Below are 61733 nucleotides of genomic sequence, written 5' to 3'. Positions count from 1 at the left end.
ATGTGTACTTTATTCCTCATAATAGCATGTTGGTACAGCTGGCTTCTTACAGCTCTGTGCAAGATGGTAAATCCGGTCTGGAGACAGCAGAGATCAGTCTGTCAGCTGGGAGATTTACACTTTACATGCTCTTTAAGTCCTGGTCCGACACCGAGGGTGCCAGAAACCCCTGCCAGATTGCCAGACACCCGGCTAGCAAAGGGCCCACTTTGCTTTCTAGGCTTTATAGCCCATGCTGATGCACTGAGGACACAAGTAAAAGAGAACATTGATTGACCACTTGGACAAGGCCTAGATGCCATAACTTAAAACTGTGGCCTGATTGCTTTTTATCCAAGCTACATTACAGGCTTTTTGCTGCCTTAGGATCAGTTTTTAAAGGAAAAGCAGTGATGTTTGTTTGTGACGTAGAGGAATGATGCAGGAATGTCTGTAGCCATGATGTCCATTGACAAGATAAATAGTAGTCAATAGCCTTAATCAATTATAGTTTGCGGGAGTAAATAATAGCAGATTTGAATGACCAAAAAACAATAACTTTTTGCGCAACAACCACTTTTGCATTTCTGTTTAATGTGTAGGACACCTATAATTTAGTCTGACAGCAAATAAGTTGGACATTAGTATCAATACTTTTTGGAGATTACACACAGGTTCACCCAGTTCTGGGGAACTGAGCCCAAGAGTGTTTGTCATTTTTGATTCAGGAGGTGGTGCTGGTTTTGTTTTCCTTGGGTCTGTTCGGATAAGGTCTGACCGTGCTCGGGTCCACTTCAAAACAGGTCTCTGTTAATGTGAAAGCTCCAACATTTTGGGCCCATTCCGAAAACCTCCACTCTACTACACACTATCCAAATAATTGAAATTTCAGGAAGGCAACAACATTTGGGCAAAAAATTAAAATAAATTGTTTTTGACCCCCGTGTGCGTGTGGATTTAGACAGGCAAACACATTTTGCAAACATTCATCATGCTTTCTTTAGTTCACTTCTAGTTCTAGTATGCCAACATTTTTTTTTATCCCATTTTGTAAAGAACTTTGGGCTGCATCTGTCCATAAAGGTGCAATACAAACACCATCCTTTGTTCAATAAAAACAACAATGATTACATGATAAGTCAAAAGGAGCTGTTGTCAACTGTGACTGTAAAGTGTGACATATATGTGAACCAGACCAGATCTTTTATTTATTTTTTTGTCCTCTGTGCCTAATTAAAGACTAAAATTAAGGGAAAACACTAAAGTTTGAATGAATTTGTGTTTATTCCTCTTGTTTCTTTCAAGCACCTGACTTAATGAAATCCCACAGCTATTAATCTTTTGACATACCTCTGAGCTACTTTGTCACCGAGCTACCGTGAGAGCGCAAACCGAGCCTGACATTTGACTAATTGCAGTCATTTGAGAATGATCACTTCTATAATGTATTGGAAATGCACAGCAGCGTAACACAACATTCAGGCACCCCTCTCGGTCTGCTGACCCACTTTACAGTCAGAACAAGGAGGAAGCTGTTGAACCATAAAAAAAAACCTAATTGGAGAAAAATAAGTACAATAGTAATTGTTGCAATCAGAGCTGATCCAGATTCTTGCCGGGATCACCAAAGACAGGAACCAATCCACGGCACAATCAATCATCCAGGTTTGCAGCATAACCGAACTCCAGCTTATTCCCCTCCCCTCTGTTTCATAGAAAAATGACTCTTACCTGTCCTTGGCACCTTGCGAATTGCTGTGTGTTTGATGAAGACCTCAGTCACAGCCTCCTGGGCTGGAGTGGAGAGCTCATTACAGCCAGAGGAGACAAGTGCATAGGAAAGAGTGAATAGAGGAGAGTGTGTGCATGTGTATGTGTGAGAGAGGGGCATACAGAGGAAGAGAGAGAATAGGGTGTAAACTGTGGAGAAAGTAGTAAATATGAGCAATGGGGAAAGCCCCTTGTAAGGTGAAATAAGGGGCACTTGGGGACTTGCCTTGTACATTGCACCTGTCTTATCATCATTTAACTCTTATTTGTTGGTCTTACTAAACTGTCAGCAATTCCCTGCCTTCTTGGCCTTTACCTGTAAAATGCCATGGAAATGCTGACAGGCTGATAAACCGGAGCTGTCTGGAAAAGACTGCTGCTGGCTTTTCTTTGACTTCTACCATGTATTGTCAGAATTAGATGTACACGCACAGAGATGCACTTATAGCTGCATTTATATTCCACAGTCCACCTTTCAAATCCAAACTCATTTAACAGCCGCTTTCTCCAATTGATTCTTTGCTTTCACAACTAGTAACTTAGTAATACATATTTTCTGATCATGCTGAAACATGCTTCACCCATTCCTGCAGTCTGTGTCAGTGATGTTTCGTGTAATTGTGTATTTTTCTGGACCGATTCAATTGTCTCTTGATGTATTCCTCGCTCAGCTGAGCATGTCATTACACACATCATTTGTGTGCAATTTAATGTGGTATGCAACAAGGTTACATTTCTATGGTGGTTCAATTTGAAGACTCGTAGCATTTCAGCTGCAATCATTTCTTTCTCTGTCTCTCTTTTTCGCTCGCTCTCATAAATTGCTTTGGCGATGATTATGCACTCCTGTGCCTCGCTCGGTCATGCCACATTTTAAGTTCACATTGGGAGATATTCCAATTATCAGTCAGGTAATGTGTTGAAAATGGTAACTCTCTCTCTTTAGCCTGGGTGTGGTGATCATTTTTTTTCCTCTAGTGGACTGCATTGTAAAATGATATCTATCTATTGCTTTGTCATTTATACTGGATGTTGCAGTTGTAGGATTTATATGCTTCTCATTGACTCTTGAATTGTGATTGTATTGAAATGTGTTTTGTGTAAATGCTAGGGACTGCAGTTGCTTCTGGGTCAGTCAGTATTAGCGTCTTCATTTTTACAACTTTCACAGGTGGCAAAAGGACAGTTTGCCACAGTAAAGTCAGTGAAACAAAATTTGGACTGGCAGAGGAATGTTGTGAAATTTCAAGTTTGTGCACTTTTTTAATGTCTTTTATCTGAGCTGTACTAATACAAATTCCCCAAACCAAGGTCCAGTACAAACACTAAAAGTGATTTGGTAGTTTCATTTGATCAAAGCCGTATGGTTGCCTTCTCTTTGACCTATCATAGAATAATTATCGCCTCTTTGTTTTGCTTGACACACTGTTCAATCACAACGCCAGGGTGTATGTGAAAGTGACAGGGTTCTCATTAACTTTAATTACTGTGTGCCAAGTCATCTGAAGGCAAGTGTTTTGTCCCACTAACCGCCCAGCCCCCCACTCGCCGCCACAGGGCCCTGTCCTTCATCACCTGTGAAGGTCTAATCTTATCTGCGGCTGTTGCATGGTTCTTCATTAATCACTCCCCCGGCCCAATCAAATGGTGACTGATGGTTGACGTGGCCTTGTCCGGCCATCCCTCAGGTGCTGGGAGTCGGTCTCGGGTTGGCCGAGGCCACAGAGTGGTATGGATTCCGTGGCCGATTGCGACCGGTGTCTGTGTGTGCATAAACCCAGCACTGTCCTCTACATGGTGTACACGGTGTGCTATGTAACCTTGTGCCAACTGTTCAGTTCAGATGAAGTTCAACACATTGTTCCGCTACTGCTGACCTTCTCTCATCAGCCTGACTTTGATTTGGTAGGATTCAAGCCTTGATCTGGGTACCATTCACTTTTGCTCAATGACACAAAACTTTTTACTTGTTTGACCAAATCCGAGACACTGAATTATTGTCTCATCTCTTGATGAGCTTAGTAGATGCGCAGTGACTGACCAGCAATATCATGAATGGAAAGGGGTGTGTGGTGAGAGGAGGTTGCAAGTACTGTAGGACAAAGCGGAGGGAATAGAAATAGTTTGCTCTAGTAGCGGCAGGATATAAATGGCACAAAGATGAAACAAATCAACCTTAGGTAGCCCCGGCCGTTAGCTAATCCATAGTAATCAGTGAGGCTGCATTGAGCTCTCCGCTTCATGGACCCTTACCAATCAGCAGAGAAAACAGAGATCCGTCATCTGTTTTCCTCTGCTCACTGATGGGGGCAAGGGGCAGTGAGAGTGAAGTGTGGTAATTATATATGAAGGGTGGGTATGGAAGGGGTTGGGGGCGTATGTTTCTGTGTTTTAGTGCCATAATCACCTTTTTAAAGTGTTTTTTTTTCTCTACACAATTTGTCAGTCACTCAGCAGAGAGTGTCCCACACTGGCAGTGATTAGAGGATTGATCAGGGATGTGAACTAATACATGCCCACTGCTGATGTCAAAACACAGATGGCATGACTTACTTCGCCGCCTTCTCAAAGAGATTTTGTTTAATCTTGTCTTATGGACAAGTCTGGCCAAATTACTTCCAGGGGGATGTGCTGCGTCTATTTGTATTGATCTCCGTTAATTAATGTGACAGTGAAATATGAAATTAGACATGAGGCAATATATAATTCAGAAAATATCACTTATCTCCTGACACAGTGTGCAGGCACAAAGGCAGTGAACATACAGACAAGAGACACTCACATATGCACACGTACACAAACACACATCTGTTTTGTATTCAGTGGCATCACAAAATGATCTTCCTGGTAGGCAGATGATTTGGCATCGGTGTGCTCAGGTTTTCATAACCTTTGGATGCCTCCCATCCTTGTCCTACAGAGAACTGAGGACAAAGCTCTGCCCTATTAGAGATGAATAATGAGCCTGTTGGCAAAAGAGACGTTGCTAATGTTTTGTCCAAATATCTCAAATCTGTCCCCAATGATAATGTATTCTGCGCCAGTGCCAAACAGCTCTATATTTGAAGAGGTGATTTCATCGCAGATATGACTTATAAAATCTTTAGACTGGAAACGAGAGGGGGAAAAAAATCCCCCTCACATTATAATGTCTGGCGGGTGTATAGGCATCACAATAAGGGCTTAGTTTGTTTTCCTGTAATTGATGCTTTGCCTGTGTGGCGGCATAGCTTTGTTTGTTTATGCTAATGGCTGTGATGACCTGTTGGTCCCCAATCTAGCAGGGAAATGGCAGCCAGTGCTTTGGGGAGTGAGCCATTGATCTCTTTTCTGTGGCTCTTTCTTCACAGGTACTTGGGATTAACTGAGCCAGAGCAAGACGAAATGAAAACGTTATAAAACCGGAGGAAAAAAAATCACCAAATTACTTCTGGTATATGCATGTATAGCACATCAGCTTCCGGCTAATTGATGCTTGTGCGTCTTCCACCAAGCTGCCTGGTGTAAAAGTGCTCACTCTGCTTCCCTTATATTGGGCTCTTGAGGCTTGATGCTGCCTAAACAGCACAGCTGTAATTCCCTTAAGCAGCGGACTATGCAATAACTGTTATACTTGAACACACAAACAAAAACAAAAGAGGTGGGCTGTTATGGATGTGTTTCTCCAGAGCACCTAATGGTCCTCAGTGTTGCAGTGACCAGTTGTCGAAGACTATATGCATCCCAAGCCATCATCAAAGCAGAAAATCACTACCAGGCTCTGGAAAATGACTTAGGTAATTATCAACAGAATTAGTATGAAATTTGTTGAATAGGGTCCATGGTTATTTTGAGCCACATTTACAATTATTGCTTTTGAGAATTTGCCAAAATTGTAAAATCCTCACTACTATGTGCATCGCAAGGAGATTTATCTGGCTTACAGTAGAATGAGATTTTCATTTTGACTTTATTAGTCTAGTTTGTTTGTTGATTCCAATATATTGCTTTGACCAGTTGTAGATGGAGAACATTCCTGCAGACTAAAACTGTCTAATTTACATGAATTTAGTAAAATATGTTAATGATAAATTGACTTGTTGATTCCACTAAAAGGAAAAACAATCACATAAGAAGTAGTTTCAACAACAAAAAGCCTGTGATTTGGAGGTAAAGACAAGATAGCATGCTCGCATGTACTGTATATATATATATATATATATTTTACATGGAAGCATTGAATATATGAAGTAATGGAGTAAGTAAAGTTTCTTTCTACAGTATGTGAATAAATAAGATTCTATGACCATCTCTGCCTACTGTGGAAGGTAAAGTCCACATTAGGTGATCAGAGGCACAAAGGTTAGCTTCACAGGAGTCAGCAAGGATTTTCCTCTTTAAGACTATGACATTTTACTTTCTTTTTTTTCTCTTTTTTTTTTTTAAACTGGAAAACACAACATTAGGAAAGTACGGGTGAAGGGACCAGGGGAGCAGGCTCACAAAGCCGTTCCCCGGGGTAGATTATTGCTCTGTAAAAAAAAATCTTTGAACATGAACACTCTCTCTTTCCACCACCAGCTCTCACTCCTGGACGCACATCTTTTGAAATGTCAGTTCTTTAGGGCCACAGTTCTAATTTTTGTTCCACTCAGTGTAAGTAAATAGGTCTGACTGTGAGTTTTTGTTCACAGATCCCAGGAGAGTGGCATGCAGGCTCAGCAGAGAGACCTCTCGCTGCAACCTCCCTCTAACATATTGATCAGGAATGGCTATTGGCGTTAGTCCTGTGAATAAAATGCTGCTCTACCGAGTTCAATTCCCCACTGGGCGACTGAATGGAGAGACAAAACCTTTAGCACTTTTTTGTAGACTGCTTTTTAGCTGGGATCCTAGGTCTAATGACGTCACAGGCATGGACGAAGAGAAAAAAAAATTGGAAATGTCACTTTAGTGGACCGCACATTCTCAAATTATTTTATATATATATTTTTTCCCTGCCTGCCACTCTTTCAGCTTTTGCAGCAGACCAAGAAGGGATCACACTGACATGATTTAGAAAATCAAGGGCAGGTAAATAGTGTTGTTTTCTGGCTCCACGCTCAAAGTTGTTTGTTGACATCAAAGAGAGGAAGAGGCTTGACATGTGCATCTAGATACATTACCCTGCTGAAAGCAACAATCCCCTTGACATTTGAAATAACTGGAACATAAAAAAGACAATGTTTATACAGATTCAGAGTACAGAATGTGCAGCGTTTTGTATCCACATTATAGGAACAAGCATTTTCTTTTCTCTTTTTTTGTGACTATTGTATGACATGAGGGGAAAGGGCCTCTTCATACTTCCAATTTTGAACACTTCAAATGTTCGAGTAAAAATGATTGCTTTTATAATCTATGTCATTGTTTGAAATGACTACAAATACGGAATCCATTCAGTGTTTCTTTTAACAGTAGAACAGGCACTAACCTTTTGGTCCACCAGTATCTTTCATCTTAATGATCTGCTTTGCTTCATTTCATCTTGTTTTCCCTGAGCCTCAGAATAACTTTAGGTAGTCGAGTGATTTCCCATATATCATTTATTTATTTAGTAATTAATTTATTTGTGTATTAATCTATGAGCTATGTATTTAATATTAAATAATGCACAGTCCTCTTCATGAAATTTATGATAAACTTAGGGCTTTCTCAGTGGTCCTTTGTTTTCTGTTTGGTTGGAATATAGGGCAGTACAGTTTGGGTGCTCTTATCAGAGACAGTTTGTGTGCTGCTATTTCGTAACAGTTTTTTGCGGCAGCCAGGGTTTAAGAGACCTTTCCTGGGTAGTGTGTGAGCTCCCGTCGTCCCTTTCATTGGCGAGGAGACATACGAAGGGTCCAGACAGTTATGGAGGAGTGAGTGCTCAGAGGAAGAACGTTTGGGGGTGACTGAGCTTGTCAGGAGACTGGGTTCACTATCGCTATCCGGTGTAGCACAGCCACTCTTGTCCTCCTGTAATTCCTCTTGCTCCTCCTCCTCCTCGTCATCGTCACAGCATAACGCATGGTACAGAATTTTGTCACTGAAGCGGACTCTTTCTCTTGTGCCAGAGGTACGGGAAGTCTTGTGGCTGTGCGTGGAGCTGCTGGCCTCCTCGCTGGATGAATCTGGAGTAATAATGCGGGGCCCATTAGGGATGGGCAGCCCCCCGTTCATCTGGGAATAGACCGAGGCAGTGGTGGGGGGCGGGGTAGGGGTCTGTGTCTGGGTGGGGATGGTCCCGCGGCCCAGCTCCACTCGTGGATCTCCTGGTTGCTCACCAGGCCTGCGGGCGGCGGCAGCGCCAGCCGCCTCCAGATAGCTGCAGAACTCCCAGCTATCAGAAAGCACATCTGCATTGAGGAAGTCCAGCCTGAAGGCCTCTCCCAGACCCCGCTCACTGCTGGACGTGCTGCTGGCTGTGGCCACCGTCCAGTCATCTGGCTCCAGGTCAAAGTCAAAGTCGGATGTTAGTTTATCGATCTGACCCACCACCTGAAATAGAAAAGAGAGAGCACGAGACAAGGAACTGGTCAGATATTGTAGGGAAGGAAATCTGAGGCCTCAGCGCCATAGAAAAATATTTGATTTAGATCCAAATATTCTCATATGTATTCATTTTTAGCCACACGTGGCTGTATGGTTGGTCCACCTCTTTGGTCCAGACTGAACATCTCAAAAATCTGTGGATGGATTGCCATGTTGCCCAGAGGATAACTGACTTTGGTGATCCCTTGACTGTTTTTTTTACCCTCGTACTCATTTTGTGTTTAGTGCCAATTAGAAAATCCACTTAACTAGGATGGCGAACAGGGTAAACATTACACCTGTGAAACATCAGCATGTTGGCTTTGTCATTGTGAGCTCGTTAGCATGCTGATATTAGCAATTAGCTCAAAGCACAGCCACACAGAGCCGCGAGTGTGGCTGCAGACTTTTAGTCTCTCTTCTCAACACCACTGCATTGCTTAAGGATTCCCTGTGGAGTCTTAGACCTCTTGTAGTGCGATGGAGCTGTTCATCGATGAGTGGGTCCCTGTTTTGTTTATCTTATGAAGGGCTATACAGTCCTATGAATGGTAGCACACTAGTCCACTGATCAACAGGTGGCGGCAATATGCCAAAATATGCTGCAATGCACCAGCAAAGGCAGAGAATAAAAAGACTGCAAGCTGCTAAACATGGATGTAAACTCAACATGTTTGTTAGACCTCAAGGATGCACACAGTGTGTTTTGGTGAGTAACACTGAATGTAAACATAACTTTTGTTTGTTGATGAGACATCTCCACTAGGTCCCTTTCATGTACACAGGGGGTTGATTATAACTCATATTTTGGTACTGTTAGAAGCATTATAAGTGCAAAATGTTCATGATCTAACTTTTACACATACATAGACTTATATATAATATAAATAAAAATAAATGGACTCACTCTCATGACAAAAGTTCACAAAAGTGTGGAAGAAACTTAACCAAAAGTACAACATTTTAAACTCACATTACTATGAACTATGAAATTACCTGAAACTACATTGCATGAAATTTCCAGATGCTTCACATCCCACTGATTTACCCCCAACAGGCAGGTTTAACAAAAGCTAAGATTTATTCACAGCTGCTGATAGATCTGTGTTTGCCTTTACAGCTTGCCATTACACTACTTTCCATTCATAAATCCTTAATTGTTTGTTCGTGGTTTTTAAAATTGTTTTTATTTACGCCAAGGCCTCCTGTGGACAGGTGATGTAAATTAGCTTTATTCTACGTCAAGACAAAATTAAATATCAACTGGAATAAGTTTGTGGCATTAAAGAAAGCGAGAAGAACTGAAGAAGCCTCCTCTGGAGGAAGTGGTACATCCCAAGTCCTGTGGCTGATTCATTTGGCCTTGATGTTGTATTGTAGCTACCGGGAAGAACGAGATGAACCTACACAAACATACAGCTTTACAATACAAACACTTAACCCAGTGCTTTTAAAGTTTGTGCACTGATGTATTTTAATTTTCCAGTGCTTTTGTATTGTCCACGTCAAACAAAATAAACTCAAAATCTCACCTATACTGCATGGAAATGTATCACCTGAAAGCATTTAATTCATTATTACCTCAAAATTAATCTCCATGCTTCTGTCATCAACCGCCACAGCGTTAAGTGTTTGATGAATAGAAAGCACTTCAGCTGAAATCACACTGGTTTGCTGACAACACCTAAAATCCAGGCCCTCTATACTTGACATTTTAGCACCTTCAATCAGCATGTTCTGCTCTCAACAACAACCTATTGTAAAATGAAAACACTCAGCATTCACGCAGCATGTAAATGATACATTTCCCTGAACCATTCAGCAATTAAGCCTAGTGGTTTGAACTCCAAAAAGTTTTGCGCATGTGAGTTTGCAACATAATTGCAGCTGAATAGCAGAGAAAGTGTATTTTTACCCTGAGATTTGTGGAACATGATCCCTTTTTTCCTGCCTCTATAATTATTTTCAGTGTTTTTGCTTCTTTCTGGCTCATACGACTACAAATGAGTACGGTTGTATCAACAGCTCAAAATCTTACCTCTGCATGTAGAATTAAAATCCTTCTTCACTATCCAGCCAACTTTAAAAGAATAAATGATGAGTCGAAGGATGCAAATGCATAAAGGGACGAAATACTGACATTGTGCTGATGCTCACTGAAAGCTCAGGTGATCTCCACTGCAAACAGGGCAAGGGACATCCATGAGCTTGAGCATCTTGCGCAAATATCTCAATATGATGATTTGAATCTCACATAAATTTGCTTACCAAATCCTTGAATCAAAAATAAGAACACTGACTTACATTCAGCCACAAATTCAACAGAAGTAGAGTGTAATGGGTGATTAGATGCTGCCATTATCCTCACTGCTGCATTTTATATAACTGCTGAATCCTTTTTCTTAGAGGTATTTTATAGCTGTGAAGTCACACCGCCTGCATTTGAATCTGGCTGTACATGTCTGCATGCATGGCATTGGCTCGTCTGTCAATGAGCTTCACTGCAGATTTGCCAGTTGTGGCATCGTACACCTCATGAGTACCTGGACCGTGCTTCTCTCTTGGCAGACTGCCCGGAGGGAATTGGGCTGTATGAATCCTCTAATCCTTGAATTACTCAACGTGTTTGCTGTGTGATTTGCCGACTTTTTACTCATGGAGTTGTTAATGTACAACGTTTCTCAGACCCAGAGGAGGCTGAATAGCTTTGTTTACTTGGTTACACAACTTGAGCAAGGGACTTAATTTAATCACAGAGTTAAGAAATTATCTGTCAAATGTATTTCACAAGCTTGCAATGACACCAATACAGTTGTTGGTTAGAGGTTATTGCAATAAGCAGATAGTCATTTTAAATAAGTCTCATTTAGATTTGTATTTCAAACTGTTCAAACACAAACACTCTGCTGTGATATGTTAAAGGAAAGCTTAACGGTGCTGTAAAAATAAAGTTTCTGGTTCAAAATCACCTGAATGTTGCTGTTTCTCTGCAGTGGATCATGACCCTGCTTATTTTCCATTTTAAAATGCATTCCCAAGTGTTAACGGTAAGCTGTGCCAGCTTCCACCGCTAGTTAGCCTGACCCCTGCCTGCGGTATGTAGGCTAATTTAGCTTGATAAGTGTCTCAGCTCGAAGGGTTCTGCTGAATCTTTCTAGGTCACAATGCAGCACATGCTCTATGCAGCAACAATGAACACTAGTCCCTGCTTTTTCTTCCAGTCAGAGAATGTGTGATGAAGGAGCTATGGAGTGAATTGAAGGAGCAGATTGCTTTAGCACAAAGGATGAATGAACACATCAGGAACCAGTCATTAACAATGCGCACAATGTGTTTAAAATAGAAAATGAATTCTGAAAATCAAAGATAGAAGGCAAAAGTAATAATGTGACTTTACAATGAAAGTGGAACACAATCATATCTGTACATCGCTGAAGAAGATACCAAACTATGAAATAACAGGTCATTTTTAAAGTAGATAATGTACCAAACATTGTGTGAGTGAACAGAGTTCAATGCCAGTTTCCTATGCAATAACCAGCTCATGTTTACTGTACAAACACTTAATGGTCTTGTGCACATGAGTCAAATAATTCTGGCTGATTAGGTGGACAATACAGAGTTACATGATTAAACTGACTGATATCCTCCAAACAACTGTTAAGGTACCTTACAATGCCTGAAATGTAGGTCTGTTAATTAAATGCTAGTTAATAGTAAATATAGCTAAGTGCTTTTGACATCTTCTTTGTTTTGTTTTCTTATAAATCTGGATATGCAGCTTGATGCTGTGATAAACCTCTGGAGTTAGGATGTGTATCCCCCATGGACTTTATGACACTATCACTCTACAATTTTTATGATGCAGCGATGGCATATCCTTGTGACTGAAAAGACTCCATTTGCAACACAGTTAAGCAGTAATGTATAGTATAAGTGTGGATACGAGTGCTGGGGATTTGAGTTTATCTTTAGTCTTTAATTTTCTCTCAATGCCTCCGCTGACAACTTAACTTACTTTCTTTACTGTAAATGGTGTCTAGTGGAAACTACTAAAAACTATAATGATGAATATAACAATATCTATGATTCTGTGTGTGAATGATTAGCACACAAATTATAGCAAACATTATTTTTTTTAGGCAGGATTGCCTAGCCAACACTGAGCACATCTGATCTTGTTTATAGTCTATACAGAGCAATAAGTAGTATTGTAAAACTTTTTTTTCTCTCTTTTTCACTGCACACTATCAGCCGGCAGCCACGAGTCAACTGTGGTCACAGCACCTGATCAACACCGAGTTCAGTCATTTCAGAGCTCTCAGAGGTGCTTTAAAAGAGAGGCTGCCTCGGCAGCATCAGGCAAGGGTTTATTACTGTACCTCAACACCTGTCTGAGATGATTGTGCTGGGTAATTGAGGGTCAGAGTGAAAGAGGGCACTTGGAGCCTTGTCTGTGACAGAAAGGCACAATGATGGAAAAGACAGGCAAGGATAATCTAACACAGAGTGATGGTCAGTAATGTAAAAACTCTTTTCTCTGGTTGAGTGCTGATGTGAGAAATAGATTCCGTACTGTCCACTATCATTACAAGAGTCCTTCTCTCCAATATTCAGCTCCACCTGGTATCATGATTTATTTATCGTGAGTGGGAACCTGTTTCTTTTCCCCCAAGTGAGCGCCTGTCCTCTGTTAATGCTAATTGAAAATGTACTCAAACATTAGCACTGGAATAAGTTATTCCACTACTAATGTTTAATGTAATGATGAAAAACACAGGCTGGATGCCCGGTTAGCTCAGTGGGTAGAGCTGGCGACCCATGTACCGAGGCTGAGTCCTTGCTGCAGTGGCCCAGGGTTCGAATCTGACTTGCGGCCCTTTGCTGCGTGTCATCCCCTCTCTCTCTGCCCCCCAGCTGTCCTATCAAATAAAGGCAATAAAAGCCGAAAAAAATACTTATAAAAAAAAAAGAAAAACACAGGCTGAGGTCAAAATCAGCAAATGTGAAAATTTGGATGTAAAATTGCCTCTGATGAGGAGGGGAATACTTACCACATGTTCTAATCACTCTGTTGATCCTTAAACAGATGTTTAAAAGGAATAGCTTGTTTTGATGTGCACTGATGGCTTTCTGTACAAGAAGATTTCAGTTCGCTGTCACGTAAATGATGTAAAAGTGCATCTTTCACATGTTTCTAATGATGCCAATATCATGTTTTTGTGCCGTCTTACATAGTCTAGTATTTATCGGCGAATAAAAACAGCTCTGTACATATGTATAAAATACATCAGGTGTGAGTTACCAAAATAAATGAGACATAACACCCTCACTGGGTTCATTTGAAATACCCGCTGTATGAGTGAATTTTCTGTGGATCGCTTCATTACACTGTGTTCAAGTGGCCTCTCTCCATCTGTTCGTGTGCCACCCGTTCTTCCTGGAGTCATTTTCAGACTAGACTGAGAGAAGTTTGCAGTGCTTGTTTGTTAATTATGCAGCATCCAGCGTCTAGCATGGCTTTGCTGTTTTCACGGGAAAAACTCAAATGTGTTCAGTGGAGCCATTCAAACACATCTAAGTGTTATTTCTTTCTCAACATGTCACAATAGATTTCCAGCCTGTCCCTGTGCAGCATTTCCAGCGCTGGAAGCGGTTTATGCCATTTAGGAAGTCTCAGTAATTATCACAATAGCATGGCATGCTGGCTTCGTAAGTAAAACGTTCGCAAATATTGTTTTAATGCAGTTAGCTCCTGCGGTTTTGCAGTTCCTTCTTACTCTGTACCCCATGCTGATTTACCCTCAATTTAATTCTCCTCAAGACGTGAAGAGGGGAGCATCCAAGCCACTCACATTGTGCTGATATGGTTTATCTTATCCCCCAGAAGCTAATTTATCATCCCCGACTTGGCCCTGGAGGAACATATTTACTGGATTCACTAGAAAAATCGTCCAGTGATTCATAAACGTGTGCAATCTCTTCCAGACATCTTATTCACCATAGAGTATTTTGAATTTCTTGTTACATACTTAATATTACCCAGCTGTATGTGAGCAACATGCAGAATGTCTGCATAGCGCTGGTAGCTTGAAAGCTTGGGTCACATTACATGAAAGCTCAGGGCAGATTTGTGAAGCAGGAGGTAGGTGTTTTGACTGACGGGGCACAGCACATGCCTGCTTGTAATCTCTACAAGGTTGAGTATGAAGCGTGAGACAGAAGCAGAGTATTCAGACGTGTTTTGTGAAAAATATGAGTGTTTAGAACATGCTGAGTGCATGGATGGGCTGCAGAGTAATTAATTATGCTCTATGTGTCAATTCAGAATTTTCCCTTGGCATTTTGATGCTTTCTTCCTGCTGTGAAAACTTCACTGGAACCCATTTAACACCTGTGGTTTCAACCTGACCACAGCCTTCTCAGAGCAAACACAAACTTACTTACAGCCACATTACCAGCTTGAGTGTTTCATACTCGCTCCCTGCTAAAATAAAGATAGATCTTGTGTGTACCATTGCTTTAATATAGCTGCACATTTTCACAGCTCTGCTTCAAAATCCCATTTACAAACACACACAAAGACACAAAGTTTGTGAACTGTGGGAAAGTGTGCAACTGATGGTGAGACTCAGATGACATCTGTTAACATGTTTCCAAATTTTAGCACACACCTTACAACTGTGTTTCCTCTCTTCATTAGCACTACATGTGACATACTTTTAGATACTGTTGGACTGTTTCGGCAAAAAGACAAATGCCTGTATGCTTATTGTACTCGTCAATTACTCGAGTTTGGTTGTGATTCCGATGCGGTTGACTCTGCGTAGGTCCAGTGGGTCTGTGGGCGGGGGACATTACAGACAAGCCAAGGGGGACCTGATTTAGGTCAGGCCATCTTGATTGGTGAGATGTGTTGCGTGGTGTTGGCACAGGGATGAAGTGTCCTTTGAAGTGTTAGCTGGAAGCATTTGGTGTAATTATCCTGTCATGAGAGGGGCTATAAGCCTGAGACTTCATTAGGCACATGCCCCCTGCTTTTTCATCTTTTCTCAAAAAACACTCATCTTTATGGAGGCCTTAAAGTGCTAAACAACGCTGTGATGAGCGTAGGGCCAATACCTCCTGACAACTCACTAATCAAAAGCATCATTACAAACTTCACCGCAAAATGGGCCTCATTTATCCCTTTGGGGCTTTAGAAGAGGTGGGCTTCTGTGGTCCTTGAAGCCTGGGAAATCAACCACTTCCTTAGCCAAATTTAGGTCATTAGACTGGGCAGACTGATCCACCTGCTATATGGCAAATTTGGAAGGTTCATACTATTATGCTGAAGAGGTTATGGGTTGTACAATCAGTGAGGGAGCAAGATGGGAACTCTGTCTTCCAGCAACACGGAGGCAGCAGATGCAGTATGCGTTGGTGCTGGCAGAGCACACTGATCATTTATTGAGGTTCTCCTTCATTGCTTCTATCCGTGTTGAGAGGCCTAGCGCCGGTAATGACCAGAAAAAGATGCTAGTGCCACGCTACGGGGCTCCTCAGTCTGTCTGCTTCCCAGAGATAGCACTCGGATTAGGCCTAGGAGTTCTCTCAGGTCACACTGGCCACATGCGAGGAAAGAAAAGGTGTGCATGTGCGTACAGCCAGGCCACGCTGACCCATTTTAATGACTCAGTAGAGTTTTCATTAACAACATGGTGTCTTTCTGTCGAAGGTCTAAAGTGATTGCAGTTTGTCAGAGCACAGCAAATGTGCGCCTGTTTATGTGTGTGTGGCGGGTTGGAGAATATACGTAGTTAACCCATACTGGAAAAAGGGGAGAATCACTCTGGCAGAGGAGAATACAACGCTACAGGAACCGGCTCAGCCCAATCCTGCAGTAAATCCCTCACCCTGACACTTCACACTGCCAGTTTGTCTACAGGCCAAAGCAGTAAGCAGATAAGCACAAGCAAGTCTACCCTGGGAAAAAAAAGGAGAAAAAAAGATGCCGAGCACAGTACCTACATGGCTATCCCATTTTGATTACTTGACTGATTACAAATAATACTCTATATATATTAAAGTTGATTTATTACAACAACAATACCTCGCATAATTCTTACAATTAGAACAGGCACTAAGAACTGCTGTAAACACGTTAATACATAAAAATATCACAGCTTAATATAAACAAATTGTCTGGGTTGTCAAACTCTGTTTACATCAGATACTGTGTATACTGAAGCATGTAGTTAAAGTTGACTGTATTGTTGTGGAGAGCTACTGACCTATGAAAGCAGCAGTAGTATAACAATCAGGGGTGTAAAAGAAATTCTGCCCCGGACCAGCCCTGGGGGGAGGGCCGATAAACAGACAGACAGGGCTGGAAGGCTGCTAAAAACTTAATGTTTGCACCGACCCACTGATGCAGCAGCCCACTAGGGTTTGTCTCAGTATGCCCATTGCCAAGTACACCACTGGTAGCAATAGTGGTAGTTTGAATAGTCAATCAATTTACAGTTGAAATAAGAATTTGGTTAGTATTGACAGACAATGATAGAAACCGAAAAGAAAATAAGGTGCACTTTGAAACCTTTTTGTTTTTTTGAAAGACATTTTGTTTAGAACATGCCAATTTTAAGCCAGTATTTTAGGCTTCATTGAGATGATATATGGTGGAAATACTGGCAAAAATGTAGACGTCTCTCACATTTAACTGCAGACAGGCACAAACACTAAGATTTACATTTATGTCCTTATGTCAGTCTAACTCAAACAGGCATCTACAGTCACTTCTTCTAACAATCACTTGATATACACCTCCATTTCAGTTATAAGTTATTCAAAGCAGGAACATAAGAAAGATGAAAGATGAATGGAGGGGACAGATGGATGAAGGAGTGGCCAGGCAGCAGGCCAAAGACTGATTGGCAGAAAAATAATCTTTGTCCAAACTTATTTTCACATTTTAACTTGCGCGGCTTTTTAGGATCTCATTGTCAGCTTTGTTCCACTTTTGTAACTATGAGGAACATATTTATATCTTTGAAAAATATAGCCTACAATAAAACTTCTTTACAACATCAGGGTTGATTTGCACCTCACTCACAGTTACATTATTACTGATATACAGTCACACTCAACCATTAATACCTTTATCATAAGTGAGGATGAAACTGCAAACATCCCCACTCAGCAAAATATTTTGCAGTATCCACTACCTTCAGCCAACAAGACAGAGTTCATTTAATGGTTGTGTGAGAAATATCTGGAGTTACCATGCAAAAGCTATCACCTGCACTTTTTCCATAATTAAAAATCCTTCCTTCCAAATTCCTGTTATGGCTCCTATCACTGTCTTCTTGGGCTGGGGACAGATGATATTACCTAATGGCAGTTTCCGTGCAGCAGTACTGGGTTTTATTTCACAATTCCAGTGGTGTAAATGGATTTACGCCCAAAAAAAAAAAAATCTGAAATAACACACCACGGTTACATTTCTAAACATATTTCTGAACGTGTTTTTACCGTTTTCCGACAAGATTCTGCAGTTGGATCTATCAGCTCTGTTGGCGGTGAAGAAAAAAGGAGATGTGAATATACAGTCTGTCCGTAGAGAACCAGATGTGTGGATGTGTGGATGTGTAAAACTGGACAACTCTGTCATGCAGCATAGTTAATCACTCAGGTATCATCCATGACACCTGCCAGACTGTTTTCAGTTGTTGACATTGCTGTCACTTATGTCAACAAGTCACAGTTGCTGCGGACACTTAGTAAATTAAGAGGTTGTTTTGTTGCTCTATGTGTGTATAACATTGAAGATGGTTTATTATTGACATAATTTGTGTCGAGTTCAGTGTCAGCTTCACATACTGTCACTGTTTGTCTTAAGCAAGCAGTAACCACCATTGCTGTGTAGGGCAGAAGTGGTCTTAAGCTGCAGTTTTTATAGTTGCAAGGTGTTAACTGCTAGAGAACTCTGATTGTACTGAAGAAAATAGTAACCTTCAATCAGTAAATACAGAGTCAAATAATTTTTGGTTTTTGAAAGGCATAAAAAGAACTAAGTTTTGCGAAGTCCTCCTACACAACACAATTTTCAGTGCCAATGTGACAATTTTAAAGATGTCTCAATGCTTTTTGATCTGCCACCACTTAGGTTTGACAGGGTTTAGGCAGCTATAAGTACATGGTTGAACATTGTGCCTAAATCCTTAAGGCTACAGTTAATTTGGCAACCCAAGGTTACAGTGGTAACAGCAAGTGAGATGAAATACTATAGCAAACACTACTTTAGAAGCTACTTTGTCAAGTATACAACAGCGGAACAACTGGTGTATCTGTTTGCAGCACAGCCAGACATCATTTTGATAAGGACATCAGGTAGTAATAATTGCAATCACGGAACAGCAGTAGGATGTTCCATTTTGCTTTAGCAGTAAAATTATTAATTAATAATACAGCTCTGATACCATATTAGGAAATTAAACAGTGAACAGCAAGGCATGTCACATCTTTTGGACCTTTCAGGTAGTGGAGGGTTGCCGTTCATGGTTAGAACCCAACACTGACCGTTGATAGGAGACTGAATGTAACAAATGGTCTTACATTATGTACTTTCTCAACTACCCTCTCCTTCCTCCTTCCTGAGCCTTTTTGTGGTGGTATAACAACTTGACGCTACTTGAGCGAGAACTCCCATAACATCAAAAGGTCACCTGTCAGGTAAACATGGACGGAGGTTGTTTTAAGCATTTGAACAACCAATACTGTTGGTTTCCTGGTGAGTCCAGTCTCAGCATTGTGTACCAAAATATGTGAATGAATGAGTATGTAGAATGTTCTAATAATTTGGAGATCGGTGTTGGCAATGTACTGTAGTAGAAATACAACCATTTACACACCATTGGATGTTACTGCAGCTGTGTTCCATAGACAATAATGTATTAGCCTATTATGAATTATGTGAGCATGTCCCTCCTTTCATCCAAACGTCAGCCATGAATCTGCTGTGCCTGGCCGTAACTTTTCAACAACTGCACTGGTTTACTGTGTAGCATCTGTACTTGTTCACACACACTCATATGCCCTGATGCTGTAAGACACATCCATCAACAACATGTCAACAACGGGAAGTGTAAATCCTGCACTAAAATGCAAATGAACTGCCCTTGTGAAAAAATAAAAAAAAATAAAAAAAACTGTTCTTGCCTATACCAGACAGGAAACCAACAGATGTGCTTGGGGCTCAGGGGCTCGTTTTGTTATTTCTGTATGTATTAGCATGCTTTCATGCATTGCATTGCTGCTTGTGGATTTTTATGGTATACTACAATTTGGTGATGTTTAAAGCTAGCCAGTTAAAATGATTCCCAATGACCAGTTGTCATAATACCACATCTCCCATAATGTCAACCACCTAACCGTCTGTCTTTTGTAAAGAAATGATTGTACCAAAATATAGAAATCAAAGGTCTAAAACAACTCTCCACTATCAGCTTTGCCCTATTGTGCGTTTCAATACAGCTTTTCAGTTCTTGTACCATTTTTCATTTGGTTAAAACTTTGGGTTAGTTTTCATTGCTGCTCATTGTTGTCGGGCCAGAACTTTGGATGAAATGTCCAAGCTGAGAGAGCAGCAGCTAACCCTACTATTAACACAGGGCATGCAATCAATATGCCACTGGCATTTCTAGGTTTCCTTGGCCTGCAGCGCTTATCTTAATGGGAGTGTGCTCCCATTTTCTTTTATTGTGTGAACCCATATATCATTACCCACCAAACAGCCGAATGTACCATGCTGAAGTGAAAACATTGAGACAAAAAAAACAACAGTCATGCAGTTTATTTTTATTTTAAACTTCTCTTGCTGCTTATGGTGGTGGTGGTAGACCTCAGGAATTTGTCTATAGCTACTAGATAGCTATCTTGAAATGATACATTAGTCACATGGTGCATTATCCTGCTGAAAGACGATAAGAAGAGATGAAACTGGTCAGAAGCAAGGTTGCATAATACATTGTGACATTCAGAAAATTCCCATCTGTTAGTAAGGCAGCTACTACAGTTTGCACCAAGAAAAACATTTCTATCAGCACATCTCCTCCTTCTTTACTGATGGTGACACTAACCTGTTATCTCTGTGTCACAACAAACCCTGAGATTCTGTAAGTCCCCTATTTAATCATGTGTTGATCACGAGTCTAGAGAGGCCTAACCCTGCATTTGGGTAACAAGAGTGGAACCTGGCATGGTTTACTACTCTTGCTGTAGGTCATGCACACATCTAAGGTTTGATAGTCAATATTTATTCTTAGATACCTATTTTCACACTGCTGTTGCACTAAGCACTTACTTGTGGCCACGTTAGCTCGAACAAATCTCCTCTGACCTCATCAACAAAGCATTTTCGCCCTCAGGCCTGTGACTGTGACTCACTGTCTGGAGGAGGGAGCTGTTTAAACTAAGCAGTCTATTTTACCTTACCACGGTAACTGATACACTGTGATAGGGTCCCATTTATCCAAAGGCATTATTGACTTTTTAAGTTGCACTTGCTTTCTAACAATCAAACAAAAAATAATGATATTCAGGCCTCATGAAGACATACATCATTCAGTAAATATAGCCTACAGTACATTTCGGATCCTTAAAAAAAAAAAAAATTAATATGATGAGCTACAGATGGGAGAACAAGAGGAACCTGTAGCTGCTCTATTAAAAAAATAATTGGAGATTGAATTTGTGTACTCGTGAAATGTTTGTTTGAGCTTTTACACCCGAATAAGCTTTATCTGGTGTGGTGCTAGCAGTTACGAACCAGAAAATGTGCCCATTTCTCCGTGAAATCACCCTGGCTTCTGTTACTGTGTTCACAATGTCGTACTTGCACTCACTCAGTAGAGCAGATCAAGGATTGCTCTCTTGATGACATAAAGAGAATCTTGACTTCCTCTATTTTTATTATAATAGAACTGTTCATGTGCACATTAGGGCTGTGCCTGAATCATGACGTTCAGAGTTGACTCCCAATGCAGACTCAACTTGTCTGCCCAGTAAGTGTCAGTTTAGTTCATCTGTGATGTAAAAAACGTCAGATTTGCATGTAAAAGTGTGCGTCCTGGTCATAGTTTGATTATAAAATCCTAGTGCACTAAAGAGTGTCTCTCCTGCTGGGTGTCTGAAAGTGGCAATAAAAGAGGTTGTACCAGCGTCTGACACAAAAGTAGTTCAGCTGACTTCATTGACATTCAGCACCGGAGCTGAGAGTGTCGGTGCAGCTAAGTCATACTTTTCGGCGTCACCCTGCCCTTTTTTTTTCTAGTGTCTTTCTCTACTTTCACCATAGGTTAATTTTGTAGTCATTTTGACTCTGTTTGTAAAGTTAACAGCCTGCTACGCTGTTGCTCCTGCATTGCTCTGTGTACAATGATGCAGCTAAAAAGACAAAATGTGAGTCGACTTGGGGCCTTCTCAACTGATGACTTGTATCGTCTTCTGGGGGCAGCCCTAGCACACGTACATATGCACTGTAACCATGCACTACCAGGTCAAAGTGAAAACACTAAAGGTTATAAAGATTATGAAGATGGAAGGTAACAGAACATTTTAGCTTATCATATATACGAAATCAGACAACCATGGGGTACATTAAAGTACATTTAGGTAATTTAATTTAGAGCATAATTTTTCTCAGTGATCACCTATATTACAAACATCTTACCAATCTAACGTTATTTCGATCTGCAGAGAGAACCCCGTTTGCGAAGGGTCATGACACCTACACATATAGTTCTGGGAAATGTAAATGATGAAGATCTTGAGTGATGGCACGCTCCCCTCCTTGCTGAAGTAGGCCACAGATATTGGCATGAGTCGCTCTCCTACTTCTTTTTCTCAAAACAATTTGTCATTGCTTCCAGGGTTCTACCATTTCTATCTGTGACAATCTGTAGGGCGGTCGCCTCAGAGAGTGACAAAACCTGTCACAGTGCGTCACTTTCACTCTCTCTCCGGCAAGCGGCAGGACATCTTTGAGTCTGCAGCACCTTTATCAGATATGGCAGTTCCTAAAGCTCTTCCTATAACAGCAGGCAAGTTGGAGGAGAGGAGCCGGCGACTTTACAGAGACCTATTTGCAAACAAAATCACTGGGAGACATTCCCCACAAGGCACCATCTGGCTGCCACACATACCTGCCTCCATCACTCCCTCACTATCACCAGCTTCTCTATTTATAGACGCTCTCCTGTCCACCCACCCACACATTGCATCTTGTAAAACAGCAACCAAAATCAAGCAAACTGAAGAATCTCCTTCAGGCAATCAATCATCATGGTGACAGATGTCAACACATCTTCCTGTAATGTGTGGATAACGTCTTCCTAACAGTCTGCCGTCCCTAACAATAGAAATGAACAATCAGTCGGCTCCTTGCCAGACCTTGCGGAGATAGCGAGGCTGGCAATGACCTTCTTTGTCATTATCTGAACTCTTCGCCTATTTTTAGCTTGGCTGTACTGAGAGTAAGTAGTGAGATTAGCTATGAAACAGAATGAAGCCACCTAAGTGTGAGGTAAAAACTTACTTCGGTAACTGGTGGGGGCAGATGGTGAGTGTATTGGGCGTGATCTAATCTTTTGTATTCCAGGATGATACAAGCAGAATTTGTTATGATGTTGGATGTCAGCCATCCACCACCAGTGGGCTATCGGAGTTATCAATAAAGCAATTAGTGTCTCATCTCTGAGGGGAGTAGGCTGAATTCTGATCATCGGTATTATGTTATTGAACAAGCAATCCCCAGCGAGGGAATGATAGTGAGAGCCCTAGCACAGAACGTGCACTTGCAAGCTTGTCAGGCATTTGCTGCATTTTGATAAGGTCCACACTGACTATATTTTGAATGCTATAAGAACTCACAGCAATGTAATGCTTTTATTGCGGTGCTAAAATGTCACATATAATTAAACTTACATAAGGAAGCACTGCAAAGTACTGCCTCACTAATAGATGTTCTCTTTGCATCCAAACACATTCTCCCATATTTATTGTACATTTAACATATCCTCTCTCCATTTAGGCTCAATCCAAGGGTTTTGTCCTTGCTGAGCAAGAATGAACTTTGACAAAATTCCAACGTAAAATACAGCCTTTGAATGTGAAATTAGTCATCAAAATCCAGATGTGCTGGCTCGGCTCCCCATTAAGAAGCTGCCACAGCCTCTCTCTTTCTCTCTCCTTTTTTGGATGGATTTCATCAGCCATCTCATAGCAAGAACAATTAGTCAATGTGCATGGATCAGCTCCTTTAATTACATATTGAAATATTACTCATAAGTTCAAAAACATATTGATTACGTTTCTGAAATCTGCATACATATATGTTCCCCTCAGAGCAATACCACAACATATTTTCCTCCCAACAATTCTCTTGATTTCCGTTCTAATTTGTGTGTGTGTGTGTGTGTGTGTGTGTGTGTGTGTGTGTGTGTGTGTGTGTGTGTGTGTGTGTGTGTGTGTGTGTGTGTGTGTGTGTGTGTGTGTGTGTGTGTGTGTGTGTGTGTGTGTGTGTGTGTGTGTGTGTGTGTGTGTGTGTGTGTCTTGATAATTATAGGTTGCAGAGTTGGCAGGGAAACATGGTGGTGTGTGGAAAAGCGCTACCTCACTCACACAAGCCCTTCCGGCAAGAAGAGCCTGGTAAACAAATCTCACCAAAGTGAGAGAAAAAAAAATTGTGTTTAACTAGGGCAGTATTTTAGTGCACTATTAATATTTTTCTACTACTTTCTGGACTCATTTTTGATCATTCTTGTACCCACTGTAGAAGAAAAGGTTGTAGTTGATGGCTGATAGCTGTTGAAGGCATACCACAAGATAAATATGCACAATCACAAAACAAAACACAAAAATCATGGTTAACTCAGTTCATTTGCATTTAACTAAGGCCAGTTGTCCGATATCTGACCAGTGACGGGAAAGTAAGTGCAACTCCAGAATACATGAATCTGGACTGTCAAGCTTACATACAGTAGATGTAAATGTACATGGTGGCCAACCAGTAATATAGTCCATTGTAAGATGCATCATCCATAAGATTTTCTTCCGTCTGCTACATTCTGCTCAGCTGTCTTGTTAGAAAAAACATATAATGCTGTGGGGTTCTCTACCTGCATTCTCCATGAACATTAAAAGGGCCAATTACCACAGACAAATAAGCAATGTATAGTTAAGGTGAAGGACAGGAGAGGCAATTTTCTATCCTTTTCTCCTCTCACTTCATCTCTTGCTTTCACGCTTTAAATTGCCAGTCCATAAACAGTGGGCCCATTGTACTGTGCTGTTGACACAAATTGGAAGGAGTGAAGAATGGAGATGTATTGTTCCATGTAAAGCACATTCGTCTTTTCAATAAAGTTGGCATTGGTAGGGAAGAGAAAGTGTGAAGTCAGGCGCAGCATGTAATTAGCAGGTAGAGGTATAGTATGGACACTTTGTTGAGCCATCTGTGGGGAACATTTGTGAGGATCTCTGTGACTGAGCCTCCCTCATTTCTTTGTCTTCACCTGCAATTCTCCGTGACCTTCTCCCCTATACGCTCAGCCTGCCAGCAAATCGCCTCGTCCAAACCTACTCTAGTGCCTGTTTGCAAGTCTGCATGATGCAATAAACAGTGTACACCAATGCACCTTCTGATGCAAGCTCCTTGCTTTTCACATTCTATTCTACAAGGTTCCTGGAAACATTTGAAAAGGGGCTTCATTAATAATCCATGGATTCTTTGTCCATGCGTAAATGCGGCACCAACCTACAAGTGCAAGTCCTTAGTTGCCCACTGTTTTGACACCTTTCAGGGTTTCTTCTTTCTCACTGGCAGCTGGGCTTTGATTGATGACAACAAAAGGAGTGGTGAAATCTGAGGGCTGGATGGAGAGATAACTGACTGGCTTAGAATGACTCAGTCTGTAGCAGAGAGTCAGTCTGCTGCAGCCTGGAGGAAGAGAGCGAGACAGGAGTGCAAGAACGAGAGGGAGCGGGGAAGGGAGAAGGTATCACGGAGTAAATGAGGCCTTGCCGTTTGGTACTGCACATAGCTTCATCATCCTTGGCTCATGTTTGGGAGGCAAACATCACGGGGCTCATGTTGCTTTATTTGAGAAGAGAAACATCACAGACAGTCAGACTGATGTGACCAAACAGCGGGGCCTCGCCAACAGCGTTCTATCTAATCAATCTACTGTGGGAGGACAGAAAACACGAACAAACATGCGCTCACGCAAGAATGTACACCCACAATCGGCACCCACAAAACTATAGTATGCACACACACTGCCATACACACAGCCAATCTCATATCTTCTGCCAGATACTCATACACCCACACAAACACATGCATCAATCACAAGCTCTTTTTTCCCCTCTCAAATAAAAACACACTGTCATACACACGCAATAGATACGCACACCAAATCAATCAGGCTGGCTCGTGCTACTTTGATCCTGATGGGAAACAGTGATTATTCTGATGGCAGCTTGTATGTCCAACCTCATGGTTATAGAGTTGTATTTATAGGCCAGCAATAACCCTTATAAATGTGTACCGTAGGTATAACTGCATCTCTGACATCATCAGGCAAATTCCCTGTCGTGTGACCTTGACTTTCATGCAGAGAACGGATATAGAGAACGTGCAACGTGATCAGGCCAGTCACGGCAGAGGAAAATGCCTCCCTCCCCACCCCCTTTGTAGCCATCATTTATGCTTCATGTTATTTTGTCACAAGGTGATGGCTGCCAATGATGTCAGAGTGGCGGCGGGTGCAGTGTGGACACTGGCGTCGGGGGCTTTGGCGTGCTCTCCCTCTTTAAATAGCCCCAGATCTAATCTGCAGACAGCAGCAGAGTTCTGACAGATCCTGCCTCGGTGCCTCCTCCCACTAGGTGACACATTCTTTATTTATTTTTCCTCTCCTCCGCTCTGGTATTCACTCCATGGAGCACTGGCCCCTCAAGCTATTGTCAGTTCCGTTCTCCTTCCATGTCTGAAAAACCAAATGGATTTACAGGGTTTACTGTCAACCCCTCCCTTTTTCTGGGCTTATGAATGTGGCACAGTCTTCTATTTGCCCTCTTTTATTTCAACACTAACCAATCCTTTATGATGACTTGGGTCATTCTTATTATGAGGAGCTGCTGTTGTGGCACTGGCTTTACTTTGTCTTAGCATGACTGTCACATGTGGCATGTGTATTGACCTGTGTACAGTCTTAGCTCAATATAGTGTAAGTTTCTGAGGTGGTCACAGCAGTCATGACAGTTTCAAAGACACATAGCAAATCTGAATAGTTTGAACCTCAAACTCATTGCTTTTTCAGTAAGCCCGAGAGGAATATGGAGAACATTCTGTGGTATGAGACTCATGTCAGGAAATGCCCCAAAACAACATATGTTTAGGTTTAAGTGACAAAGCCTTATGGTGGCCTTAGTAAGTATGACGTTGGGAGCAAATAAGGAGGTCAGGTAACGTTATAATAGAGTGACAAAGTCCACAGAGAGACATGGTCAAGGTGGATGAATGAGTCAACAAAACATCAGACATGAACACATGAGTGCGCTATTCGTATCCTATCTCCAGTGGCCCGTCAACATGGCTTTCTTTTAAGCATGATTGTTCCTTAACTTTGACCACATCATTATTATTTTTTACCATAACGACAAAGGTCCCCTAACCTTAATTTAGATGTAATTTTAACCCATACCCAGATGGTTTTCTAACCTTAACAAAGTACATCTACCATGGGCTTTTCATAACCAAGCTGTTTTGTGCCTAACCAAACCTTAACTATAGCATTGCCACATCAGAAAACGAAGATCAGAAAACGAAGATCAGAAAACGAAGATCAGAAAACGCTCTATATGTGTCATTAGGTGGGCGGTCATTTTGTAATTCAGTTTGGAGGACTTGAATGTTTGAATGTAGAGCCTCTGCTCCCTGGGACCAAAATACTAAAAACTATGATAGACATGGTTGTTCCTTAACTTCGCTTGTCTTGTCCTCTTGGAAGAGTACTGATTACAATTTTTTGAGACCCCTTCACAGACGGAAGCAATAACAAATTATACCTTTTATGCCAGATCTGTATACTGGTACTGCAGAAGCACACAGTGCATGCTTATAAAACCTTCTTATCCCTTTAATGTTACAAAGCTGTTATTAAGCCAGAAGAATGAGTTCTTTGCCCTACAAATTAAAACTTATGAACTGTGTGAAGAAATTGTTCATCATCGTCTTTAGTAACAGTGCTCCAGAGATGCATTGAATCACCACTGGCTCCATCGCACTGAGCCTAAGTCTTCAATTGAGACATAAGTTGAGTATAACTAAAAGAAATACGTTAATTCATGGAAAGAGAGTGATAATAATAACTCTGATAATAATTAATAAAGTTGACAGAGGGTTTCAAAGGTTTTGCTCAATTGGTCAGCACCATAGCCACTGTGTTGAATCCTAGAAGGGCCTTATAATGCAGTTCCTTTATTATGTAGATGCTACAAAATGCATTATAAGGTACCAAACACACACACACACACACAAACACACACACAAAAAATCCCAAGTTGCTCAACACACTTCAGGAGCACTTTAGGAGGTTCTGTGCTATGGCCCAAATTCGGATAACAGTGGCAATCATGATGAGCAAGGCTTCATTAAACCCTTCCGAAGATTTTCTAAAGTCTTTCACTATTTCCTAGAATGTAGAGTTTTCACTATCCATTAAAAGGGTAGACTTCCAATAATAATTCCTGAGTTTTACCACATGACTTAAGTGTTTAGGCAGAACTAACCACTGCACCAGAGGAGGACTTCAAAGCTATGGGATAATCCCAAGGCAGTAGTCTCATCATATGTTGGTTTGCATAGCCATTTCAATGTAAATGCCGTGCACACCATCCCTCTCCAAACCATGCTGACAAGCCTGAAAATTAGCTAATATGCAATGCCGCACCATATCTGTGCACTGCATTCTGTATTATAGTGGAGGCAGGAGCTGTGTGGACTTTGCCGAGATGAAAAAGAAGAGAACGAGGAATATAGTTTTAGTTTATGCAATTGTGTGATGACATGGTGAAATCCATTGCTATGAGATATTTCTCTCGACCCTCCTCACTCCATGCACAATTAATTTGATACAAGCAAGAAGCATAAATTCTAGATGATTATGCTGTGTTCGGGACAACAGCAATGAATATTTTCATCTTCTCAGGACTCAAGAACAGCAGGAGACAGGGAAATTAGTTTTGTTGTATTATGTAGATGCTGGCGCATTCTGCAGCATCGACAGGATGTAGCAGTTGAAGTTCTTGTGTGTGTTGGTAGGGGGGTCAAGGTTATTAAAGTAAAAAAAAAAAGACACAACAAAACATCATTTTATGTTTGTTTGTTTTTTCCACAAAAAATTATTACATTTTAACGATGGCAGGTGTTCTGTCTATGGATTGTTGTCACACTGTGTCTCTTGAGCAGTGATCCTGTGAGGCGAGACTCTGTAATGATCAAAATGTAAATGTAATCGTAGAAAAACCCCCCTCCTCCACCCCCCTAGAACACAAGCACAATTAAAAGTGGTCGTCAAGCTGGAAAGTGGCCAGCTGTTCTGGGTTAATAGATGGGCTTGGCCAGACGTCTGCGAGGTGACCGCTAGCTGGCAGCCTGCTGGATAAGGTTGCAGATTGTAAGTGGACATGTACTTTGCTTCCCTCAGTGTGCAGTTGTCACTGGAGATGATGAAGCACCCTGAATCTCCCTCCTTCTCTGTCTTTAGCTCCCTCTTCTCGCCCTTATTCTAACCTTCCTAACCCTTCTTTTTCTCTCCAAGGCTGGAGCAAATGTAGTGCTGACACGTGGGTACCATCTCCCTGGCCCCCTGACTTTAGACCCCGGAGTGGAGTGTCTCTATTGACTCAAGGGAGTTCAAGGACTAAGAGAGCATGATAAAAAGAAAGAGGGAGACGAGGAGAAAGAAACAGCAGGAACCAGAGACTATGCCCTTTGATAACCCGTGCCCCATCAACACATATTGGCAACAGTGCTTACTTGGCATCACCCTACTGTACTTTTGTATACACGTGCCCCCAAACCTTGAGTTAAATAAGCACAGGCGAGATCCGCTTTGACCTGGAATGACATGAAATAGCATGCTCAAATATGTACATTGCTCTAAATATTCACCCAGTGTATCCCGGTTACAGCTATTTCTTATTTCAGTACTGCTCTGCTTAGTAGTTTCATTTGGCATCTGCTCTCATTTCCAGAGCAAAAAAAAAAAGAGAAAGAGCAAGATGGGGGTTGGTGTGCTCGGTCAGCCACAAATGTTTCTCTAGCTTTTCCTGTAATCTTTAGAGTAGAGCTGTGTTATCGATGTTGAACAGAAATGTTGGTCAGAAACGAGCAGTAAAAGTCTTACGGACATGCTCCCTCATAAGTAGCCAGCGAAGCTTCCCATGCTAGCACTTAAGGGAGCCTGAATTATCCATGTGTCGCTGTATGTTATTAAAAAATCAAAGATTGGAACCATGTCTGATTGACAGTATGAGGGCTACCAGATCACAACCAGTCTCTTTTATAATGTTCTAAAAGTCTGCATCAGCAATGTTTGTAAATATCCGAATAAAACGGCCAATATTCTCAAATATGATCGATTGAGAAAGACACAAAATGCTGACTTTTCCGTCTTCAACTCGAGCTCTTCAATTATGTATGTGAATATACTGTACCTACTCAATAATTTATAAAGTCAAACAAATGACTGATTGGGCACAAAAGCATTCACTCTCTAATGCAAAATGGAAGGAAGTCAGAGTATGTGAGCGGGGCAATAAATAATAGGTAATGTTTGCAGAGTCTCAGATAGATCCCATCAAAATGCATATGAAATATTCATTTAATGGGTCACACTTTATTTGGATAGTCCAGTTGTGAAAATCGGCGTCCCATTAAGTGACTTTAATGTGTCACTAAAATGCCTCGGGTGTTTCAAATGCTGCTCATAATTGTTTGAGAAGTAGTCAATATATCTCTGGGCTACAGTTAAACTTATGGCAAGGGTTACTTCAGTAGTACAGTGTCCGGAAAGCTTTAATGCAGTAGAAATGAAGGAGGAATACAGGAGTGGAGTCTATTGCAGCTCTCTCTTTGGCTTGGCACTGGCCTGATTAGTATTCTATCTGCAGCATAGGACACTGGTCTAAATTTAACCAATAAAAAAATAAGGAAGTGGACTCACCTTTCCAACTCTGAGAGAACAGAGCTGAGCAGACCTGAGCTGCTCCTCATACCTGCTGGAGGACCAGTGTTTGTGTTTTTTTGCCTCTGGCCACAATTCTGCCACTTGAGCAACAGTCCTGCGCCTGGGCTTGATTGGGTGCTTCTAATGACATGCCTCAGTGCTGCTGGCAGGGTGCTCTGGGCCCACACTTACACCAGCACAGCCCTGCTACTGTATTGCTGGGATCCAGCTCCGAGATGGCACATCAATAATACTTATACTCTCTCAAGTTGCATGGCATTAGGGAGGCACTTTTAATCAGTGGTATGAATAAACATGGAAACAAACAACAACAAAACAAGAGCTCTCATGTGCAGAGATGCCTCCATCTGTGGCTATTTGTTGGTCACTAATAAGGGAATAAATGGGGATAAATGCAAGAAAAAAAGAGATCCATGTGTCTGCTATGTATTAAGTCAGGTAGCAGTTGCTTTTAGTTCCTCATTTCTCTATTGTCACTCTGAACATGTCACTAAGTGTCCTCAGATAGCGAAGGCAGATGCTCCTGCAATCACTGCAGTCCACCCAATTCATTAGCCACCAGATACCCAGCACTGATCTCAAAAACTCACCGTTCTGCTCCGAGTGTAATGAAAGTGGCAATAAATGGATAGCTTGGTGGGGAGCAGGAGAGAGTGAAAAAAGAAAGAGCGTGCATCTATCAATTAAATGACAGGGGCAGAGTGTGTGCTGTGAATTAAGAGAATCCGATGGCCTATTTTTCCTCTCTCATTGGAAATCATCAACACTAGATACAGCAATAGCAGATGAAGGAAGGAAATCCAATAAAGTATAAAATGGATGGAAAATACAGCCACTGGCTGTCACAAAACTTTACAGCAGTTTTGTCGTCAGAAAAATTCTCCACTGCTTCAAAATGGAGTCTTGCTGTTAAAGAGTTGCTAAGGCTTGCTAGCTGGGGTGCACCATTCATCAAATAAATGATAGTTCTAAATTGAACTGTTCTGCCAGATTGTTCCTTTCTTTATTGTCCTCAATATTGTGAGCCCACAGCACCTCCCACAAAGGCCAACAATTTTCCAGCAGTTCTGAGGCATGAAACACTTCTGACAGTTATTTTGACAATGTGGTGTGAAAGGAGGGTAAGAAGTGGGTGGGTGGGCTGAGTGACGATGTTGTTAGCTGTGCCAGTGCTCCTTTTTCCTTCCTTCCTTGGTACTTGTTTTCGCCTTTAATGGCTCAAAGCCCCTCAAAGAGATAATACCCGAGGCAAACTTCAATTGTTTGTTTGTTTCCCTTCCTTTTTTTTTTCCAAGTATGATCAGTCTAAAATTATCCGTTGCTTTTTTTTTGTCAGTCCAAAATAAAGGACGTGCATATTGAGAGATGTACATGAGTAGAAAATAGAAAATTAGATAATATGGCGGAATGCAGATTTACCTCTGCACACCTCATTACAATGAAAAACTGTTGACATTGCACTGCTAGAGCATTATTTATTTAATTATTTGTTTGTTCAAGGTTGTAAGACTTGGTTGCACCGGATCTTGGCATGCAAGGCAACTGGTACAACTGTGTGTTTATTGATCTTTGTTACCCTTTTTTCTATGTTTAAGTGCATAAAAGCAGGTCTAATTTCATTACTCAGACTCCAACCATGGTGGTGGCAACCTGCATGGCAGGTGAGGTGAGTTTGGCGCCATAAGTTTGTTTGCACAAATGGAAAGAGAAACAAGGGATTCAGCCATTAAGCCAATAAAACTTCAACATAAACTATTAACATGACATAAACTGGCAAACACTAGCTCCACATTATAACCCATTACGACAACCTGTATTCAAAAATTAAAATAGTCACGGCTTATGGGTGGTTTGCTACTCTTTCTCCTTCCTGAGCTTATACTCATACATATGTATAGTGCTGAGGCAGGCAGGCAGGAGTGGGTTGAGAACAGCATGAGGCTGTGTTTTGCACTGTGTATATCTAATTGCCTGACCACCAACAGTTATAGCCAGATTCAAATCCAACTCTAAATGTTTCCTGAGCTGATTTCCACTTCCCAACCCTAAAGCCAGCCTCCCTGAAGCCCCACGGAGGCGGGGCAAGTGGCCCCGTCTACCTGCAGCAAGTAGAGGCCACAGTCAGCCTTTATCAATCTGTCAATCAAGCAGGGACTGTCAGAATGAATTTTCAGAGCATCGAGCCCCTGCTACCTCTCCTACAGAATTTGGCTTCAGAACAGTTTCCCAACTGCCAATGTTATGTCCATGCAATTAGACTGAGGGACAGGTAATGGTGTCACCTTCCTCCAGGTGTCTGGATGGGCTGCATTTGGTCAAGCTGAGGAGAGAGCGTTTGACAGAGTGCAAATTCTCAGAGGTGCACTCATCCACCAGTGCCACTAAGTTCACATGAACATGTCAAAGCAACAAGACTTTTTGTCTCTTTGCTGCAGGCATCAATTAGTGTAGCTGGAGAGCTTTGTGTGAGATTTACATTCACAGCTATATATATATATATATATATTTGTCCAAAGGTCACACTGTCTCCTGCTTGTGTCAAAGTAGAGTACTAAGAAAAAGTTTTGAAACTAGATTCCCTTGCATGTCTCTCACTCTTTTATTTTATTCCTCCAGAGAGACACGGCTCTGTAGATGAGCACACAGTTTTTTTGGACTTCAATGACAAAAAAGTAGCACTAAATGTCAAAAACGGTTTATCTTTAGTTATTAAGTTTCTATTCAACACTTTGACTGAAGTTCTAAAATAATCACTAGGAACAGTGTTAACTAAAAGGAAATGAAGCTTCAAGAGGATGAGATCCCTTTTTTTGGAAGAATCAAAGTGGGGCGTTATAATGGCAACTTAGCCGTGGATACAAAGCACTTTGGGACTTGTTCCCAAACAAAAAGAGAGGGTACATTGATCTGAGCAAAGTGGTATGATAAGTAGGGAAATTAGGTTTTCATTTGCATTGAAAATGTGGGGAAATATGGCTATCGCTAACAGGCTTGCCAAGAGTATTCTTAATTGAAATGGGAATTTGATTGTGTCTCACAGGGCATAATTCTTCATAAAAATTTACATGTGGTTTACCCAGACTGCTGTTCATGTTGTGTTGTCATGTTTAAAGCGGCAATCCATATTTTTTTACCAAATATGAGGAGTATTTACATTCATAATTGAAACGTTTTGCTTTGAAATAAAAAAATAAAGTTTGTCCAAAAATATTTTTCTTATTCTTTAAGATCACACAGTGATAATAATTGAATATATTGGCCACTTTCAAATGAGTGATTTAGATTTGGTTTGTCTAAAGATAATACTTTTATTAAAGACTATTTCAATAAGTTTGAGAATGATGGCAAGTTCTGGTCATTGTTTTCATTTTTGGTTGTGGAGCAGCCTCTTTGTTGAAGACATGGGCTTCGGATTTGCACTACTTTTTAAAACAAAATCAATTTCAATAATTAACAACCTCAACAGTATTATGTGTTAATAAATAGTTATTGAGCATCTTGCCATATACATACATGTGCAAATACAATTGAAATACAAAAACAATTACTATATGTGAGATTTTAACCGTTATAATTCAGCACTTCTTGCAGTTCCTTGTAAAATGCCTTAAAGTCACAGAGAGATAAAGAATTTTTTTTTTTTTCATTTTGTATGCTAATTCTCCATGTAAAAACATTTACATTGCTATAAATGCCCCCAAAAGTGCTCTTTCAAAGAATTGCTCTTGTGGTTTAAAATCAAAATCCAATTTGAATACCAATTTAGTTCTTGTACTTTCTGGAAAATTGTGTCTTCATTGCATGCTGCACCTTTAGCCCTCCATCACATAAAAATCTTTTTCTCTTCCTAACCAATATTACATTAGATTATATTTCTGAATAATGCTGCTCCACATTACATTCTGCCCTAATATTCTGTATTGACTGAAAATACTGTACATCAACTTAAGGAAGCAAGAAGCTCTGCAGTTGATGCATTGTGACTTTAAAGGCATTTTTTTGTTTTTTGATGTATGAAGTGTCCTTGATTTTATTTCCTTTCTTCATAATTCAGACATTAGGATGTTCTAAAAAAACTCAGATCCCTTTAAAGAGTGTGTGCCACCACAAATTTAGCTACTCGCAGCCCATTTAATATTGCCTCCATTTAGGTCATAGCAGATGTCATTGACTAAATGTAGACCAAAGCTATTTTTGGTTGTTACAAATGACTCTGCAAAGCAATAGTGACGCAAGACAGATGGATCAGATTCTTCTCAGGGGCAAAGGACTTGTGAAATTCCAGCATCAGTTGAAAATAAGTTCTAAAACAAGTAAATAAAAAATACAAGCACACAGATGGATAAAGAAAAATCTTTCATGTTCCTTTGTGAACTCTTGCAAATATGCTTTGGCTAACAGCCACGCTGCTCAGCTCCCAGTGCAGATGTAGGAATGACAGGTGTTAAATAGCTAGACCCAGTTTTTTATTGTCGTGCATCTGCGACTGACATGCAGCCATAGAATTATGGGATGAACTGCTGACCCTCTGGCTCACCCACCCCCGAAGAGAAACACACTTCCCCACCTGGCCCTGTGCACACAGCTCCAGCTCTGAAAAAGAACTGTTGTCTGCAGGCCAAGAGATAAGCCTTCTCTCTGTCTGTCTGTCTGTCTGTCTGTCTGTCTATCTCTCTCTTCTTTTTCTCTGTCTCTCCGTGACTCCTCCTCTCTCCTTCTTTCAAGCTGCCTCCATATTTTCCTCCTTCTCCACATCATTTTTTTATTCTCAGTCTCTAAATACTTTCCGTGCACACACAGACTCCCGTGCAGACTGGGACGGACATCGGATGCCCTGCTGTTCTGTACCCTTGTCCTATTTGTTTTGTGCTGACAAAAGCCTCCCTGCTCAAACCCAACAATGGATGACCTGAGTGTCTTCACCCTCACCTGACTCCGAAAGTCCTGACTGTGGGCAACCCACTCCATCAAGCTGCCCTCTTTGCCAACATGAACCGCTGATTCTAGGAGTTATAATTCCAGCTATGACCTTGATAGCCACCGTGGAGGTCATCGTTGCAGCTCCACCTCTGCTTCATCTCTCCTTCTCATCATCTTCTAATCCATGTCAATGGCTCTGAAGCCAAACAAGGACAGGCTCTAAACATTAGGTCAATTAGTCACAAAGTTTGCCTTTTGGCAAGTCACATATGCACACAGAATTGGTAATAAACCTCAAGCAGCAGACTGGGCACTATGATTTATGTTGTAGTGCCAGAAAATGTAGCTCTGTGAGGGTCATTGCAGTCATGATTAACCTTAAGTCCTTGGTCACACACAAACACTTTTTTTCTTTACACTGAATCACACACTGCATTGATCATCCCATTCAGTGACCATTAAAACAATGAATGTAATAATTTACATAAATACAAATTCAAAATGACATGGACAGCAGATAGAATTTATAATAGGGTGTAAAATGGCTTCTTCCTCATTTGCCAACAAACAACAAAGTTATAGTGACTTATCACTTGAAAAAAACAAATCAGTCCATATCTTATCCAGTCCGAAAAAAGCCATTCTTGGTATCTTTATCAACCATCTCATTTCCAGAGAATAATCTGTGCTCACTCACTGGGAGCCACAAAAGTGAGTGAGTCATAGTTGAACTGAGGACAGTAGAGCGGCTTTACTTGTCAGACTCTTCATACTTTCCTTACCACAGACAGCATGCAAATATGGATTTTGCCGTGTTGAAGTGAGTGTACTGCATGCATGTGCGTTTGCTTGTTGCTGTACACGTGAGTCAGTGTGGACAAACATGAGCACGCCTTGCATAATGGACTCACTGAAGAAATGACCATGGTTAACAATCAGCTATGTGACTCCTTAGGCTGTATTGAATATATTGTATAGTGTATTTTTCTATGCAGCTAAGGAGACTGATGGAAGCACTACTTATATTAAGTCAGTCAGTCAGTCAAGCCATATTTATTTCAATTAATCTTAGAGTGCATTACCTCACAGATTGCATGACCTCACGGAGTAGCAAGCTTAAAAGGCCAGGGTCATTAAAAAGGCTTTCTTTGTTGATCTTTATCTTTAAGTTAATAAAATAAATCATGCAGTCCACTTGTGTAGGCTCTAGGACAATTGTAAACTATCTTTATTACAGATTTATCTGCAGAATATTTTTTCAGTGATTCAGTTCTTCATCATCCGAACACACTAAACCAATATCCACCATTGGCCAACAGTCCCAATCCCGAAAATATTTAATTTACTACAATGTAGGACAAGGAAAATGTTCTGTTGATTGACTACCGTATTTTCCGGACTATAAGTCGCTCCGGAGTATAAGTCGCATCAGTCAAAAAATGCCTCATAAAGAGGAAAAAAACATATATAAGTCGCACCGGACTATAAGTCGCATTTATTTAGAAATGTATTTCACAAAATACATGACCAAGAACAGACAGAGACTATTTAACTGGACACATAGAGGCCAAAAAGATTGAGAATTCTACCGGGAATGTTAATGAAGACGAAGGAGTGAAATGAGGTGAGCTGGGCGATATGAAGGTGACCAATTTACAAAAGATTCACTGAACAAAAATGCTGATGTGATACATGAAAATTTAGCTAAAAATGTGGAGAATGCAATGCAATCAAGCATTTTGGGCGATGTCTTGGCAAACGCCGGCAGCAGAGCAAATACTCGAGAGGCTACCTTATTTAGAATTTTTTTTTTACAGCATCCAAGACCAAGAACAGACATTCAATCAGGAAATGCAAGTTAAACACATGGTTTCGGTTGTCACTGAAGTCCATGCTGTGTCGATCCATCCAATGACTTGCTGGAAAGTTGCATGGCGCATCCTCCCGGTTGCCGTGAAGCTGTGCTCTCCATCCACAATCCACTCCTCCCACAGGCGACAAGCATCTCAGTTCACTGAGATGTCGAGTGGCTGGAGTACTTATGTTAAGCCTTAAAACATGTTAAATTTCATACATAAGTCGCACCTGACTATAAGTCGCAGGACCAGCCAAACTATGAAAAAAAGTGCAACTTATGGTCCGGAAAATACGGTAATTGATTAATCAGCTAATCATTGCAGCTCCTACTTTATTGCATTAATATATACTTATAAATAACATTTATTTGCAGAGGGAATGTTTCTCCTATTAAAGACAACACGAGTATGTTATATATATCTTATCACACTATACTGGCGTTATCTCTGACATATTTTTCTGTTGTCAAACAGCTGCATGTTTATAAAAAAAGGGCTATAAAGCTAGCTAAAGAGACTAATGGTAGTCCTTGGGCTGCATTCATCTGACAAGAGAAACTGCTCCCCATAGGCCTCCAACCTGTGATCATTGTGTGTACTGGAGCAAAAATACCTACATACAGTATCTAATATTTTACCTTGAATGAATTATGACAACATAGGATACGAATACAGGACACGTATTCTGAAGATGTATCAGTAAAGATATCAGGAATACATTGAATTCAAATAATGAAATGTTGATTACTGTAGCAAATGGATGAAATAATCATTTTTAAAAATAGGGAATGGTTGACACGACCAAATGGTGGAAACAAAGATGACGGTCTAGAAGGTTATTAACCTTGGGAATTTACTAATGCATGTTCATCAGTAAATTAATTTTTTGTCCGATCTGTTTTTTGCATAATCATAATTAGGATTTTTCCCTCTAATCAGAACCTGCAGCACACGGTCTGCCGCAGCCCACATCAACCCCCCAGTTAATATCCCTGAGAATAACAGAAGACCAAAAAGTCTAATTATATTTTTCACCCTCATAGACCTCGCTGTATCATCTACTTTGCATAAAAGTCAGAAATCTTGGGCTTCATTGTCTTGGCCATAAACTGCCAACTGCACAGGTGACTGCGCAGATGAGAAAAAATATTAATCACCCAAACAGTTTGTTGACATGTTCTCTCCCTGTCTACTTTCAGCTGTGTGTCTGAATAATTAGCCTGTCCTCTCTGCTGTGCCTTTTTCATCTTGCCCTGCCCCGCATTAGATGGTGCGTTGTCATGCTATTAACAGTGACAGTGGTGGCAGCCATCCATGCCGTGCCACTGGCAGAGTGTGAGCTGCCAATGTAAGGCAATGTGAGAAAGGGAGAGACGGAGATTCCAAAAGCATGGAGAGCTGTCTTTGAGGGCGCTCAACAGGGTTACATTTTGTGGTTTTACATCTTAGACTCAGAGATTGCAAAGGTGCTGCCCTTTACAGGGAGTCACAGTGACTGTGGAGAAACATGTACAAACATAACAACAAAGGTCACTTATAAGCTGAGCAAAAGGCATTCTTTGTACAGAAACACACCTACAGCTGAATACGTACTGGAGCTATAACTCGCTATCATGGCCTACTTATTCACCTGCAGCCTCAACACCTGCTCCACCAACACTTAGTGGCACAAACCCCACTACGTGTTGGATACATACCCAGCGACACGCCAACAACCCGCCACCTAGCCAAAACAATTGAAGACATTGTGCACTTAAAAGAAAACAATTCCAAAGCAAAGAAAACCACAGAAATTAGGGATCTACCTAATTATTGGACAGTCTGCTATTCCCCGTTTATGCACCCAACTCCCAGCATGCAAAGTGGCTTCCTGAGTGAACAGGTGTTATGCCTTGATTCAGCTCTGTGTGTCACTGTTTTACCTGGCTCGTTTTTCATGTACATTTTTTAATTTTGTCATTCGTAAGTTTAGTACAGCTGTCTATGCTGAGTCTTTAAATGATTGGGTGTTTTCTTGAAGATTACTATCTCTGTCTCCAGCACTACCTAAATAGGTGGCCACATCACTGCTGGGTAACAACATTCACACCAACAAGAGTACATCACTTACAGTCAGTAAACGTATTGTAGACTGCACCAGTCTCACCTATTGTGAAATTCAAATATTCACTTGCATAATAAATGATAAAAATGACTGATTTATTCAATAAGACAGGTCCCGCTCAGGTCCACGATGCAGATTAACTATGACACCCTGGGCCAAGCTCAGACACCCTGCTTTGATATTCAGAAAGACAGGCTCCTCACAAAGTGAAGAAATTGATGACATTTAAATGTTAAATGGATCTCTGTCTAGTTGGCATTAATTAGGTGGATTAAAAACAAATCCCAGTAAGAGAATCTAATGTTTTGGCATTCAAGAGTCTTGTTGCTCACATAGTAAGGTGCATTACCTCTGTATTATCCTATAATTCCCTCTAGGAGTCTGTGATTTCCCAACTTAGAGAAATTATTGCAAATTCTACCAATGCCTGCATTATTTGTCAGAAAACACAACTGTGTCTGTTCTTTGGTGTATTTCCCAAAATTAAGGACACATTGAGTTTCCTCAACACAATGGTTTTCAAGGGCTAAATTTAACCAAACTCTATTGAAGAAAAAACAATGTGTGAAAGTGTGTATCCAATTTGTAACTGTAACTATCAATATTCTCCAAATCCCCAAAGACATAAGCGGTCATTGACACGTCTGATAATAATATTGCTTTAGCAGCAATGCAGCTGAGATCATTTTCAAAAATTTTGCCATTTAGATTAGATTTTTAATTTGCAGTTTTGTTGTCTTGACTCCAACAGAATCAATAAAACAAGTCTAAGTGAAGACAGGACAATCTAGCAGATGTTGTGCCAAAATTTATGGCCCTTAAAAAAATGAGTTTTCCATGGCGGTTTGTCCTTATTTTGTCCTCTGAGTGTGTTTCTCTTGTTTTTTTTCAGGACACAAAGAATGCTTGGGGAAATGCACTCGGTAATGAATGACCAGAGTCTATGCTAATGCATAACTCTGACAGCCTCCTTATAGAATCATTGGACATTTGTGTTTTTATATAATAAGATCAGAACTCAGTACCAATGTACCTTATAACAAGGTGAACAGGAGGCTAAGCTTCATTCATCATAATGTTTCCTAAAATACACTGAATGTTACAATGAATTCTCCTCCCTCATCATCTTAACACAAAGACCTCATAATGAATGACAAAAGACTGTTAATGTGTCAAACTGCTAGCACAGATTGATTCTACAAGTTGCCAAGCCTAATATTACTCTATATACTATAATTGTATTTATCCCATGATAGTTTCCTTGTGCAGTGGTTTATTTACTTTGATTATGACAAATTACTGACAAATAAGCAATTTACAATAATGAGCTTGGAAATAACAGCCTTTACAATATACAATTCCTACAAACTATTTTACTACCCTTTCAGCTGCTAACATTAAGTATTAAACCAAGCAAAACACCATTCTATTATTCAGCAATTTTCCTCACCATGAAGAACAAACTACCAGATGCAATATCAATTTTCCTTGGTTCAAATAATCATAAGTGTTGAATATTCATAGCACTTAGAAACCACTTGTAAGTTATCTGGGAGCAACTGCTTGAAATTATATGTCAGGATGGACATGCTGTGTGCCTAAACCTGACGTTCCTGAAAATACCTTAAAAAGCTTTGAAGTTTTTTAAGGTCAGAAGATACAGATGCTCAGTTGTGTGCCATCTCAGTTCAGCTATTTCTGCTGGTTAAAACTGAACAATCTCATTCGAAACTGGGTTGATTTATGATGCATCACAGACTACGGCTAAAAATAAAAGGAAGGGCAAAAAAGCCTCCTGATGATCCCTCAGTATAACACACTTCCAAAGATTCTAGCTGGATTAAGCTGCTACACTGGTGAGTGGGTTGGCCAATGCTGCCCTGAGCACTTTCACAGGCTATGGAATTGAAGGAAAATATAGCATCTCTTTGAAATCAGATCACATTATTAATTTGTAGCTCTCATTATGCGTTACGTGCGTCTGTACTCTTGATAAAAATTAGTATCCACACCTGGTAAAAGAGACAGTCAGCCTGACGGCCTAATGGAGAGCAAGCTGTCCCTCTGCGTACAGTATGCTTTGACACAATGAAATGATGTAGCTATTCTTGGAGGCTGCTTGTGCACTTCGATGGATGCCATTTTTCACACCATTAACTACAGCCTACTGGTTTTATTCACAGCACAGAGATAGGCCAAAACAATCCTAAACACGCCCACGAATGAGCACAATTGCAACAATTGATCTAAGCTGTTCCACCCAGTCTGTCGCAATTCTGTGCAGCAGGAGAAACCATTATCTCCATCCACCCTTCATCTCTCTCTCTCGCTCTCTCTCTCTCTCTCTCTCTCTCTCTCTCTCTCTCTCGTCCTCTTTCACACATTTTCTGTCTTTTTTTTTTCTGCCTTTAACTCCCTTTTTTCATCCTATTCAGCTCTATCCTTGCCTAGGGACAGGCAAGAGGGTTCCTGGCTGAATCACAAAGTACAAACATGCATGGTGAAATTTTTTACTGCTTTATCTGTAACTTGTCCACAGTAGACGTGTTAGTTGATAAAAATCAATGAGAAAGACGAGCGCAATTTTTGGAGTGTTTACCTCAGCAGACGTCTAACCTAAAGCCCTCATTACTGTCTATGCTGAGTGCAGGGTTCGCGCAGGGAGGCAGAGCTCAAAGGGGCAGCTAATCCAGTGGGTCTTACAGGCACGATGGGCTAGTCAATATGCTGGGCCTGCATCCTAAAGAAGCTGGAGCTCCACAGCAGAGCTAGGTAAAAGAGGCTCAGGGGAATGCTTTGCGTGGTGCAGTTTTATTCTCTCCACAGCTGTCAAGGTTAGATGCCGCTAAAGTCTTAACCCATTGTTTACCACTAAAGCCTACGTTTCAGTCCTCAATAATGCTTACTTTTTAATATGGAGATTAAAGATTATTCAGATATTGCTACCGTTGCAAGCTAGTCTTGGTAAAACCATCAGCTAAATGCACAATATCCTCTCCTTTCATTATAGCAGTGATGAGCTATATTTGTATCAGATTATGTGTTAGTCAATGGGGTCACCATGGTGGTCGTGAGCATTTCTGTGACCAGGTCGGAGTCTATTTAAAATCATTCCAACCAAGAGACGATCTGACATTTTACTTCAAATCCCGAAACAGTTTTTCATCAGCCCTGAGAATAATTGAGCCTCTGATTCATTCCAAGAATGGACAAATTTATGTGGAGCTCAGCTCAAGGCTGCAACACAGGTGTTGAGATGGCAGGGTGTTTTGTGTTCAGCGAAGAATAGATAAAGCTTGAGGTACCTTGTTCTTGTTGTTTTCCTGAGCAAAGAGAACTTAACTGGAGGCACGTCACCAAGTTTAATTTAGGAATTTAATTTCCACACACAAAAGAGGTCAGGCAAGGAGGAACAAATTGACAGACACAGCAGGCGGGTACTTGTCATTTCTTCCAAATGGCTTTTAATGAGAAGAAACCCTTTGGCCCAGGTTGTCAGGTTGAAGGGTACTTTCCTCTGTGAGTGGTTAAGCGTTCGCCGTTGCCCACTGGCCTGCAAGGACAGCTGGTCGGCCTGTTCACAGGTCGGAGACTGGGCCAAACCCTGCCTTAATTTGAAAGTAAATGGATTCTCTGGTGGAGAACAGGCTGGGCCATCCTCAATGGAGATCATTGGGCTGTGGTCAACTGGGCAGTAAACCCACAACATTGGCGGCCAAATCAAAATGGTTGCTTTGTGGGAAATGATCCACCAGGACACAGCTTTGTGACTGATTGTAATTTCTGATTGTAGGAATTCATTTGGACAAACAGAAAGAACCACAATCTTCTGCCAGGATGATTTGATATTCAGCCATATCAAGTCATCATTAATGGTTGGATTAAACTGGCTTTTTATTTACAGTGTAATTACTTTAGCATGTTGGCACCTGTACGTAGGCTTTAGTGAAATACACTTGTTTTCCCTACATTTTCCCAAATCTGTGGTCTATAAAGATAGATCTACTTAATTTAATTAAAGATTTACAAGTACAAAATTTGGGAAATCTGGAAACTTACTGTAATTACTTACAATGATCATTTAAAAATATTCTTTTCTATCGCATTACATGCCTCTGCAGTGACCCATTTTCCCCACAGGAATCATCAAATTTCCTAATATGTTTTTCATGCCCTTAAACATATTACAAAATATTCCCCAGTAATAGGATCAACTATTACACAACTCTACTGTGGAATGAGATTGTGTTTACCGCCATCCTTTATATTGTTCTACTCCTTGAAAGAAAATGTCAGTGATTATTGGAGTCCCCCCTCAATGTTGAAGGATTCTTGTGAGGCAGTTTTCTGCTCCCTGCCCTGCTCAGCAGCAGCATCAGCAGGGGGAAACACAGAGCGGGGATCTGGCCCCTGCAGAAAAAAATGGCCCTTTGATTTTGGTTTTGGTCTCCCTTGGGCTGCCTCTGGGTTTGGAACAGATTTGGTTCAGTGCTGAGCGTGGAAGCTTCAACAGAGAGAGGGACCGTGGTTCTCCCCCTCGACGTGGATGTGTCATAACTGTTTTCAGTCTCGATAAGTAGACATCACTGGCTGGCTGATCTGGGGGCCAGCCTTTTGGATACCTCACCCTCCATACCAAAGCTTTAACAATGCAGCGTTTAAGCATGCCTCAGACATGAAAGAGCACCACACAGGAGCCTCTCTGATCAAATCATTTACATAGCAGTTTTCTTTTACAGACTCCATTTTAGCGTGATCCCATTGGCCTTGATTTGACAGCCATGCTGGGATCACGCGGCTGGTATTGGGTGTTGAATAGAGATTGAATAGACCACCCCCATTTGTGCCACTGTGTCTGCCATCGTGCCACGGGTGACTGTAATTTTAAATGAGATGTGCTCCTTCATATTTAGTGGTGGGCTAAGCTTGTCGAGCACAAGTTTGACTGTCTGCTCTAGAAATGAACAAAACCTGAAAAGCTGATGGTCCTGCTGTTGCTAATCACAGGTGATTTTCAGTAGATCAAAAACATTCATGACACACTGTCAAAAAATCCATTAGATAGTTAAAAAAACTGCATGGTGGCCAGTCTCATTACTAAAGCTGTTACTCAGGACTTCATTCTTAAAAAGCTGACATTTGTAGGATGCAGTTTTCACCTGATACTGGTGTTTTCCTGCTGCCTCCCTCCTCTGTCTTCAGGCCTACAGCTGAGTAGAAACAGTAAGCCAGTCTCCAGCATTACGATGAGCATATACAGACAACTACCACAAGGCTGACTGATGGCGGCCAGTGTCCTGGACCTGCTGTACTCTGCTAGGGATAATTGCTCTTTGTCCAGCTTATATTCACTCCTCTCATTTGGAGCTTTAATTCTACAAGTCCTGATTGCCTTCCTGTGTTCATTTGTCTTGAGCCCAGCACAGACGTGCAGCATCGTCTGCTCATGGTACGATTCTGCATAATAACTACATCCACATAATAACCGTCCATCATTCCTGTTTAGTTCCATATAAAGATGTGTAGCTCACTGCCAACCCTTCCCCCCAAGTCCTTGCCACTGCCTCAATGTCTTTTTTTCTTTATTTTTTTAGTGCTTCATTAAATTCTTTCAATTTACCAATCTGTATCTCTCGAATAACTAACACGAGTGCACTCGTTGCATTTCCTTAGTTTCCCTTTTTTTCCCCCCAGTGAAATTCAGTTTTAGCAAAAGGAACAACGCAGCATCAGGAATTTCAGAGGTTGCTTTGCATTTCGTTTGGTGCTATTTTTCCTCTTGTTTATCCGCAGACTTATAAGACAAAGGTTGACACGATACCTAAATGAATTATTTCCTCTAGAGTTGCCACTCCTGCCAGTATTATTACAAATGGTGTAGTTTATCAGTGTGTTGCCTTCCAATGTCCTTCCTTTAGAGCCTTCTCATTTTACCTGTCATGAAGCCTGTAATGGGATTCACAAGTAAGACAGGCTGCATTTGACTGTAATACGCTTTTGAAGGGAGCCATCTTGAAAAACTATGCATGCTCTGTGTTACATCTATCTTTGATATGTGAAGGAGATTTACTGCGTGCGACTATACTGTAGCATGGGCATGCAACTGCGATGCTTTACATAATTCAATTTAAATGATATAATGAAACAGCTTTATGTATACTAACGGTACATACATTTGTTCAGTATAATACAGTAAATGCATAGTTTAAGAAACATTCTATGAATGAATATGTTTTTTATCTGCTGGCTTGGGGGTAGGTAACCACATAGCATGGGTTGCTAAATGTCTGTGGATATTAATCTACAGTAGACCAGCTGATTTTAGTGATTAGCCTTCAGCCAAAGACAATGAATTCTATTATATTATCTTTGTCTATATTGTACGACATGTTAGTGGCTTTCAAATTGGTAATATGAGAGGCAATCAGGAACTACTACGTCATGTTACTGGCTGCTGTGTTACTCCTGTGGAATAAGGATGATTGCAGTTATCTCTGTACCTGGTAAAATAGAAAATATACTCAGGGATCTCAGCTCTAGGATGGTTAAAACTGCTGTATTCTGTGAAGATTAAAAAAAAAACAATTGTGCAGGCCTCACATACTTGCATGGGAATTTTCTTGGTATTGCTTTTTAATGTAACATTCATCGTTGGTTATTTCTCAGGTTTCCTCAGAATGGCTGTTTGCTGAGTGCTCAAAATTCAATAGAATTAAGAATGCAGAACATAAGGCATGCGTCTGTGTTGTCTCCTTCCTTATTGTTTTGATATTCTGATTTTCTGACTGCCATGTACTTGCCGCACAGGAAACAATTCCCATTTACATGACAATGATTAAAGTTTATTGGTAGATTCACCGCAGGGTTCAATTAGACTGCACTCAGTGTTGTTTGTAGTTATCCAAACTCTCCTTTTTTTTTGGCCAGTATTTAAGATGTGAGGTAGCCGCTCGTTCTCCAGGGAATGGACAATGAGGATGATGAATTCTGGCAGATAAGAAAGTAAGACCCATGGGTGACCCTTTCCTTAATGCCTTTATGAGGAAAGCAAGCCACTTTGGGGTAGAATCTGTGGAGGTGAAGGTCTTTCTAAAAGGACAATTCTGGTTATTTTCACCCTGTGTCTTATTTTCTTACTTTATACGTTGGTATTTAATATGTTCAATATTCATTAATGCTGGTTATTGGTGCTTTATAACATGAGTTATCTAATACAATATTGTGCTGAAGAAACTACAAGTCACTTGGGATGGGTCATACTCATCCATATCTGCACCTGTACTTGCAGTTGCCTTCTACTGGACTCATAAACCATGAACAGTTTTATATAATACATTTTATTTCAGCAATTTCCTGTGTCACCTCCTTTTGTGGATGTGAAGTTCCCCTTGGGCCTTGTTAAATTTTTCCTTGGGGCTTGAAATATGTATTCAATTAAAAACTGGTAAACTTTGTAAATCCTCATTTGAAATATAGAATTTATAGTATTATAAAATCGGCATAACATACATTTCTGTAATGGTTGTTGCTGAAACTGAAACTTGACTGGAAAATTAATTCATATAAAGGCATGGACTAAATGGTCTAATGAACACTGCAATATACAATGTACTCACATTTGAAGCAATGGACAGATGGCAGATTCTGTTGCAGTGTGACTAAGTGAGGGGTTGAAATTCTGCTCCTGTCAGACTGGTGCAATGACACTGTACCTATGTGATCTTGAGCTATGAAAACAGTGCTGTGAAGTCAGTATAGTAACAGACCAGTAACTTCTTTATTTCTAGGCAGCTACGTGCTTTGGAGTGTCAGCTTTAACTCCTCCTCAGAGCACTGCAGTATCTCCATTTCCCCAAAGACCTTGTGGGTGATAATCAGTCATTACTGCTCCTTCACGGAGTTATTTATTTTACTACATTCACACGGCAATTCATCATTTATTTATGTGACAGTTGTTATCTATTATGTTGTTCCTTTCATGTGGCCAAGAATGAGAGATTTTATGGAACATTAGGCTTCCATGCATCTGATGGCGCTACACTGATTCTGTTTCTTCATCTCCCTTTGATACAGTCTGCAATCTCACAGGTCAGTTAATTGCAGGATATTGATACCAGCATTATGACCACCACGGCAGCTAATATGATTCCTTAGCCATTTCAATATGTGGGCTTGTGCTCTCCCAATAAAAAATGACATTTGAGCCACTGTGCAGAGCCCTCTCTAATGGGGTCTAGGATAAGAATGGTAATATGCGTTGGAGCTGGCAGAGGCACAGGCCGTGTTTTTGTTTATAAATAGCTCCAGCCAGCATTATTCCACTTGCAGTTGTCCCATAATCATCAATCACTCCCGCGCGCAGGCCGGCTTCTCCTGCTCACCAGAGAGAAGGTGCACTGTGAGATGTGCCCTTGCACCTCCAACTGTGCAAGTACATAAAGTAGAGCTTGGTGAGTGGGGCAGAGCTGGGAGTCAGCAAGACTTTGGGGAGGGCTTGCAGAGGGGGGGCAGTAAGATGTGCGTGCAGTGATGGAGTGAGTTATGGCAGCTTTACCCCGGCTGCTCAAAACCCTCCTCCTTCTTCAGATCATTACATGCACTAACATCCACCATTTCGCTTCTTCAACACATTTAGAAACACACACACACACACACACACACACACACACACACACACACACACACACACACACACACACACACACACACACACACACACACACACACACTCCCTGTGGATCCATGGTCAGAAGCAGGTGGGAGGTTAATCATGTGATGCGCTTGGAGGATGTGGGATGGGTCAGACACAACTGTTTGCTCAGGTTTCATTTGTCTCTGTCTCTCTATTTGCCTTTATCTCTTTCTTTGGAGGAGCTTTGCAAGAAGAGCTCATGGCTTTTTAGGACACAACACGGAGAAGATCCCGAAGAGATGATGAGGGCCATTTTGTACTGTCACACACATGAACAGATGTACTCTGATTGCCAGTTGTCAGACACACATTTCTTTTTCATCCATACACTTGTAGATGCATGTAAGAACACATGCGCTCACACACAGTCAACAAAGAGAGATGTTTGTTGATCCTTGTTCAATCTGTGTATTGTACACACACACACACACACACACACACACACACACAAATCTTCCAGCGTTACCATGGCAGTTGCAAAAATACAGTAGGAATCCAGCTGATCCTTAACAAAATGGTTATATAAGTATTGCGGTGCTAAGTCTTGTATCTTATCTAAGCCTGCCTCTGTGTTTCCTTTCAAACTGGCTTTGCTGCTTTTCAACAGCTCTTCACATCTACTGTACCTCCCACAAGACACCACTGAACACATGAAGGACATTTGTAATTGGCGATAAGCAATTGTTTGATTGGAAAAGGAAGACAGCCTTGCTGCGGTTGTAATCAACAATATTCTCCTGCTACAAAAAAATAAAAAGTGAGATCTCATCACTTTCAAATCTTAATCAAAATCTACATGCTGCGAAAGGAATTTTACACTTAATTAAATGCAGTCTTCTTGAGAAGCACACCCACTTGGCACCCACATTCTCTCCCTACCTCCGTCTTTTCCTCCCCCTGTTGTTCTCTTATTCCCCCTCCCCGCCAAAAGCCTAATATGTGTAAGCTGACTTTAAACCTCACCTCCCGGAGTTCCTTGGCCACATCCTTGAGCTCTATGAGGATGCCTTCCAGCTGGTTGATCACCATCTTCATGTGGCTGCGGATGCGTTCTCTCGGGCTGGGGGTCTCAGAGGTGTCCCGGGCCGGAGCTCTGCTGAGGGACATCCTTTACAGGGCGACGTGGGGCCAGTGGCCAACAGGCTGAGGGCGTGGGGGAGCCGAGTCGGGGTCCATGTCTTTGGCTACAAGGAGCCTCAGTGCTACTGATCCGAACAGGGGCCCCGGCCACGCAGGGAGACCTCAACATCTTAAAAGCACCTGGGCAGCCAAAACACCTTGCCTCTCCCGCACACTCGGCACAGGGTCACACTCTGACATCCATGCCCTCTGGTAGATGCTTCCAAAAACGAGGAGAAAATGAGCATGGGAAAAGTCAAATGCTGTAAATCCATGGAAAAGGAAGAGGCAAAATACATGGGCTAAAGCTGGTATGAAACTCTTACATAATCGTGTAGAGCCAACTCATCTCATGTGTCAGTGTGTACGTTTGAAATTGTTCCCGAGGAGATGCTATTTAAAACACTATACAGGGAAGAGACTTTTTCCCTCTTCCACTTGTCCTGTACAATCGTTTTTACTTGTGAAACACAGTGACATAATGGCAGGCTAACATACAAAAGTGAAAGCAGACAAGGGGTTTGTATTAACCCTTTTTATAGAGAAAGCTATCGAACATAGATAGAAAAATAGAACTCCCAGCAGTGGCTCAATTTTCAAAATCGTGTTCTACATTATTGGCCAGCAGGGACAAGATTTGCCTTCTAAATATAGTCCCTCAGAGAGGTCTACTGTCTTTTAAGAGAGAAAGGACAGATCCTGTTTGGAAAAAAAGGGGATATTCCTCTGTGCAGTGTGGCGTTTTCTCCTCCAGGAAAAATAAAAAGATTGTCAGTAGAAACTCTCATCAAAATAAACTTTGCTTCACATCCATTTTTCTTTTTGCAGATGACGACTTACTCGTGTTGTCCTTCATTTCTCGTCCATGAAAGGGAGGAAGGTAGGTGTGGGTCTTTTCACAGAGTGTCCAATCTCCCCCCAAAGCAGGGCTTATTCCAGGTGGCGTGGGATCAGAATGAATTGATTTCCAAGCCAGCAGAACGTGACTTGTGATGAGAATTTGTGGAGGGATAACAAAAAAATCGTGGTGTCGATTAGACACAGTTACGAGGGGGGCTGGAGGGCGAACGAGCACCTTCCCCTGGAATTTGGGTGGCAGCTTGTCTTATGCAACGGCGCTATCCAAGTCCTCTCAGAAAACACTGACCCACAGCAGTCCACAGGGGTGTGCCCAAAAACCAAGGGAGCAGAAAGAGAAAAGGATTCTCTTCTCTCCTTCAGTTGTTGCTAAGGGAACCCTGGTCTGCCTCCTTGTGCTGTGATTGGATAATTATTTTACTTCTTATCCGTGTAGTGTATGTTTTCTCTGTGGACTCTTTTCAGAGAGGCAGAGGGCTCTGTGCCATCCAGCAGGACGAGATAAATCCTATGAAAGCTTCCCAGAGGAGCCCCAGAGAACAAGCAGGGGGGAGAGCTTCTCGCCAAATCCAGGGCGATGCCACTGCCACGGGGTACGCTGGCCAATCACACATGGCACCTGGACAGACGGGAAGGAAAGCAATCACTTATTCTCTCATGTCTCTCCTCCCTTCCTTTCTACCACCCCCTCCACTCTTTCCCGAAAAAGATAGCAGCATAAGAAGAAACAGAAATGGGAGTGAGGGTGAGTCGGAGATGGACAGGAATTAACTGCGTTGACATTTTTTTGCTGCTGTTTACATGCATCTCTTGCTTCAGCAGCACTTGCCTCACCTCCACACACATGCACACACACACCAGAACACACACCTACTCACCTTTCTTTTATCACTTTGCTGTTGCTATGCCCAGAGCTCACTGTCCACGCACAGCAGGATCATTCAAGCTACACACAACCCCCTGGTTCTTTAGCAGTCCCTCTGTCGCACACACTAACATCTTCTCTTCTCGCCGCCTTGCTGTTCTCTCTTCCTCTCTTTCTCTATCTGTCTCTCTCTCTCTCACACATACACACACTCTCTCCCTCTCTCTCTCTCTCCCTCACACACACACATACACACACACTGTTATCTCCCTCCCTCCCCTACTTACTGTCTTGACAGAGAGAGAAGCTTCTATCAGCAGGGTTATTTCACTCTGAGGCTCTGGCTCATCAGAGGAGGAGTAGAAGTGGAGGATGAAGCTGTGGAGGAGGAGGAGGAGGCAGGAGGCATGAGATGGGAACGATGAATGGCCCTGATAGCACTCTGAGAAGGGAGAGAGGAGGCTGAAAGATGACTAACAGCCAGAGTGGCGAGGAGAGCTCCTGCTTCGGGTTGTGATGCCTCCGTGGCTGCTACCATCACTCAGATAACTGTGCTGCCGAAAGCACGCCACCCGTCATCCCCATCAGCATTCGCCTGCATCTGGAGGCAGCGGACAGAAACGGCTGAACTGCTGCTGTGGAAAAGGAGCTGTGTGATTCCTATGACAGCCTCTCCCTCTCTGTCTATCTGCCTGTTTTTCGACTCTCACTCTCTCCCCCCCCTTTCTGTCACTCTTGCTCTTTCCCTTTCTCCGTCCCCGTCTCTCTGCCCCTGCGCCCTCACTGTGTCCTCGCTGACTGCCGGATGAAGGGAAGCTGATGCCAGAGTTTATCGTGGGGCTCAGGCTCCTGCCAGCACCACTCGGCTGTTCTGCTCGGCTCTGTGGAGGGAGGGGCTTGGTGCTTTAAAGGCACAGTGTATCGTGCAGTCCCTCCTCTGCCTCGCTCCTCTCCTGTCTTCTCCTCTCTGCTGGCATCTTACACTCCCTCACTATCTCCTCTCACACTGCCTATCTAGCCTTTGTCACAGTTTTATCGAGGGTGTTATCTCTCTCTTAAATCAAGATGAAGTCTTCCTCTGCCTCCAGCCAAGCAGTCTCTGGGGACGGGGTGTCCAAAAATCCCTGGCTGTTACATCATTAATATACAAAGCAGGTTGGTGTTTGATGACCTCATCTGACTGAGAGACAGAAATAGGGAGGGAGGGCCAGCATGACTTTTTCTCTCCCCCGTCCTCTTCATCAGCATTTTTATTTTTTTTTTCAACACAACAGCCCCGCATAACCCCACCAGAGACAATTACCCTAATATGAAATTAGTTTTCTAAAGGAGATAATCTAACGGTAAAGCAAATTCATAATGACAACTTCTTGAGCAATGTACACCAGTTTCCAGAGGGTTTTGGCAGATAACTGTACTGAACTGCTAGAGGCTCAGTGCATTCCTTAGCATAATTGTAAAGAGAAATGCAGAGTGGATTCAGGTTAGGTGGATCTTCCATGCAGATGAATTTGTTCTGGGGTCCTCTGTGGTTTCTACTACTAGGATCACAGACGTTATGCTGATGCTGTAAGGCTAATTGGGGGAATATTCTGCAGTATAATAAATTCTCTTTTGCATGTTTTCTTTGATTAATAAGTGATCGAGTTTGGCTTTTAAAAAAATATAACAAAGAAATGCTTCATATTCTATGTTATCCTTTTCTAAGTACACAGTCACATTGTGTCATCTTAGGACTTCATCAAATTTTTAACATGTCGTCACATTCTGGAGCCCATTGTGGCTCTATGTGGAGCTGGGGGGGGGCTTGCATTGGGATCTTGTGCCCTTCCTTGCATTTACACATGGCTGCTGCAGCGTTGCACAGGCAGGATGTTTCTCACAAACTGCTCCCTCTGAGAAACAGGTGTCCTTGAGCATGCTTCCTTTGTAGCTTCACTGCTTAGTCTCTCTGCACATATGGGAGGCTCCCTTCTTAGAACACAGCAACATGTTGCAGCAGTCATTTTTAATTTTTTTTTGCCATCGTTTCCTTTTTTCTCAACTTTGCAAAATACCTTTTTCCTTGGATATTCATGGTGTATTTAATGGAGCTCTCCCTAAAAGAGAGAATGTATACTAAATGACCTCTCAGCGGAAAGGCCCAGGTGCACAGCACAGATAGCTCCATGTCAGTGATGCCTTCATTGGGAGGGAATTGGATTATTTCCCCCTGTAAAATATATTTTTTTAATGCTAAGGTCATCCCGACTCGTGATTTTTACTAGGAATCTGGAGTGGGTCCAGCAAAATATTGGTTCCACTTAATATTTCTGCCTTGGATTTATTGTGCCATGCTGTTTATGGAGACGTTTTATGGAACGTAATTTTTTTCTAGACGGGCACAGGCTCACAAACAAGCACAAAGATGCGTAAACACACTAATACACACAGGCACACCTAGGCACAGACCCATCAAATACACACACATAAACACCAAGCTAGGCATTCCTATCCAGAGGAAACTATATTGGTAATTTGGTACCATAAGAATAAAGTCCGGAAGAGATTTTATATGGCTTGCATTGTTTACCGCCCAATAAGCTATCACACTCCTACTTATTTCATACAGCAGGGATCAACAGACTATTTTTTATATTGTTCTTTTTTTGGCTACCTTCCTCCCAGTTCACAGCCACTGAAACAAGATGTGCACAGGATTTATTTTTTATAATGAAGTGGAGAAAAGCGAATAACAACGATCAATACAGATACTCTGTATCCTTGCTGTCTCCACACAGCATGCACATGTATGATTGCCAGGAAGGGTGAGATTAACTTTGGAGCGTTTTGACTTATTTATGAGTCACACTCGAGTCAGTTTGATATCTAATAAAAAAGGTTTGACTGTAGGAAACACTAAATAAAATACACCGTGTCTCACACAAAAGAGACATTCAGACAAACATTTTGAAAAAGCTCACCCTCAAAATTATAAATAATTTCAAAAGTTGAAAAAAGGTGGCACACCATCAAAGCAAACAACGCTTGTAGAGAATTTTATTCAAATATCATCACGTTTCTTCCATAAGCCCTCCTCAGAGCACACCTAGTTTTAACAGCAAATCACTTGCATACAAGGCGATCTCCCAATTCAACACACATGTGTAGCAGACCACACCCAAAGGGCTGTAAACACTCAGATAGCCACAAGAGGTAAGTGAAGGGACAGAAACATAGATCCAGGCCCAGAAAGTTCAACAAAATACAATCCTATAGAGAATAGGGTAAGATTCACTATGCACTGGCATAGTGAATCTTTAAGATGTGATTGTTCCCATTAAAAAAGTGTGCATCAAATATAATTTTGGATTAACATCTTTGCATAAGAAAAAAACAATTTAAGTATAATTATTAGTAGAAGCCCTATGACTTTATTATTTAGAAGTGACTAACGTGAATCATTTGTGACCAATTCTTTTCTATTTCGATTGATTCCTCCTCTGTTCCTCAAGATGCTTAAGAAGAACCAAATAAACAAAACAATTCAAACTGTCTGTACCATTTTGAATTGCATAGCATCATATTAATTAGCACTGTATCACACTGCATTGTAATAGGGGTGAATCGTATCATATTGCATTAGTAGTTTCTATTTATCTTCAATGTATTGGATTGTTGGCAATGCAACGAGATGCGGATCACATCAGCCTCAGTGATTGCAATGCACATTCCTAATAGAGGACAAGGAATACAAGAATACATCTGCTGTAGCAATGATATTTTAATAAAATGGAAAGCTCTCCAGGCATTCTTTGCTTTGATTGTGTGCCCCTTTTATTCTACTTTTGAATCACTAAAATGAATTGGTTGTTTTGCTATTTTTTCATATCTTGACACCGGTAGGAAGTTCTTTACATTACATGCCAAGAGGCTCCATTCTTTGACCTGGACTATTGCTCTTATAGGATTGATTAAAATCAGTCCACAATGTCTTGTTTGTTACTTATGTCTTGATAAAGTAGCATTTGGATAATGTTTTAAGTGGTGGAACATAGTGCTGACAGTGGTCATTCATTTTTGCTGAAAGGACAATGTGGACAAAATAAGCTATTTCCAGGAAGACAAAAAAAAATGGTTCTGATTAAAGACAATAGAGATATAAGATATCCTGATCTAGAGGCATACATTTTCATATAACATTTAAAAGTAACTTTGCATTTCATTGGGGAGGATCTGTGTGGGGCCACTTTCCCTCCAGCCTAAGGAGTACAAACCACCCCTCCTCCAGCAATACATCACTCTGTTCCTCACTAATTAGCTCTCATTCAGTACTCAGTACTCTTGATTCCCTTCCTTGCTCAAAAAGCTACAAACACAGTCCTCCAGTCTTCTACACGGGAAACCGTGGTCATCAATTAACCAACATTCTTAACCATTATCTCAAACCCATATTTGAACATTAAGGTGGAATTAATTTGCATAAGTTTGACACACATCCTCACCATGTGCATAATTGATATATCATTTATCCATCTATATCCTTTTCTGATCTGTAACTGTTCATTCCCAACAGAGGAGATTTGAGTAACTGTCTGCATTTGAATGTGACTTAGAGGGAAACATCACAGAAAATCATGTGACGGACTGGATGCAGGTTTTGCAGTACAAAAGTCTGCTGCAGTGAAAGCTTGTTGTTGTTTGCCTTTTGGGGTTTGAACTAGCATGTAGATAGCATGCTATGTTGTTTAGGGCCCAAACTTGGTAGCTGTGTGTTGGACTTTCTCAGCAGCACATGAACACTGTTAAATGGTAGAAAACCCACATCTTGATCATCACCAAAATCTACTCAGCTGGTTCCCTGGCCAAGGATTGTCTTGCCTTTCGACCAATTTGTTGTTGTTTGTAATATTTTGAGATATTTTCCAAACAAGCAGACAAGGGAGAAAACAACCTTCTTCCTACTTTGTTAAGACATAAGCTACATTTTTTGTAATTATCCCTCTAATTAATCTGCATCCATTATGCTTTTCCTCTCCTGACCATTGTGTGGCACTGTGGTGTAGTTGTGACGTGTTGCTTTCTCTCTGCTCTGACTGAGGACTAAAATGGTGGACAGACAGAGAAAAGTTGCCTGTTCTTGGTATTCGACTGATGCACTGAAATATTAATTGTTACATGACACGACTACTGTGTGAAGAAATCACACGTTAACATGATGCAGAATCAAAGGAGGATTAATTGCAGTTTTTAATGCACATTCTACACATATTCATGAATAAATTAAAAGATCCTTGGCAGTCAGTTCATTTCTGGCATCATTTATTTAAAAGTATGTATATATAGTCGAATGATTTCCACTGATAAAATGCACTCTTACTAAGAGGCTTAAGTATTTTTCCATATAATCCCTGCCATCATAATTCTGTAGTTGAATTTTTGGCTTTATGATGACTGAGACTGAATGATGGTTTAGGAACCAAAGGAATTGGAAGGAACATCTGGCATCTACAATATGCATGGTCAAACATAGACATCGTGCCCTGTTTATGAGTTCCAGTTGTGTCCTTGATTTCACACAGACAAACACTAAGGGACAGAGAGCTCAAAGGCCCAGCCTGTCGTACAACGACCCCAGTCTCTCCTCTTGCCTGTCTACTGACCTTTTGATATTTCAGTCTGCATCCTGTGTGTGTGTGTGTGTGTGTGTGTGTGTGTGTGTGTGTGTGTGTGTGTGTGTGTGTGTGTGTGTGTGTGTGTGTGTGTGTGTGTGTGTGTGTGTGTGTGTGTGTGTGTGTGTGTGTGTGTAGTTTTTTTTTCTTCCCATCAGCAGTCCTGCAGCATGCAGAGGAGCAGAGGCTGTCTCAGACCATAACACCCAGTGATGGATCAGTGCTCTTACACAATGAAATGAAGCTTAAGTGTTTGATTGATTTCTCATTTACTTTCCTCACCAGTGGTGGAAATATAGTCAGTGCATGCAGCTACACCGGGGGGGCCCCTGGTCTGAGAGGGCCTGTGGTCTCGTTGTGAAGAGTGGCCCTGTGTCATATTTAAGACATGTTTTTGAGCTGAAATTACCCAACAGTCCTCAGTCTCTATATTGTGGATCAATGTGAGCCTCTATAATTTAGAGCAGTGTTCCTCAAACTTTTTTCCAAGTACCACCATTATGACCAACATTAAAATACAGTAGCTGACGCTAACTTAGGCTCAGCTGCAGATAGCTCACACAGGAGGCAAAAGTATAGTATTATATGTTTTTAATGATTAAAATTGTTTTTTAAAATATCTATATTTAAGAGATTCCTCTGCGTACCAATAGAGGCAGCTTGTATTCCACCAGTGGTACACGTACCATAGATTGAGAACCAGTGATTTAGAGTATGACATGGTGGGGTAGTCTGAATACTGCTAAAGCTATTGTCTGCTATTCTTTTGTTCACATATAAGTGACTGTGTAAATCAGACCAGATTCAATTGTAAATGCTGCATGCCACTAAAAGGTATTTGAGCCCATGTATCCACTTCATAAAGTAAAAGGAACCACATACATGTGAGAAAGGAAATATATATGGACTTTGCAATTCAACTCAAAAAACAAAACAACTCAACGAAACCTTTCTGCTTAAGAATTCTGATTAAAGTCAGAAGCAAGCTGTGAAAAATAACACTTCCAAAATGACTTGTGGAGCATTCAGCAGGGCTCAGGACAGTCTAAATTGGCCGACCAATTATGTCTTCTGAGAGGACATCATAGCATGGGACAGATGAAAAGGACATTGTTGATAATGACTCTGGTTTTTCGGTTGCTACTTATCTGTTTGGTTTTTTTTGCAAAGCTGCTGTGCTATATAAGTAATGCTACAATGTGTTTCCGAATTCTGTACCAATGTGTTGGTGTGCTGTTGAATAGTCACCAATACAAGTAGCTTCAATTTATTACTAATAAACGGTTAAAAAAAAGGATCAGAATCGATGCAGCAGAACCAGAGATATTGTCTTTTTTATTTCACACATTCTTATTCATTGTCAAACTGGTACCTACATTACCCACAATACAACTAGCCCACCAACAGTTCGGTTAGAAATTGTTTGACGTCACTAGCCTCAAGCAGAGATGAGGAGCGGGCTACAGAGGTTACATTTTCAAACTTGTAGTCTTCAAATCCAACTGATGCTGACTCAAGTAACATTGAGGGAGTTTATACATATCCCTCTGGAGCCACGATAGGCTTTACCTCTTCTTTTTTTTAAATATGCAGTAGTACTCCCCAACACCTGTAAACAGACTTTGATGTGTGAAATTTGTTCTCCTATGACTGCTATAAAAGTGACTCTTGACTTCCTCTCTTAATTTTTTTTGGCTGAAACTTTACCATGTGTACCACTCATTTCTAAAACATTAATCAAGAATATCCAAATAAGATGTAGATTGGAGGTTAATAAAAAAACTGCAGCGATTGCAGTTGGTTATCATAACCTCAATAACTAAGTTTCTTGTACTTCCTATAGCTGCTTTTCACCGTTCCCGCAGTTTGCTGTTGCAAAGTATCAACGTAATACAGCAGCAAGAAGTATTCAGCTCCCATTAACACCAGTTTAACCCCATAAACACACACGTTGAACCGATAACTTTACGGTGACGTCAGCACCGCACGACTGAGGACGGGCGGCATCATGGTTTGACCCTGCTTACTGTTGGTCACTGTGGTTATCTCCTGCTGAGAGTATGCAGTGGAAATATAAATGAGCCTAGGATGCCAAGATATGCTGTAGCTTCCATTATATAGGCTTCCACTGCCCTAAGGAGAGAAAGCCAAATGCAGTGAGAACCTTGAATGCATCAGCATCCTTCCATCAATAACTGCCACCAGTTGATGTATCACTTGTTATTTTATTTATTGTTGTACTGGAAATCCATGTCACTGTTACATTTACTCGAACATGACAATTACCCCCTCTGTGGTCTATATCTGTAAAGTAGATTGTGTTTATGTATTTCTTGCTGGCTTCTGTTAATAAGGTAAAAACATTTGTCAAGATCAGCTTCTTACTCAGAAGTGCAAACACGAGTGAATGTGTTCCACTTCACCCATCTAACACCTGAGATAAATCTTTGTTAGGTTACTGTCATCAACCCTCGGGTCATGTAGGATTGTCCGACAAGTTAACATTGGACAGTTGAATACTGCTGAAATAGTTATATAATAGTTAAATTATTTTACATGTTCATGTTTTCTCTATGCTGAATTTGTGGGCTCATTGGCTCACTTTCCTCTGATTATGCTTGTGCATGAGCTGCTGAGAAATGGGGGATTCATAGAAAGAGTAGAAAAGGGCTTTATCTTGCACTGTGGAAGGTGTTAGAAAAATGTACATCATCACATGTGCATCATGTCAAAGCAAAATCAAGCCTTTGATCAAGAAGATAAAGGGAAAAGGATAGCAGAGAAATTCAAAGCTGCGGGTCATACTAAATATCTTCAGTATAAGGTTATGCAACCTATATGTGTATAAATTATTCAGCAGTTGAATTTAAAATTACATTGTGCAAGCTTTGTTGTTGGTTCATGGTAAGCACTGTTTTTGACTACTGTGGTAAATTGAGTATTTGTTCACCATCTAGCATTTGCACTCTAGAGAATTTACAGGAATTACTATAATTTATATCATAAGGAAAACCTGTTAACATCTGTAGGTCAGTAGCCATGTGGATAACACAGTTGAATAGCTCCTGTCATTTTAAAAACACCTAAACCAATCATGTTAGAGTGCTGTGAGCAGCTCAGGTTACATCATCTTTCTCACTCGTGCACACACACACACACACACACACACACACACACTCACACACTCACACACACATGCATACATGCATAAACACTTTCCCCTGTGTGTGTGTGTGTGTGTGTGTGTGTGTGTGTGTGTGTGTGTGTGTGTGTGTGTGTGTGTGTGTGAGAGAGAGAGAGAGAGAGTGACAAGATTTGCTAATTTGCAGGTGCAACTATCATCCCCACTCTGCTGAACAAAAAGCACAGTGTAACCAACTCTACATTTACATTAGCTGTGACAGTTGGCATCTCTTAAACGGGCGCAGCACTTGAAACTGGATGAGGGAATGTCACTCAAAATATTCTCCATATTCATGCAGACCAGGGAGATTTTTACAAATCCTCTCAAATTGTGCTAGGGATAGGACATAAAGGTTCATATTCACAGAAAGATTAGAAAAAACATAATCCATAATACGTTTAATCCCATAGTCTTTTTTGCGCTGTTTGCTCCTATTACCACGCATCAGTAATTTAACAGTCGCCCGGTTTTATCTGTATCTTTCAATCTGTTCTTTCCTCACTTCCCCATGCATGTTCACTTTGCTCAGGATGCCCTCTCTGTCTCCTTGTGAAATGCTAAGTAGTCGTCCCCCTTTAACCCTGCCCTTCTCTCAGAAGCTAAAGTATCTTTGGTGTGCTGTTTGCCAAGAGCTATAAACAAGTGTAATAGAATTGCAGAGGGGTTAGCCGAGATAGCCGACTGTGCATCTCCCATCACCCCTGGCTCCCCAGCAGTGTGCTAACAAGCCCAGCAGCATCATTGCGAATTCATAACGAGTCGCACCAATGTGGGTCATCTCTTCTGCCTCTACATCTTCCACGTTGCCCCTCCTTCTCCCCCCTTTTCTTCCCCATACTTTTTTTTTTTTGCGCACCTGTTGCCTATTTCAAAAGCATTATTCCTCTCAGCTGTACTCAAGACTCGAGTAGATAAAATCTATTCTCCCAAAAGTCTACCACACTCAGTGGGAGAATAAATCTCTAATGTGTTTGTCACCTGTACAAGAAAGAGCTTAATTAAAGAGAGCACTCTAAAGTGGGAGATTTTAGGAGAAAAAAATTAAAAGCTTTTGCTTTTGAGTGAATTAGGGCCATTTTTCTTGTGTCAAAACGGTTTGATTTGTTGTGCAACATACTGAATTTTTCTAGAATGGCAATGTGCTGCTGTTGACAAACCATGTTTATGACATCAAGAAAGCTGAAATGACATGAAGAAAAAAAACGTAATGTATATCTACTATACGTCATGTTTTTTTATTTATTTATCTTTTATACTGTTTGCTTAATGGACTTAAAAAATTAAGTCTGGCTATTTTTTATCTTTTACACAGCTGCGTTACAGTGTCATGTAATGTATATGGCTGTCACAGGACAGCTGATGGATTTTTTTCTGTGCCGAGACTCCATATATAAGCTTTCATTCTATAAAAAGTAATTAAAATTTATAAATCCCTTACTGTGTGCCTCTGCTGTCTATTGGATGGTATTGGTATAAACTGTATAGAGAAAATGAAAAAGAATGCCAACATAAATTTGCAAGAAAGACAGTAATTCATATTTAATCCTTGTGTTAACAATAGTGAAAAGGGAAATGTTGTACATTAAATGTGTGCCTTGTTTCCTCATTACATATGACTGTGCTGTGATACAGATCAGCCCTTGAGACTGTTTTCCTAATCAGCATCGACAAAGTCCTCAAAGTACATCAGACCCAACCTTCAGGTGCTGGCTAATGATGCCTTTTTAATTCCTCAAGAGGAGTCATTAGTTGATTCAGATATTTATGGGGTCTGAAGAGGAAGATGCATTCAGGCAGAGGAGGGGAGAATCGCTCAGATAAATGTGCCAGTGAAAATATGAATATGAAAATTTACTGTGATCCAGGGGCTGAATTATTCAGCTCGGCCCTGATGCCTACTGCCACTCTT

The 61733-nt window shown here is 41.1% G+C and overlaps 1 protein-coding gene across 2 annotated transcripts; it reads right to left on the bottom strand.

The window, feature by feature from the left end:
• Positions 1-5679: 5679 nt before the first annotated feature.
• Positions 5680-52571, bottom strand: insyn1 (inhibitory synaptic factor 1). Of its 2 annotated transcripts, none has more exons than XM_051379763.1 (3): positions 51277-52571; positions 49111-50743; positions 5680-8247 (listed from the first exon to the last, which is right to left on the bottom strand). In XM_051379763.1, the coding sequence occupies exons 2-3, from the start codon at positions 49252-49254 to the stop codon at positions 7423-7425; spliced, it is 969 nt and encodes a 322-aa protein (XP_051235723.1). In that variant the 5' UTR covers positions 49255-50743; positions 51277-52571; the 3' UTR covers positions 5680-7422. The 2 variants fall into 2 exon arrangements, with proteins under 2 accessions (XP_051235723.1, XP_051235725.1); XM_051379765.1 differs by lacking the exon at positions 51277-52571 and adding an exon at positions 51003-51269.
• Positions 52572-61733: the final 9162 nt, after the last annotated feature.

This window comes from Dicentrarchus labrax, unplaced genomic scaffold (genome assembly GCF_905237075.1).
Source record: "Dicentrarchus labrax unplaced genomic scaffold, dlabrax2021, whole genome shotgun sequence".
NCBI classification, from domain to species: Eukaryota; Metazoa; Chordata; class Actinopteri; family Moronidae; genus Dicentrarchus; species Dicentrarchus labrax.
Note: the sequence above shows the minus strand (reverse complement) of the source record. Positions and strands in the feature narration are given on the sequence as shown.

Bases quoted from the DNA above. Each gene is read 5' to 3' on its own strand.
- insyn1 (XM_051379763.1), bottom strand. From the start codon at position 49,254: ATGTCCCTCAGCAGAGCTCCGGCCCGGGACACCTCTGAGACCCCCAGC. The intron at 8,248-49,110 runs GTGAGGTTTAAA...TTTCTATTTCAG, and splicing joins TGGCCAAGGAACTCCGGGAG to GTGGTGGGTCAGATCGATAA.